The sequence below is a fragment of the Parasteatoda tepidariorum genome, chromosome 2 (genome assembly GCF_982258835.1).
Source record: "Parasteatoda tepidariorum strain Cologne lab strain chromosome 2, Ptep-v5.0, whole genome shotgun sequence".
Classification (NCBI taxonomy): Eukaryota; Metazoa; Arthropoda; class Arachnida; order Araneae; family Theridiidae; genus Parasteatoda; species Parasteatoda tepidariorum.
In genome coordinates, this window is record NC_141756.1 from 126,307,942 (window position 1) to 126,380,030 (window position 72,089).

The 72,089-nt window shown below is 27.8% G+C and overlaps 1 protein-coding gene and 3 long non-coding RNA genes across 4 annotated transcripts; 1 reads left to right on the top strand and 3 right to left on the bottom strand.

Moving 5' to 3' along the window:
- Window positions 1–3,767: 3,767 nt before the first annotated feature.
- Window positions 3,768–19,062, top strand: LOC147816183 (neurofibromin-like). The gene is made up of 6 exons (XM_087156728.1): window positions 3,768–3,833; window positions 7,231–7,400; window positions 7,780–7,858; window positions 13,406–13,525; window positions 13,602–13,693; window positions 18,465–19,062. Exons 1-5 carry the CDS (start codon window positions 3,768–3,770, stop codon window positions 13,677–13,679), a joined length of 513 nt encoding a protein of 170 aa, XP_087012854.1. The 3' UTR covers window positions 13,680–13,693; window positions 18,465–19,062.
- A 17,002-nt stretch (window positions 19,063–36,064) lies between these two features.
- On the bottom strand, window positions 36,065–37,971 carry LOC147816184 (uncharacterized). Its single transcript, XR_015431070.1, has 2 exons — window positions 37,641–37,971; window positions 36,065–36,162 (listed from the first exon to the last, which is right to left on the bottom strand). It is a non-coding gene; the product is annotated as an uncharacterized LOC147816184 (long non-coding RNA).
- Window positions 37,972–45,763: 7,792 nt separating this feature from the next.
- Window positions 45,764–60,631, bottom strand: LOC147816185 (uncharacterized). The gene is made up of 3 exons (XR_015431860.1): window positions 60,467–60,631; window positions 55,888–55,994; window positions 45,764–46,066 (listed from the first exon to the last, which is right to left on the bottom strand). It is a non-coding gene; the product is annotated as an uncharacterized LOC147816185 (long non-coding RNA).
- Window positions 60,632–64,462: 3,831 nt separating this feature from the next.
- LOC147816186 (uncharacterized) lies at window positions 64,463–70,151 on the bottom strand. The gene is made up of 3 exons (XR_015431861.1): window positions 69,826–70,151; window positions 67,242–67,429; window positions 64,463–64,584 (listed from the first exon to the last, which is right to left on the bottom strand). It is a non-coding gene; the product is annotated as an uncharacterized LOC147816186 (long non-coding RNA).
- Window positions 70,152–72,089: the final 1,938 nt, after the last annotated feature.

Sequence of the window (72,089 nt, forward strand, 5' to 3'; positions counted from 1 at the left end):
ACGTTTTCCCCCAATTATCGGTCAAAAAAGTGAACTTATTTTCAAAAACTTTCGCTAATTTAAGATCTTTAGCCTTCTTCAAAAACTGTTTATCCCCCCCCCCCAAAAAAAAAAGGTCTTCAGCACTGTAAGAAATTCATACTCTGAATTCAAATTTCAACTCTTTATGATCTTTGTCAGAAATCGTTAGCGTTTCAATACCCTTGTTCCCTCTTAAACAGTTAAGGCTATAAAATAAGAATTAGTTAACGTTAGCCATTCTAATAGCCTAACGCAAATTAGATTCAAAGCGTTTTCCCCCAATAGTCTATTAAAAATGAGAACTAATTTTCAAAAACTTTCACCAATTTAAGATCTTCAGTCTGCCTCAAAAACTGTTCCCCCCCCCCTAAAAAAACACATTTTTCTCGCTGCAGGAAATGGATACTCTGAATTAAAATTTTAACGCTTAATGATCTTTGTCAGAAATCGTTAACGTTCCAATACTCTTGATCCTTCTTAAGCAATTACGGCTAAAAAGTAAGAATTAGTTAACGTTAGCCATTCTAATAGCCTAACGCAAATTAGATTCAAAGCGTTTTCCCCCAATAGTCTATTAAAAATGAGAACTAATTTTGAAAAACTTTCGCTAATTTAAGATCTTAGACCTTCCTCAAAAACTGTCCCCCCCCCCAAAAAAAAACACATTTTTATCTCTGCAGGAAATTGATTCTCTGAATTAAAATTTTAACGCTTAATGATCTTTGTCAGAAAACGTTAGCTTTCCAATAACTTTGACCATTCATAAACAGTCACTGCAGTAAAATAAGAATTAGTTTACCATTAGTTAACGGTAGCCATACTAATAGCCAAACGCAAATTAGATTCATAGCGTTTTCCCCCAATAGTCGGCCAAAAGTGCGAACTTATTTTCCAAAACTTTCGCAAATTTAAGATATTCTGCCTTCCTCAAAAACTTTTTCGGACCCCCCCCCCAAATGTCTTTAGCACTGTAAGAAATTGATACTCTGAATTCAAATTTAAACGCTTCAAGATCTTTGTTAGAAATCGTTAGCGTTCCAATAACCTTTTACCCTCTATCCCTCTTAAACTGCTATATAATAGCTAGTTTCACATTAGTTAACGTTAGCCATTCTAATAGCCAAACGCAAATTAGATTCAAAGCTTTTTCCCCCAATAGTCTCCAAAAAGTGTGAACTTATTTTCTAAAACTTTCGCAAATTTAAGATATTCTGCCTTCCTCAAAAACTGTTTTCGACCCCCCCCCCCAAAATGTCTTTAGCGCTGTAGGAAATTGATACTCTGAATTCAAATTTTAACGCTTCAAACTCTTTGTCAAAAATCGTTAGCGTTCCATTACCCTTTATCCCTCTTGAGCAATTACGGCTATAAAATAAGAATTAGTTAACGTTAGCCATTCTAATAGCCTAACGCAAATGAAATTCAAAGCGTTTTCCCCCAATAGTCGGTTCAGGATCTTTGTCAGAAATCGTTAGCGTTCAAATATCCTATTACCCTTGATCCCTCTTAAACAGTTACAGCTATAAAATATGAATAAGTTAACGTTAGCCATTCTAATAGCCAAACGCAAATTAGAATCAAAGCGTTTTCACCAATAGTCGGTCAAAATTTCAACTTATTTTCAGAAACTTTCGCCAATTTAAGATCTTCTGCCTTCCTCAAAAACTATGTCCCCCCCCCCAAAAAAAAAACACGTTTGTAGCGCTGCAAGAAATTGATATTCTGAATTCAATTTCTAACGCTTCAAGATCTTTGTCAGAAATCATTAGCGTTCCAATAACCTTTTACCCTTGATCCCTCTTAAACTGCTATAAAATAATTAGTTTATAATTAGTTAACGTTAGCCATTCTAATAGCCTAACGCAAATGAAATTCAAAGTGTTTTCCTCCAATAGTCGGCCAAAAGTGTGAATTTATTTTCAAAAACTTCCGCCAATTTAAGATCTTAAAAACATCCTTAAAAACTGTTGCCCCCCCCCTCGCCCCCAAAAAAACACATTTTTATCGCTGCAGGAAATTGATACTCTGAATTCAAATTTTAACGCTTAAAGATCTTTGTCAGAAATCATTAGCGTTCCAATACACTTATTTCCTCTTAAACAGTTACGGCTATAAAATAAGAATTAGTTAACGTTAGCCATTCCAATAGCCAAATGCAAATGAAATTCAAAGCGTTTTCCCCCAATAGTCGGCCAAAAGTGTGAACTTATTTTCAAAAACTTTCGCAAATTTAAGATCTTCTGCCATCCTCAAAAACTGTTTTCGACCCCCCCCCCAAAAAAAAATGTCTTTTGCACTGTAAGAAATTGATACTCTGAATTCAAATTTTAACGCTTCAAGATCTTTGTTAGAAATACTTAGCGTTCCAGTAACCTTTTTCCTTTGATCCCTTTTAAACAATTATAAAATAATTACTTTACTAGTAGTTGACGTTAGCTATTCTAATAGCCTAACGCAAATTAGATTCAAAGCATTTTCCTCCATTGGTCGGCGAAAAATGTAAACTTATTTTCAAAAACTTTCGCCAATTTAAGATATTCAGTCATCCTTAAAAACTGTTACCCCCCCCCCAAAAAAAAACACATTTTTATCTCAGCAGGAAATTGATTCTCCGAATTAAAATTTTAACGCTTAATGATCTTTGTCAGAAATCGTTAGCTTTTCAATACCCTTGATCCCTCTTAAACAGTTAAGGCTGTAAGATGAGATTTTCCAATTGAAGATCTTCAGCCATCCTTAAAAACTGTTACCCCCCCCCCCCCCAAAAAAAAAACACATTTTTATGGCTGCAGGAAATTGATGCTCTGAATTCAAATTTTAACGCTTCATGATCTTTGTTGTTAGAAATTGTTAGCGTTCCAATACCCTTGATCCCTCTTAAACACTTAAGGCTATAAAATAAGAATTAGTTAACGTTAGCCATTCTAATAACCAAACGCAAATTAGATTCAAAGCTTTTTCCCCAATATTCGTATATATAGTGTAGCCCCGTAGCCAATTTCCCCTTATTCTATTACATAACCTATCTAAAAGCTGCTTTAATGCCACTCTTTTATTTTTTTTCATTCATGAAAATTCTTTATTTACTTATTTTTTGTATTTATAAAAACTCCTTATATTATTTCTGTTTAAGAACTAATTTAGTTTTCATGTATCTTGTTTCCCTAAATTATGTTGGTCCATTCCATCTCCACATTCCCATTGGTTTTAAGATATATCCTTACTTAAAGCATTTTTAAAAGAAAATATTTTTTTAAAAATAAACCCTAACTTAACTAGATTTTTTTAATGAGTTTTTTTCAAGAAGCTTCAAAAGTTTTTGAAATTGAAATGTAAAACATTTTTTATCGAAAATTAACTTAAAATTGATTTATGATCAACAAGAAATTTTCACAATAAAAACCTTAGTTAATTCAATATTTTTTTAATGTCTATTCATTGTTAGTAAGAAAAATCATGCATCAACATGAGTTTGGATCGAACATTTAACTTTTCTTAAATAAGAATTTCGATTCGTCAACGATATTTTCGTATCAAATAGAAGTTTATTTTTTGTTATTATCAGATAGATGTCTATTATTTTCTTCAATCGAAGCTGTTTTGTAATGTGCTTGAAATTTATGTGCAGTTAGAGCAACAAATAAAGCTTGGATTTAATCTTCAAGAATAATAATTAAATAAAAATGATATAGGACTTTTCATTTATCTTTAAGACAATATAATTATAATATTTAAGGAATTAAAAAATGACTTTTGTTAGTATTGTGCAACCATTTAAAGAGGCTCCCTCAGTAAAACCCATGGAGCTAGGAGTAAGTGGAGAAGACACTCCCATTGACCCACTCCTTTCAAGGGAAAGCAACCGCAAGAGTTCGTGGCCATCTTACTTGCTGCGTCGTTGTGCGCTCATACATCTTTCTATTTGTTGTTAATCCATGCTTTTTAACGGAGCTTGGAGGGCGGTTTTGAAGGGTTCTTAATTTGATTTAAAGTGTCAAGTTTAGTCTTTTAAGTTAAATAAGAGATCCATCCATCCAAGCTTTCTCCATTTTTATTTAGCCGTTAGAATTTTCGTATTTCTAACTTTCAGAAAAAACATTTCAACTTGACAGAATTTTTAAAGCAAATGGAATTCTTGGTAAAGTTTATATTAGGTCAAGTTCATTTAACAATCACTATGCACTTTTCAATGCAATTTCAAGAAGATAAAAAAGTTTATTATCTAGAAATTTAAAATTTATACTACTCTAATAGTTTTAATTCATAGGTCCATAAAGTCAGGTAACTAATTATTTTTACGAGAAGACAAGAAAAAAAAATATTAGGTAGTTATGAATGTGTTGCATCCATGGAGCTAACTCTAAGCTCAATATAGAAATAAATTGAATACCACAGTATTGAAAGATGTTTATTCTTAAAGAATGATTTCAGAAAGTGAAATACAAATTTATACAAATTTCTCTTGCTGAAAATAAATCTATATACATATGAAGATTTATACTTTGACAGTTTTATGAATACTTAAATAGGACATTTTTAATTGCATACAAAGTAAATCAATTTTAAAAATATTATGTCAAAATGTTTATTAAAAAAAGGAAAAATATGTTACAGATTAATAAAATATTATCGCAGTATTCTAGTGATTATTCAAAAAAAAAATTCTTAAACCTGAGCAAAGGCACTTTGAAAAATCTAGAAACAGATCCTTAAATATATATATATATATATTGTTTATAAATTGAATATGGCTGTTTTCAAAATTATTAAATTTGAAAGAAAAAAAAAATTAGCTTAGGGATTAGAAAATTCTATGCATTAAAAAAAACAATAATAATAATAAATATATATATATATACATTGAGAGAGAAACATGTTCAATGTTTTCAATAAAGGTATGTACATTTAATGTATACAACAAAAAGCAACTAAAAATTTCCTTAGAAGGATGCATTGAACTTTATAAATCCAGAAAAAGATTCTTAAATGTAGAGAAAAACACATTTAATGTTTTCAATGAAGGTATACAACAAAAACATTTAGAAAAAAAAATACTTTAACTTAGAGAATTTTTAAAACAAAAGTAAATCTATTTCATTTTACGATTGCTATGCATTTATCAATACAACTTAAAAAATATAATTACATTTATTAAGAAATGTAAAATTTAAACCACCCTGGGAGTTTTATAAGTTCAAACTTATTATACTAGTAAAGGTAGATTAACTTATTATGTTAAGAAAAATTAGAATTTAAAGAACAAGCTCTGAGCGGTTATGAATATGTCACATCCATGGAGCTAACTCATAGCTCAATATAGAAAATGAAATTGAATACCACAATATTGAAAGATGTTTCTTGTTAAAAAAAGAATTTCAGAAAGTGCAATACATAATATCTGTTCATTTCTCTTGCTAAAAATTAGTCTATACAAATCCATATTAATATACCTAAATAATTTATACTATGAGAATTTTATGAATACTTAAAATATGACATTTTTAATTGCTTACTAAGTAAATTAGTTTAAAAAATTTTTTGTCAAAATATTTCTTAAAAATAAATAAAAATTAGAGATTGAGAAAATATTATCACAGTATTCTAGTGACTAACTCAAAATATCTTAGCCCCAAGAGCAATAAACAATTTCTTTAAAAAGGTTTAACTTCACAAATCCTTAAATATATATATATATATTCTCTATAAATAGAAAATTGATTATTGCTAAATTTAAAATAAATCATTTTCATTCAAAAAAGAACTTTGTTTAGGGATTAGAAAACCCTACGCTTTAAAAAAAATTATTATTATTTTTTTATAGAGAAATTACATTAAATGAAGGTATAGAACAAAAACTATCAATACCTTAACATTAAGTAAAAACTAAATCACTATAAAGCTTAGAATAAATGTATATATAATCTTGGAGTACTTTATTATTATCTAATATTATATGCAATCACTTGTATATAATATTAGATTTTTAATAAATTAAAATTTTTTTTTATCTATTTCATATTTTCAATGCAATGGGATACTTTCTGGTTTTCATAACATCAGTAAAAAATATTAATTTTCAGATTTCAAGAAGTCATAATTATCTGGTAAAAGACGTAATTTCCAAGTAAAAATAATCAGACAAAGTGAGACTAGTCGAATAACGAATAAAATAAAAACGATAATGACTGTCTGAACATGCCACAATTCAAGCATAAACGAGCTACAACTGCCAATGTTTAGAAGTATGTAAGATGGCCGACGGTTAATTTCGCAGTTAACATTGCTAAATTTCGGCTTCACTAATTTCTGCTAGTGTCTCCTCCATCTACTCCTACCTCCATGGTAAAACCATCCATTCTTTATTTTGAAAAATTAAATCTTTCTCGGCAAATACAATAATTAATAACAGGCAATGTACAATTGTTTTGGTTTACAGATTTATATCCTCTTCAATTTTTTAGCAATTGACCCTACATTACAGAAATTTGTTATAGTTAAAAAAAATGGAAGACATCTCATAATTATTAAAAGTATTTAAATTGTTTAATAATAATTGTTTAAGTGTGTTAAAAAAAATTTATATGCAAATGTTTAGAAACAAAAAAAAGAAGCAAATGAAAGGAAACTTAATTTTTAAATTTAAACAAACATAGTCCCAACATGAACATTGAATAGTATCCTAGATGTCAATAGGAATACAAACATAAAAAAAGATGAAAAAATTTTAGCGAGTAAGCTTTTGCAACAATACATATACACATTTCATTGAGTTGATTTTAGGTTATAATTTTTGTTCAGCTTGACTGTGTTTGATACTCAAACCTAGTTGTTTCCACTACTGAATTTCAGTACTCAAATCTAATTTTTCATTAATCTGATACCACTGAATTTTTGGTACTCAAACCTACTCTGTTATTGGTTCTTCCAGAAAAATCGGCGTAACTAGTTTTAAAATTTATTTTATTTTGTTTGATTATTTTTTTTGTTCTGTATTGTATTTTTTCCATGAAGCATCATTATAAAAGAAATTCAAGATTTTAATTATGCCTTAGATATGTTCTCTTGTTTTTAGTACACAACTTTTGATAATTTAAAAATTCTGTGTTGAGATTTTTTTCAAAGTCTTAGGAATTAAGTATTTATTGTCGAGCATAAAATTAGTATAAAATTAATTAGGAAATATCTTATTTTATATTTTCTATATTATAGAATTATGCATTCCTTCAAATAACACTATTTTCATCAAGCAAATCACTGAAAAGCTTGCATTTAACTCTGGAATTTCTCGAAGAATGTATTCAAGGATTTAGATCTTCAACGATTGAGCTAAAACATTTGTGTTTGGAGTATATAACTGCATGTCTTCCCTATTTAACAAGGTATCTAGAAATGTTATAAAAAGTGATTATTTCTTATTTTCTACTTTTTTTATATACTTATTGTGAAATAAATGTATATTACATCCTTTCATGAAACTAAATGCTTACAAATATTTATGTATTAAAAATTCTGTTTGTTAATTGATAATTCCATTCTCTTTTGAAATTGTTAATTTTATTTTATGTAATTTAGCCTATAATTGATTTTATTTAATTTTTTATCGATTTCATTATATTTTAAATATTGATAAAAATCTTAAAATGGCATTGCAATGTAGAAGTAGAGTTAATTATTTTTTGGAATTTTATTATTTACTTCCTATGCTTAAAAATCACCAAGCTTTAATCCAGACTCACATTATGTTTTCTTATTCTTAAGATGTATCCTTGTATCCAAGCAAAGATGTGGGGGTCAAGTATCTGATCTTCTTGTTACAGTGCTTGATAGTTTCATTAAGGTAAGATACATTTAGATACTCGTTTAGTAGCATTTTTATAGTCTGGTTATTACCAATGTATGATTTGTGTTGATAAAAGTCTAAATAGTAGAATGATAAGCAGTTATAGTGTCAAGTGATTTACATTTATACTATCTTTAGAAAAGCTGTTTTTCCCCCAAAAAATTTACTTGTTTAGTGATTACTGATGCAGAATTAAATATAAATATCAGCTGCCTAAAACTAAATATATTATACTTCTTTTAAGCATTGTGATAGAAACATAATTCATAAATAGGTAAGTTTAGAATAGAGAATAAAGTAATAATCATAAAGTAATAACCCAAGTAGCACCTAATATTAGATAAAATCAGAAAATCGACAAAATCTAACGTTATCTTGCACAACTTCTAATATTAGAAAGATACAAGAGGTCGCTGTTTGCTCAGCATTATATAATATTGCATTCTATGCAAACTTATGTTATCTAGCGTTCGCCATACTATTATTTTGCATTAGTTTTGATGCTATATAATATTAGATTTCGTATTTTCTGATATTATTTTGCTTTTTATTTTTTTGGAGTTAGCAAGAGGAAGACATGGATGGTAGTAGAATAATTCGGCGATGCAATTTTACTTAATTTTCTGCATTGTTGTGAAGCAGTAAAACACAGAACAATAGATTTATGTCATTCCATGCATTATTTACTTAGCAATACAGAAATACTAAATAAAATTATATTAGCGAATTCTGCTACCTTCCATTTTTCTCCTCCTTACTCCAAAGTATATCTTATGTTCAGCTGATTTTTTTGAATATTTCAAACTTAATTAGGAAATAATATTTTATTGCAACTTTTATTGATATTTTTTTCTTTTATTCATACAATGGGTTTTCTGACAAATTTTATATCATTAATAATTTTTAAGTCTTCAATTTTAAAATGTACTCTTAATTTTTTTTTAAAAAACTGGGCTCATTTTATCAAAATCTCAATTTAATTTGTTAGTTTGTAATACATATATTTTTTAAATGTGTAACTTCAGCCATGTGTAATTTCACAATTATCATTCGTTATTTATATTCTGAAATTATGTAATAAAAACCACACTATATAATTATCAAGTTATATATTTACATTTGAACTGAATGGAAATTTAAACTTGAAATTTTTTCCCTTTATAATATTAAAATTGTTTGATTTTTAAGTGGACATTTCTTGTAATAATTGGCACAATAAAGAACAAAATTTAAAAATATTCAAATTACTTACTTCAACAAATTTACACATATTTTTTCCCCTTCTCTTTTCACTGGAATTGCTAAATGGAGAAATACTTACGCAACTTTATTCTTTTAGTATTTGAAATTTTATTTAGCAAAACACTTAAAAACAGAACTTCAAAGCAAGGTAGAAATTTTTCCAGAGAATGAAACCGGGAAAGCAACTAATAACATGAAAATTGATAAAATTTTTATAATGTTAAAATAACTTTTATGGGCACATCAGAAATTTTCATCAATTCGATAATTATTTAAAGGTGTTATGTTCAATTAAACTAACAATCTTTGCAAAAAATTTACAGAACATTTTAATTTCAAAACTGTCAGTAAATATTTTGTGTTATCTAAATTAAATTTGCACAAACACATAATTGCATACAAGAATGAGACTAAAAAATAATAATTTTTTTTACGTTATCTTTTAAAAGTTGCCTTTAGTATTAATGATAAAAATTTGACTACAATCAATTACTCTTTTGAGAAAGTTACTATAACAGAATAGATTTTTGATTAAGACAATTCCATTCTTTGTTTTTCTCTGATTATATAGTATGTGTTATGAAGAATTAGTCTTAAGAAAAAAACATATATTATGCATTTAAAAAAGTTGCTTTTGCAAAGAACCTTATATATAAAAATTTAAACAAGATTCTTCACTGATTTAAATTTTCTGTTTTTACAATAATGTAAATAAATGTTCTGCTAAATTTTAAATATTAAGCCAAATAAATTTTTACTATTATCATTATTTTACAATTACATTAATTTAAACATCGTAAAAATATATATACACTTCTTACCTCAAATTTGAACTGCAAAATTGAAGTAATAAAAACAATGCTAGTAGTATTGAACTAAAGTTGCTCATAAGTTACAGTTAATGTTCAACAATGATGTTAAAATAAAATTGCTTCTGATATCTTCAAAATTTCTTGAATTTTCATAACACTTAAACATAACTATAATAACTAGAATAAATTGCACAATGCAGTAGTTAAGAATAAAAAAATAAATAAAATAAAATCATTACACACATTTCACTACTTAATTATTTTATTTTAAAACAAAACACAATATAAATATAACTTTACTCAACTATAAAAGCAATACATTCTTAACATCATTGTTTAATATAAGCTTATCGATATTCTTTTTTTTTTAAATATAAGTTAAGAACACGTATTTATAATTAAATAAAATTATTTTTATTTCAAAAAGCAACAGTAGGACCATGAGTTATCATTTTAATTATTATTATTTTTAAATTTAAAGAAGTTTGAAAACGTTACAGTCATTTCATGCAGATTAAAGTTTTTCTTCAATTCAATTTTTTGTTTTTGTGCAACTGTACTATATTTCAGAGCAATAATAAACTGAAAATCTTTGCTTTATTGAAAGATTTTATAAAATGGTCAGCGACATTAATGCATATCACACAGGGATGCACCTTTCTTCAAACTTTCAGCTCCGGCAGATTTAAAGAGAACCTCCAGTCGTTTTGTTTTCTGTCAGGATCGAATATATGGTTCCCAGTTTTCTACCAGAATATTAATTTCCCTTTTGCATTGTACAGCACCTATCTTAAAACTGAATGGCTCCTTCTTGGTAGATAAGCTTGTTTATCCAGCAGACGAAGCTAAAATTATAAGCGAAAAAAGTTAACTTTACATTGAAAACACTAAATTTAAATCTCTACATTACTTTATAACATTAAATTAGTTAAAGTAAATTTAAAACTATTAAGCATTGAATATTTCTTTAAAACTTAAATCATTTCATTAGAAAATGTTTACAATTCAATGGGTAGATTTCCGTAACAATACCTACACCATAAACTCTCAGTATCACCGAGCAAGAATAGAATAATATTTCACTTATAACCACTTTCAAATAATAATTTTATTCTTTCTTAATTAATATTATTTTTTAAAAATAGAAGAAATTATAGTTCAAAACGCTTAGGCCCTTTTCAATTGAAGTGAATATTCAAGTATATATACAGATACAAAAATATATCAAATTCAATACTTTTTAATTTTTTTTAAAGATTAAGTGCAATGACACTTAACTATTAAAATATATTTGCACATTGTATAAGCTCATAGAGCCACTAGGAAATGTTCACATTTCTTTTAAAAACTTCTTAAATAAAAATTTAATACCTTTTAAGCACTGTTCTTCATTTAACGTAAACACACTTTGATAGACCATATTGTTGCTTATTTTTTAACTATTTGCTATCATTTATAAATTAATATAATTAATCATACATCAAAAAAAACTGTCTATATTCATGAAATGAAAATAAAGATATTTAACTCATCATTTTACAATATATTAAGCAGGAAATTCAAATAATGTAACAACAGTGTTCGACTTGTGAATAAAATTTCTTACATTCTAAAATGCAATGGTTTTAACTAAAAAGTAATTGTTTTAACATGGAAAACTTGTTTACTGAAAATTTATTTTTATCTTTATCATTGCAATGAAAAAAAATTCAAACTGCAAAACTCTTTATGACAAGGCAACAAAAAACGTTTCGAAAAGTGTTAAATAAACAATTGCTTATTTTCTTCTATTGCTTATTTTAAAATTTGATTAATATAAAAGAACATTAATGTAAAAAGATACTATGAGAATTCAAAATCATCAATTCATGGTTGAAAAAATCATATAGAAGGAGAATTCTCTAACAATTCACATATTTCAAAGTTGTAAATATGTATTAAATATAGTTCGCCCCTTCCCCCAAATATTTTGACATAGCATTCTTTAAAAGTCAGTATGCATACCCAACATTTGTCAAATATTTTTTTTCTTATAGTTTAACTAAATTTTTACAGTATTAGATTATTTCTAATAGGAATTTATTTAAAATATATAATTTAATCAAAGCTCTAAATTCTCCATAATCACCATTTTGAATCGACCATATTATTGTTTATTTTTTAATCATTTACAAATTAATATAAATAATGATGCATCAAAAACATACAGATTAGCCTATATTCAAATAAAAATCTGTCTATATTCAAATAAAAATGTTTAATTGATTGTTGTACAATATTTTAAACATGAAATTTTAATATGCTAGCGATATTGTTTGTATTAAACTTTTCTGTTTCAGTTGTATTTTAAAGGCATTTGGCATCATTTGGTTTTGAGATTCTTGCAAACAATGTATTTGATTACTTATTACTTATGTTTACAATTCTAACAATACTTGTGTTTACAATACTAAAAGTGTTAACACCAACGTAAGATGGGGCACAGCTTGCAACACGAACAAACAGTAATAAACAAATGGAAAGAGGCCAAATCAAGACTGCCAAAAAAGCGAGATATTCAAAATCTAGCAACCATGTCACCTTTTTTAATAATAAATAACAAAATAACTAAAACAAATCTTCACTCCAAACTCCCCAGAATTACATACTAACATTAATATCTTATGAAATACGGCAGATTTGAGCTCAGAAATTATCTAATTTATTTCTTTTATTGAAAACAAAATTATCCGTTTGAAAACATCGCCTATCAGAATAACGTGTAGTAAGCAGCTGCAAACTTTTTAACCGGAACTAGAGTAGGTGCCGAGCTCGAGATTGTTATTGTTTACATTCCTATTGAAAACACCATACATAAGTTAAAAATTGGCATTTTGTTTAGGTAGTATATTTACTTCAAACTTTACCTTAGTAACATTTTCAGATAGGTGTTTTACAAGTTTCTTGGATATATACTTAATATCAGCTCTGTGCAGAAAATCTTATTGCCAAAAAACCTCTTCTGAGCATTTTGAAAATGTCATTTATCATTATATTATTATTGCCTAGAGACATATCCTAGAAATTTTTCAAATAAGAGCATTCTTGAAATAAGAGATATATTAAAGGATGTTGGTTTTTATTAAGTGTGAAATTTAAATAGTTGAAAAGCATTTAAGTTAAGTGAATCAACAGAATCTTAAATATTAATTGATTTTTAAAAAAATGGCGATTCATTATTACGATTATTAACACATATTATAATTATCTGTCAATTTTAATTAATCAGTATGTAATAAATTATTTCACTTTCTCTCAATCTATTGTATTTATTGGTTATCTAGTGTGGAAGTTGCGTTAAAAATATTATATATTCATCAGGATTTAAATTGAGATAGAAGTGCCGATTTAATATTAGTTATAATCAATTTGCTGTCTATGTGAATTCAAGATTACATAATATCCATATTTTCGCGTTTGATTTTTTTTATAACCATTGCTCTTTTTGCAGAGGAGTGTTACTGGTGGTTTAGGCTCAGCACAGTCCGAAATAAGGGCCAACACTGCCCTAGCATTAGCCTCATCTAATGTTCAACTAGTTGCATTAAAAGTTATTAGCCGATTATGTAGAGTAAGTACCAGAATGATTCTTACTTTTTACTTGTGAAGAAGTATTTTTCAACTGAATCCATCAAATTTTATTTTAGGTTATTGAAAAAACGTGTACTTCCCCAACTCCTACACTAGAGCAACATTTGATGTGGGATGATCTAGCTATCTTTTAATAATTCACTTGATGGTAAGCACCTCTTAATGTAAATGTTATCTGCTGAACTTTTTTTTAAATAGAATTAGCTTGTATTTGTGTTATATGAGGAGGAAAACCTCCTAGGGTTAGCCTGATAACAAATGAATTCTAGCACATGATCCGTCTACCACTGGGGATACCTCAGCACTGTTATCAACACAATCCAAGAGCAAAACTCGTATCAAATAACCACCACTGGTATTTGAACCTGGTTCACCTCATTGGCAAGGCAAATGCACCTGCAAAGTCATGAAAAATCATGAATTTCGGTATTGGACAAAATTTGTCATGAAATGTCATGATTTTAACTATTTTTTTAAAAAAAATCATGGATTTAAAAAAAGGGAAACCTGCCCGAAGGCTCGAGAAAAAGAGAATGTATTTTAAGTGACTTAAAAATTCCTTAACTGGTATAGGACCAGAAAAATTACGACCAATTAAATTTAAAGAGGCGGAGAGTTTGAAATCTAAAGGAAAGAGATTGGTTAGTTAGCCCCCCTAAAATTAAAAGAAGAAAAAGAAAGGCGTGAATAGAGGGGTTGGCTGACTTTCCCCACAGGAAGTGCGATGACCGCAATGATCATGAGAAAGGTCAACTAGAAAGTTAGATTAAAATTGCTAAAACGAAAAAAAAGAGGAATAGCGTTTAAAGAAAAATTAAAGGCTTAAGTAAAATTAGAAATTAAATTGTCACTTTACATTAAGTGTAAATGTAACATGCACCATCGTAACTTTTTTAATTTTTGAGCAGTTGTCAAACCTTGAACTTTTCTTTTGAGATAAGGGTGGAAACCCAAGTCTATATTTAACAGAACTTGCTTAGACTCTCGCTCACTTCTGCAACCATTTTAGTAGGGCTCTGTGGATTTTTTTGTATCTTTTCAGGAGTTTTAAAATGCTCATTTTTGTGAGAAATGAGCGTGGACTACCTGACCTGGGTCGACATGACCTCAGTCCTTTCGATTGCATCCTTAAATTTATTCTAAATGCTTTGCTTTAAGCAAGAATCGTCTGCACTTATAGAAAGCGCCAATCACAGGAACAGTGAGAGAGAAATTGTTTTGCCAATTGATTAAAATTAATTATAATTTTTGGTATAAATGTATTTTGTAGCTACCCTGTAAAATGATTAAATTTCCTGCTGGAAATGTTCAAAATCTTGACGAGGACTGAAGAAAAATTAAAATTTTTTAATCAATGAATTATAGGTGACAAATTATTTGTAACAAGTCCTAATAGGGAACTGTGCTTTCTAATAAAGAGAATAAAACCATCTCGAGATTAATCACCTGTAGTATTAACACCTTGAATGCCATGCTAATTTTACATGGCTTGCTCGTCTGGCCAGAATTATTTTCTCAGTATATATTGCATTAATTTCTTCAAACCATTTTATTAGCGATAATAATACGAGAGGCATCCAGAAAGTAAGTTTCCCGATGTTTTCTCCTTTAAAGTAAACGTAATTAGCCGTGTCAATTGCGCATGCGTAATAAATCCCTGACGTATGAATCATATGCCAGCCGAAGAGGTCCCTCCTCGTTCCAGCAGCTTTGGAAGCTTTTATTTCTTCTCCTGCCACCTGCGAGGTTCGGTCAGTGATAAAGTTCTTGAATGCGCAAAGCATTGCGAAAATTGAAATTCATCGTCAGGTCTATGGGCCGAACATCTTGAGTAAGTAGATGGCGCATCACTGGTGTAAGCAGTTTTACAATGTTCGTCCACATACGGCTCGACGCACAGATGTTTTGACAGAATTTGGCTGGGAGTTGTTTGATCATCCACCCTACAGCCCTGATCTTGCTCCCAGCGATTTTCACCTTTTCGTGCACCTCAAGTAATTCCTGTCCTCCGGTAAGCGTTTTGGCCAGAACGTAGAGTTGAAGACGTCTGTCACACGCTGGTTCCATTCAATGGCGGTAGAGTTCTACGACAGAGGGATACAAAAGTTGATTCCACGATACGACAAGTGTCCCAATTGTGGTGGTGGCTATGTAGAAAAGTAGCTGAAACATAGCTGTACTTGTTGCCAATAAATATGTTCCTGAAAGTATAAGTTCTTCTTTGGAAAAAAATAGGGAAACTTACTTTCTTTATGTCCCTCGTATCAAAAAATTAAAAGTATTAAAAATTTACTCGAATTATGTGTTTCTTATAATCTTGGCTTCACCGGTGACCCCCGTGGCTCTACGAACAAACTCATGGCCGATCACCGGTGACCCCCATGGCATACAACGTGGTAAATTATTGAACGTTTTATTGAAAAGTCTTGATAAGGAATGATAACATTATCCAAATAAAATAAAAGTTTTAAATTAAATTTCAAAGTAGCAAAGTATTATATTTATTGAACTGCGGTTAAACCTTGTTCATTTTGACATAGTGCTAAAATGAGGTAAAAATAAAATAAAATTAAAAAGCCTAAAATAAATGAATTTTTTGGTCATAAATAACTAAGAATTACTAAGTCGAGTTTTCTTCGATTATAATCTTATTTTTCATTTTAAAAAAACATTAAATTAGTAAATTAGAAGCATAAATTACATAATGTTTTACTGAATCATCCCGATATTAAATCATGCGAAAACCAAATTAAATTAAATTTAAGCATGAAATAAAGTGCAAAAATTAATATAAATAGTAAAATAGGAATTGTACATTGTAGTAATGTATAAAATACTTGTATAAAGTAAAGCTTAAAATATAAGTATTGCATACTTTTTACTTCACTAAACATTTTACTCTTTAAAGTAAAAGTAGAAATTATTGAAAGAATAAAGATTAGTAAAGATTTAACATAATATAAAGTATACCGTAAAGTTAAACATAATATAAAGTATACCGTAAGTAACGCATAAAATATAAAGAAAAGTGTAAAGTATAATGAAAAGCGCGAAGCAAATAAAGGGTAAGATACCGTGAAATATATAGGAAAGTATAAACCAAAGCTTTAAATGTAAAGTAATGTAAAGCAATTTAAAATAATTTAGCCAAAATGTAAAACGCGCAAAGCAATGTAAAATAATAATGTAATAAGCAATAATAATAATAAGCAAAATAAATAATAATAGCATAATATAAAATATTGGAAGGCGTAAAATATAAACAAAATATAGTAAAAAGATTAAGTAAAGTATAAAGTATAAAAAATTTATAAAATGCAATATCATAAAGTAAAGCATCTGGTTTAAAGTAAATTTTGAAAAAGAAGCGTCATGTAAAGGAAGCGTAAAATGTGAAGTAAAACATAATGTGAAATGTAAGTTAAATCTACATTTAATCTAAATATAATCTTGTCCAGAAAAAAACGTATAAAGTAAAGAGTATAACGAATAGTAAAATATGTATAAAGTAGATAATAAAATGAAATATAATCGAATGTGAATAATAGTGTCAATTAAAGTACAAAGTAAATAAGTTAAGTAAACTAAATTAGAAAGCGTATAAAAATTAAAAGTTGAATATGAAATTAAGATTTCAAAAAAAATAATAAGTGCAAAAATACTGTCTGTGTACGCATAAGAAAAAGACTACCTAAACAAAAAAAAAAAAAAAAAAGTGTAAAATATAACGTGAAAAGTAAATCTAATGAGTAAAAGTAACGTAATGAGAAAAATGACGCTTAAAATGTATTGTAAGGAGCAGCATGAAGTTTAAGGTAAATAATAGTATACAATAACGCATTAAAAAAATAACACGTAAACGTAAGGCATGAGAAAAGGAACGCATAAAAATGTCGAAGTCATATATAAGAAGAAAAAATACACTTTGAGGTAAGGTGTAGAAGCAACATGCAAAATAAAATAAAGCTTATCAGTTAAACATGAAATTTTTATGCGTAAGGAAAAGTAACACGTTAAGAAAGGCGCCAAAATGATAACGCATAAGAAAAATAGAAGTAACGTATAAAAGAATTATGCATTAAGAAAAAGACAGAGTACAGTAAGACCCCGTTCAACGCGTAAGATACGTTCTATCAAAATGGAGCGTAATGCGAAACAGCGTTAAACGAGGCTGTCTTAACATGTAAATAATGGGGTTAGGGGAAGATGGATAGAAAATTATCTAGGTATTATGTTTTTTTAATAAAAATAAAACCAAACATTTATTTCTTACAGAAATAAAATAAATGTAAACGAATATACGTACTTATAAAAAAACAAATAAAATTCACTTCAAGGTATTATGAAAAAATATATTGAATTAAATTTGATGAATAATTAGTTAAACATAAAAAAATTGTTAGTCTTTTGAACAAGCGTATTAATGCCATATTAACAATCGCTACATTTAATCAGTCGAAAAAAAACAATAAATTACGAGTTCACATCTCTTTAAAAATAATTGTATTAGTTAAAAAGAAAACAGTTGAAACTGATGGTTTAACGGTAAAAGTTTTGCCATAATAATTTAGTCAACATTTCATATATATGTTTTATTGTTCTGATACAATTTACTAAATGGTTTTCAAATAGATCATTATTATACTATTGTTACAGGTAAAGATAAAAATGATTTTTCGAGTACACTTGATCGCAAAATTTTGACATGTTTAATGGTATAATTAAAAGTACCCTTATTCAAATACGGTAGAGGGAAAGCATTTGGCCTTTGACCTCACAGTATGGTGCTCTCGAGAGGGTATTGCTTCACTTTTCTGAATTGGTCTTTTCCTCTCTACTCTATGAATGAGAAACAAGGGTTTTTGCAAACATTATGAATTGTAAAAGCATGTTATAAAGAGAGTGTTCTTTCATTACAGGATCTTGAGAGACTTGGAAAAGTGAGTGTTAAAATCGACAAGTCGCAAAACTGTTTAGAAGATGATGGTATGTTATAATTGAACGTACGCCACTTCTGTCGTGTTCGTTACAGTCTCCAAGGTACTCTAAATATTCTCCTACATATTCAAGAATAATTTGATTTAAAATCATCTATAAACTGAAAGGATAGCCGCATGTTATGAAGTTCAACAATTCACGTCATTGGGGAGGTTTGAGTGAGAAAGTTCCGTTGAAAGAGGATTATTTTCGAAGAAGTAAACGAGAACTGTAAAGACGGCCAAGTTAACTTACTAAAATGTTTATTTATATTTTTTTATATTTCATTATACTTTATTTATACTCATATTTTATGTATACTTATAATTTTATTTATACTTATAATTTTATTTTTATTATTATTTATATATTATCTTCTGATTCTTGTGAATTTAATTAAAATGTATTGCGTGTGTGTTTTCTTTACCCCTAAAACATGAAATAAGGTATTGAAAAAAGAATATCTTTAAACTAAATTACTCTTGAAATATAATAATTTAACAGCATCTTAATTTTAATGAGGTAATAGTTAAATTGCTATTGGAGCAAAAAAAATCCCTTTTTTAACTTATTCACAATTTATGTGAGATAGAATTAAATTGGAATTCACTTTCTCATTTTGTAGCTTTATTACAAGTAATCATGCTTAGTTAGATATCAGATATTAGTAATTCTGAACATATTAGAAATTTATTAATTGCAATATAAAGAGAGACTTACTCTCTAATTTTTACATAGTTTTTCTTTTAATTATTATTTTTTTTTTTTTGAATTATTTAGGGTTGATTCTGCTCCGGAATTTTCGCTAACCGTGATCTGAAAGTTTCAAAAAATCAATGATCACAGAACTTTCCGGAAATCAAATTTTAAAAACACAGTTTATTTTATTTGTTTCTAAGGGAGAGATACTTTATAAGCTTAGATTCATGATTAATATTAATTTTTTATCAGTAAAAAATTGTAATAATCATAAACTCAAGAAAGAAAGACATATTTATAAATTTTAATTACTTCTCCCGGTCAACATAGGAATGTGAAAATATATTAAGTAAACTAAGCAATGTTGAGAAAAAGGCAAAAAACCTTTTTTCAATTTAAACTTTTTATTTATTAACACACGAAATTTTCCGGAATATTGACTTGGGCTCACAATCACCCCTGATTATTAAATGTAACCTATAAAGTTCAAAATTACTCAAGTAAAGAATGAAAAATTCACATTGGAAAAACAAAATAAAAACTCAATTGGCAATAAATTTAATAATGTTAAATTAACTTTTTTTCCCCGTTTGTAAATCAGTACGTTTAAATAATCAAATTCCACCTGAAGGAAAATTTTAAATATGTTTACTAATTTAATTTAATAGTTTACGAATAACTAAAATTTTGAAGTGAAACATTATTCCTTGCAAATGAATTAAAAGAAAAAAAGCAGGAATTTATACTCTTACTGATGTTATCACACATGTGACGTCCACATAACATGCGTTTATGTTAGTTTATATAAATATTAGCATCGATTCCTTTAATTAAAATAAATCTTTAAATAGATAATTGGTTTTGGTTCGCTAAATAAATTTTAAAAAATCATATTACTTAACCTTTCGGGATAGTATAAAAATTGCACTAGAAAAGGTCAGTTTTTAAATAAGAAAATTTAATTACTCTTTTATTTAATTTTTAGTTTAAAGTGGCTGCTAAAAATTATAAATTTACTGCTATTAGTTTTTAATTTCCCCTGAAAAATGCATAATACAGCCGATATGACCTATTTAATAACTCAACAACTAATTCGAAATACAAACTGAGACTAGGTATTCATTTTCTCTAACTATAGTAAAGTTTGAATTTAAAATAATCAATTCTTTTGTTAACAGTTTTCACCAAACTGATTTACTTGTTAAAACAGCGATTTTCATCTTTGACGTATAACAAACTCAACTAATCCAACATTATGGTAAAAGATTTTCTTTTCAACATTTTTCTGTAAGTGTGTAAAATTTCTTTTAATAGTTTCTGAGTTATGACAGAGAAAAGTGTGTTCGGTAAAAATTTTCTGAAACGACAGTAGTTTTATTTAGTATTTAATATAGAGACATAACTTATTTTGCTAATGAAACACAAACACCTTATAAACCATAGGTTTCCTTTGTCAAGATTTTTAATCAAGCATGAAGAGTCTAATTTATATCGGAAAATAATTGTCAATTTAAAATATTTTAAAAGTTTCTAATGGATAGCAAACCACTTATTTCATCAGCAAAACTTACATAATTTACTTAGTCTGAAGGTCGTAAAACTATCATTTAATCTTCAATTTTGTGTTTTAATCTTCAAGATAAAGCGGTCAAATAATCGTTTCGTATGAGACAATCTATAATTTATACAAAATAGTATGATAATATTAAAGCGGCTGTCATCTTATGACTTGACCTCTGGAATGACGGTCATAAACTCTTTAGGAATTTGACTAGCATATATTTGTTCTTATATGGGATATTTTTTGCAACATGACTAAAGGCACAGTAGAACTTAATAGTTTTATAATGTATTATAAATATTTTAGAGGAGTTGCGCTAATTAATAATTAGGAGAAGCTGATAATTTTAAATTTCTTCGAAACATATAAATCTTTGACCTTTCATTAAAAAAACGAGTGATATTGTTATAAGAAAGTTTTGGCAGAATTTCTTCAATTATATAAAAAAAAACTATTACAATTCAACTTTTATTTATAACACAACGTTAAATAATTAATGCTTACATAAATTGCGAGATTTGATATTTTAAAGAAAATATTAGTTTCACTTACCCCCTAAAAGAGACTAAAGGGCTGGAAGAGTATTTTTAGTATAGCGAATAAGTAACTCTTATTACTAAACGACCAAGAAATATGGTTATCCTGCGGTAAACTCATTTGAAGTCAAAAGTCTTGCTTCTGCGTGATTCCCTATTTTATTTTATGTCCGTTGCCTTGTAATTTTTAACACAATTCTGGAGACAAGGCAGCTCCTTTATCAAATATTTGGAGAAATGAAAGACTTAGATGAAACTTGCCCGCATTTGCGTTACATGGAGAGGAAAACCGCGCAATGTGGCACACAATATAAGAACGTCTGTATATATCTCTAAGTGTATATATATAATAGCGTTAAAATGGAGAAAGTGTTGATATATATATAAATTCCATCGCGTGATCTAGCAAGGAATGTGATTATCTGTATTTTACGGTAATTTATCTTATGCTTACATTCTCTAGTCTTAATATAATTCTAATTGGTGATGCGACCGAATAAAAAATACAAGATTCTTTCCGATAATTTCCCTTCGACTTCTTTTTTCAGGATCAAGGGGTATATATATATTTTTTTTTTCGCCAGAAAAAATCATTTGCCTAATATCGAATTTTTTTTTTTTTTGCTGAATTTACGATTTGGCGAATGCTTAAGGTAGTCCTTAATAATTATATAATGAAATAAAATAACAAATTTAATGTATGATGACTCTGAATTGGCATCATACTGTTACTGTAGAAGGCCATGTGGAAACCTTTATTTACGCCGTTTCACAAGACTAAAAACGAAGCAATCTTTTTTTTTCTTATCGTGTAGAGTTGATTTGCTTTTGAAATAATCTAGACTAATAACGATAGCAACTTTAAATTCCACAAATATCGAAATAGAAGATAGTTATTTAATGGACATTTTGGAGCGACGCTATCAAGGCAACTTTAATATTCCATGAAATGTTTTCAATTAAACACCGCCTATTTAATTAACCATTCCTTTAACATCTGACAAGTTTTTTTGAAATGAATTAAAATTTCAATAGATCTCGAAAAGGAACTATTTAGATTTCAAAACTAATTGCACACTATAAAGTTGACTTCAAAGTTTTAAGAAGAAGTAAATTCAAAATTATTTTTTTTTATTCGTTAAACACATAAATTGTGAGTTCGCGGTTAGAAAATGGAAATAAAAAACAATTATTATGAAAGTACTGCTGACCTAATATGAAAATGATGTTAAACAAACGTAGTAATGTATTATTTACGACATCTAACCAGACTTGAAAAATGTTAAAAATCTTCTTTATTGCAAGAATTTTCTTTAAACTTTTATTGTGACCTTTAAATGCGGAACAGAGCTCCATAACAACCCACTAACTGTATAAAAACATTTTAAAGTAACTCCTTCAATTATGCTAAACATCCTGATGGTCATTGTCATTATGAAGTTTTTTCTTCACTTTCCAATAGTTATATCAATTTCTCTATGGTATTTACCAATTCACTAACCAACACTTCTTAATGTTTTTCTCTGTTATTATTTGAATTAAACTTAGTAATCATTTGTAGAAAATTAATCTATTTTTGTGTAAAAAACACATTACAAAATCCTGTTTAAGAAAAAACACCACAAATACATGCATAGAAATTACGTGTATATTTACACCATTTTTTTTTTTTTTTTTTGAAATGTTCCCATTACAATTGTTTCCTTTGGTGTGGTAGTATAGTATACTATAATATAACTGACAGAGTTAGAAAATTATAGGGTAGATATTTCTATACAGTATACAAGCAACATATTCTTCGTTTTAATGCCTTTAGTAATATAAGTAAAGGAATATTGTAAATTAAAATTTAAAAAAATATTTTTACTAAATATAATTTTTAAATATTGATCTTGTGCGGGGATCGAGCCCCGGATATATTTGTCTGTAATTATTTCCTTTAAAATGGGTACTATAGCAGAGGTGGCGAACCTTTATACACCAACGTGTCATTTTCTCTAAAAAAAATTGCTTAATGAGGTCATAGACATGCCGTCAAATAATTTTGACTACGCGATTATTGAGAAAATAATAATACTAAATACTATTAACTCAAAACTCTTTATTTACATTAAAAAAATAAATTTTTAATGTCTCAGTTATACAAGTAATTTAACTTAAAGTAACATCAATGTGACTTCTGTTGTTGCAGATTAGATGACCAATAACTTAGGTTGTAAGATGCTAGTTTAAGCAGGACTGTTGATTTTTTTTGCTAGTTAATTATTGTTAGCTTGTTTTTTCCGGTTATTAATTGTTTTTTAGTATTAATTTAAAAAAAATTTTATTAATAATTGTTTATTATTTTGTTTGATTTTTGTGAATTTTAATTAAATTGTTACATATGCTTCATAGCGTAATAACAATTCATAGTGTAACAACAATTGTGATCGGTGGAGTGCTCAAAATATTGAGTCGCGTGCCATTGGTTCGCCACCCCTGTACTATAGTATGTTATAATATAGCACCTGACCGAGTTTGAAACTTGCATCTTAATATTAATGTGAGTTATGGACTTATATATATACAATATATGAGCAACAATTTCTCAATTTTAACGTTATTTTAGATATATATACGTACAGACTTACATATTGTACCACATTGTGGGCTCTCAAATTAGTTTAAAATTATTTCCTAAGGAATGGTAGTATAGTTTGCTATAATATAACACCCAACCGAGTTTGAAAGTTCTAGACTTATGTTAAAGGGAGATAGTATAATGTCATACAATATATGAGCAACAATTTTTCCATTTTGACGCACTAGGAAATATACACATACATTCTACCCCATATTCTAGATATTTAATTATTTCCTTTGGTATGTTATATTATAATTGAACACGTGAACTTGTTTGAAAATTGCAAAATAATCATAAGGGGAGAACCATTTATACATACAGTATTTAAGCAACATTGTAATTAACACACTTAGAAAAGGAAAAAATAATACTTATATAAAGATATATTTTAAAAATAATACTTTTAAGTTTACGTTTCAATTCATTAAATTACACAAATTAAATACACAAATTTTTTGTTTACGAAATAAGGTTTTTCAACATTGATCACGTCCGGGTATTGATCCCCAGACCTTCAGAACCAGCAGTTTGTGACTTGCTGCGTATGTAGCATGTTATAACGTAACACTTGAACGAGTGTAAAAGCTATGGGTTAACAGAACTTTATTAAGGGCACTAACCCTACAATAATAGAAGAAACACTTTCCGTTTTTGACATTTTTTTTTTAAATTTCTCCAGAAATTCTTAAAAGATTATTTAATAACTCTAGGAATCATGCGATTTGTTATACTTAGCAATAAGATTTAAAATTCTCAAAGGGTAGGGAGACCCTGAACCATTAAACCCTTCCTTCTCGCTCTCGTGAAAATGACGGGGTGAGATTTCGCCCGCTTTTTCTCGCTCCCGTGATATTGACGGGCTGGAGTGTTCAGTAGTAACGCGCCAATAAGAATAAAACTAATTCATTTCTTTTGCCCGGAAAACAATTTTTTTCTCATATTACACACCTGATGGTAGTACCAGGATATTTTTAAGGTAATTGTAAGTAGTTTATTTTAAACTAGTTACAGCAGTAATCAAATACGTAATACAAAAACTAATAAAATAGGCACTTTGATGTTTTCTTGAAAATTAACCGATTGTTAAGGGGTTTAAGGTTTGAAATTCCAACACATGCTATTTTAAATTTATGAACTTAGAATTACAAAAATCACTTAAAGATAAAATTTATAATGTGGCAATAAAATTTATAAAAAATCAATTTTAACTCAGTTTTAAAATTCCCTCAATATCATTAAATTTTAAACTGAAGGTTAAACTAAGGCTTTCGTATCCCTGGCATAAGAGGGAGAAATACGAAAATTATTTTGTCTTTTAGGACTGTCAAAATACTCATGGGTGAAAGAATTTCTATTAAAATCATTATGACAATTATAACAAAAATGCGATAAATAAATAAAAAAGTACGCTACATTAGAAACATGCATAAATTAAACATTCTGTTAAATTTCATGAATTTATCTATAAATCAAACCACATTTAAACTTTCCGAAAGCTTATTTCATGTACGCGTCGATAAACTACTATAAAAATATCATTATAGTAAGTTTATTTTCTCTCCTGATTTTATAATGGTAATTGTATTCTCCCTAATAACCTGTATTGTTACGTAATTTATCATCAATGGTAGATGGATCATGGGTTAGAGTCCTCTTGCCACCAGGCTAACTTTGGGAAATATACCTCTGCATGTAACGCAAATGCGGGTTCTATCAAAAAGTCCTCCATGAAACCAAATTTCTCTTGATGAAAGAGTTTCCCTGTCTTCTATATTGAGTTCTTAATTACAAGGCTACAGAGTTGAAGATTGGTAGATTCAAATTTGGGTCGGCTGCTCACCGACAGTTATAAAGTAAAACAACCAGCAATGAGCCGTGGCTACCCCAATGGGAATAGAGCGTTCGCCTTCGTCGTATTGGTAGGTTAACAAATTAAATTCTGTTATACTTTTTATTCAGTGGAAGCTCTTTTACACCCAGTTTCCAAATTTAAAAAGTTTTTGTATTTAAAAATTAGACTATTAAAGTTACTTAAAATTTGAGTCAAATTTTGTGTCTAGGTTCAATAGAACAAAATTTAAGGAATTAAATTAACTGTTCAAATGGTTCCCTTAGTTTTCTTCAGAATTTTCTAAATGCTGAGGTGGAGGGTAGAAATCTTTTTAAGACCATTATTAAATATCAATCTTAATTTTCCGATATTACAGGTAATTTATAAAATCACATTTTTGAATTATGACTGAATATTTTGTATATGGATTTTATATTTTAGTATAAAGTACTGATTTTTTAGTAACTATTGAATTGTTTTTAGAATTCAAAACATATTTTTACTTGTGCCGACAGCGTGTCTGACTGCAGAGCCATTGGCCGCGGGTTCGAATCCTGCTCAGGGCATGGATGTTTCTTTCTCTCTGTGTGTTCTATATCCTTTCCTATTTGTGTGAATGTGACCCGCCCTATGAACGGGGTTGTGTGACGTGGGCGACGCTGCAGATGCCCACTGGGTAACGTGAAGAGAGTAGCAGTTCTGTGGCCAATGGGACAAACCCCAAGTGCCCGCCATTAAAAAAAAAATATTTTTACTTGTAATTAGAGAGCTTGAAAATATATATAAGGAATACCTGTGTCCGATCTGCGTCGGTTAAAGAATTTTTCTCATTGCGTACTAGTATGTTAACAAACTAAATTCCGTTATTTTATGTTATTCATTGAAAGCTCTTTATGCACCTGGTTACCAAATTTAAAAAGTTTCTGAAATTTTAGAGCATTTTGAAAACTTAGTTAAATTTTATGAATAGGTTAAATAGAACAAAATTTACTGAATACAATCAACTATTCAAATGGTTCACTTAGTTTCTTCAGAATTCTAATTTTCCAAATGCTGAAGGGGTGGAAAAAGACCTTGTCAAAACCATTATTAAATCTTAATTTCCATTATTACACGAGCGTAATATTCTAGCTATATAAGTTCTTCATTATGCTAAGCAATGTCGACCAAGATAATTTTCTACTGACAAAAGTGTACACACCAATAATGAAGTTTTTTGAACTGTTTTATATCTTCGAAATTAAATTCGAATAAAACAACAAATGGTTTTTCATTGTGCTTAAGATTTTATAGCTTTTAAAGCTTTTGATTATTCCACAAACGCATATCCTTGTAAAACTACTAATTCCTTAATTGAAATTCTTATTTCCTTAATTAAAACTATAAAAAAAAATTGGAAAACTGTAACGGAAAATCTTATCAATTTATATGACGATCTTATGACTGAATACTCCAGGGACCAGAGCTTCAAATGACGAAAGAAATGCGGTTTTTACTTAGAAATATGTAGCGACGAAACTCTTTTAAATAATGTGAGTTTAATTCATATTGTTAGGACTTAATAAGTTTTAGCGGGTCTGAAATCGCAAGATGAAAAGACTTCATGTAGAATTTTTTTTTTTTTAGAAGTGACTGTGATTCTTTAAATGTAAGCATTGAATAAAAGATGAATGTGTGAAAGTTTCCAAATTTCTAATCAGCAATTTTTTTTATCACCTAAAATGTACCGAGTTGGTAATTAAGATCTCAACGTTCCTTTTTTGAAATGTTTAAAATGGCGATATTTTTTCTGCCGGTTTCATCTGATGCCAATTTTCATGAAAAACTTGGTTTAAGCACTCTTCATTAGGCCGGGATAGCCTGGTCGGTAGGGCAGTTGGGCCCATGTTCGTGGGTTCGAACTCCGCCGGTCCAAGACTCTCCGTGTAGTAAATGGTGACTGATTCACGTTAAATCTGCCGGATCACAAAGTCCTCCATGTTCTCATAACAAATTATACCTCTGAGGGTACAGAACTGGAGATGGATCGTTCTCTGCTTTAGGTCTAAATTACGATCTGTGGATGTATGAACGGATCCGCCCAATAAACAGGTGTGACAGAAGTCCATAGTCTTGGCCATAGATGGCGCTTCTGGAAAAAAAGAACAATCGCACCCTTCTACCTTAACAAGCATACGAGAGAGAGAGACAATTGAATGGTTCCACTTTTGTATAAACTCCTTATTGACAGGGAATTTGTAATCTAAAACATTAGGCCCATTTTTATAATAACTTTTACATTTCGGTACTGTACATGTATAAATATAATATTATTTATACAATGATATAAAGAATAGCATATCCGACGGACATACCGAAGCTGTTGTTCAATAAAAAATATTTAAAATTGTCGGTTTTAATCAGTTAAGAGCTACTATTTGTGACGTCGCTAAAAGACCTTGGAGATCTCAACGGCCTTATTTCTCGGAGGCTATGGTTCAGAGCCAGATTTCTTTTAAGGTTAAATTTTATTTTATTACCGTGGTTGAACAGCCAACCCAATTTTATGGGTTTACTGACTACTAATATTCAACTCCGCAGCCTTGTAATTTTTAGCCCAATCCAGAAGACCTGGATTGAGTATTGGGAGAAATTTGCCTTCGTGATGGACTTTTTGATGGAGCTATCCCGCATCTGCGTTACATGGAGAGGAAGACCACGAGAACCTCGCATTGATAACCTGACGGCAAAGGGACTCTAACCCATGAATCGTCTACTACTGAGAATATTTCTTGTTAGTATTGTGGTCAGTGCAAGCGGGATTCGGACCCGGTTCGCCTCATTGGAAGGCGAACGCTCTATCCCCTTAGCCATCGCGGCTCTTTAAGCTTAAATTCGTGAAATCTCCAAAACATAAACGCGTTTTTTGATAATGTAAAGTAGATGAGCCGTGGTGGCTCAGGGGATAAAGCGCCCGCCTTCTAACGAGGTGAACCTGGTTCGAATCCCAGCTGTGACAAGTCGATACAAAATCCGCACCGACTACAGTGCTGACGTAAAATGCCCTCAGTGGTAGGCGGATCATTGGCCACCTTGTTGTCAGGCTAACCGTGGTAACTTTTCTTCTCCATATTGCGCAAATGAGGGTTAGTTGCATCAAAAAATCCTCCACGAAGGTAAATTTCTCCAAATACGTGATACAGGTTTTCCCTTGGGCTCTGGATTAGAATCAAAATTACTTGTAATAGTGTGCCCTACCAGAGGATAATTATAGGCTACACAATGTTGCCCTATAGGTTACTATGTATGTATAGTTACTATGTATATATGAGTGTGCTAAATAGCGTTAAAATGAGGAAATTCGAAACCAATATTTTGTATTACAAGATGGCCCTATTTCTCCCCTTAATATTGAAATTGAACCACGTATTATATTACCGGGTACTAGTGTACCCTACATGATTTTAAAGGAGATAATTACATGCTTAATGGGGGGCCCACAATGTGGCCCTATAAGTTACTAATTTATTTTTTTTATTGTTCTTTACTGAAAATAAATCGACACGTATTTTTGCGTTTTTGTTTAAATTGCATATTTTTGACTAAACGAATTTTTTAAAATTTCGCTTTTTTGAGCGCACGACTTTGCAAGTTATTTTTTAACGTATTGTCATCCAACAACAAAAATATTTAAATACACTTTCTTGAAGTGATTTTTCTCAAATTTTAAGAAAATCAACATTAAAATATAAAATTTTTTGTTTTTGACATAAAAAAATTCATTTTTTGAAAAAAACTATTTTTTTTTTGCAATTTGGACATCTGATTTTTTTTATATTTTGACAATGTGAAGTATAATCAATAATGATAATAATTCCAAATTTTTGGAATGGTAAGACACTTTGTTCGAAAGATATAAACGAAACAGCACGCACGCCTCGCTCTAGTTTAGTAGGGTAGCGGATGAACAGTCGAGCCATATTCTAAACACGGATTTCACCTCATTTTGAGACTCTAAAGTAATGGCGATCCCGTGGGCTCGAATCACCAAACTTTCGGTTAAAAATGCTCTACAGACAAATATTCAATCAACATAATATACTTCATGTATTTTTTGACTCTAAGTTTTATTGCACTTAAGTTGAATATTACAGAGCACCCCACCTTCAGGTGACCCCCGGTAAGATTAACGTTCAAATGAATGAAAAAAAATTTTGTAGGAAGTTACGCCGTAGGATAGCCTGGTTGGTAGGGCACTGGGCCCATGTTCAAGAGGTTGTGGATTCGATCCCCGCCGGCCGAAGACTCCCTCTGTAGTAAATGGTGACTGGTGCACGTTAAATCTGTCGAGTCACAAAGTCCTCCCTGTTCACAAAACAAATCATAACTTTGGAGGTACTGATCCAAGAATTTCCTTGTCTTTAATATAATATTAGGTCGAGTTTGGAAATTATAGTTAAATATTGAAGGGAGATATGGGGCCATTTATGTGTACAGTATATGAGCAAGAATTTCTCCATTTTACTGCTATAGTATATGATTGAAAATAATAGTTTTTAAAAAAATGTTTTACTTAAGTTACAAGATTTAGAAATAAATAAAAAAAAGCACATTTATTTTTATTAAATATAATTTTTAAATATTGAACATGACCGAAGCTCGAGTCCCGAACCCTCTTGACTAGAAATACTTGTTTCCTAACACTCAACCCATAGATGCAGACGGGGAAGATGAATCAGTTCACCTGAAGGGCGTCAGGGTAAACTTGAACATTGTAGTCTTTACTCTATATTCACGCCATCTAATGATCATTTATATAACATTTTGTTCTCAAATATTTTTAAAGAATTATTGAAGAGCTTGGTTTTGAACATAACAATATAATGTAAATAATTTTTAAAAATTGAATCTTCAACGATATCATTGTTCAAAATGATATTTATTTATAAGGAACGACGGTGCGAAATAATATTTTTTTTTTATTGAACATTTCGTATTTTTACATTTTTCACAATTTCCAAATAAAATTACCAAATATCATAAAGTATTTTTCGTAAATTTTTTTTTATTTGTTTGCAAATTTCAAAGAAAATTCTTTTCGTTCAAAAATAAAAAGGTCAAAATTAAGTCAAGGCAAATCAGTTAATTCATAAATTAAGGAATACATAAAACATTTTAAAATTAAATAATCATCTATATGAAAAACAAAATGAAACAAAAAAATAAATATGTTTACAATAGTTTTAAAAAAATTTCTTTAGAGCTGACATTTTTGTAATTATACCTTATCATTTTATTTAAAAGAAATTAAAGGCTAATAAGAATACTAAGTTTTCTTGCAAGAAATTTACACAAATGGCATATTTGGAATAGCTTTACAATATAAGTTTGGATTGCTTTATTATTTCAGTTTTAATGGTACTTTTATTAAATTGTTAATTCCTTTACTCTAACAATGTATTTTTGATGTATTTTTATTAAAACTAAAGTGTATTTAAGTTTTTTTGTTTAAAAAATTAAAGAGAAAACTTTATTTTGACTTAATATCAAGAAAAATAAATTAATGCCCAATTATTATTAATCATAATTAAGTTTCTTTAAAAAGTTGTTAAAAATCGTTTCTCACAATATATCATACCTTACGATAAAAAAAAACTTATATTTATTGCCATAGAGTATTAGTGTAACTAACACAATTTCAAACTCTACACATACTATAAATAATAATAATGTATGGATACCATGACTCATTCTTAGGAAGGATAATACTTTTCCTCACATCATAAAAACTTTTCATATAATATAAATTTTCTAACCTTTTAGTCACTTGTTACATTTAAGGCCTTTTTAAGAACTTTCAGGACAAATTTTTAAGGTCATACAAATTATGCTGTACTCTCTATCTACTTGCTTAAATGACTAAACTTGATTTTGAAAAATAGCAAAAAGATGCATGGCCCTACATACAAGGTTAAAAATTAATAATATAAAATTTCTACTAAAAACTAACAAAAACTTAATAATTTTGTTAAATATCTTATGATTATTGTATACATACCTAGATTTAAAATCAGGAAGGATAATACCTTCTATACCAACCTTTTCCATAAAACTCTACTTATAAAACTCATTCAGCTAGGATATAGTATATACTCAGATTACAATTAAACCAGGCAATAGCTCTTGCTTCACTGTCCACCATTTGGCCAAGCAGTAATCCAACTAAATATTTAAACTATATTGGATCTTTGGCAATATCACTGAAACCCTAATATAGTTCACCATTTAGTTCACGTTTGGATATGTTGAAAATCTGAAAATATAGCTTAAATCTACTGGGATTTTATAAAATAATTTTCAAGCAGAAACTAAAAAATAAATAAAAGAGTGTAGTTTTAGATAAAAAAAAATATACTATGCAAAAATATAATAACATATAGGACTATAAAAAAATGGAATACTATGTGAAAATATAATAAAATGTAGGACAAAATCAATTTTAAAAAAAGTAGTAGTTTTGAAAAAAATTACTAAAAATCTTGCAATTTATTCAATCATCAAAGAATTCATTTTAAAAATAAACTATTGTAAGGATGCAAGACGATGGCAGAAAAACACCATCATAAAGAGCTCAGTATTTTCAATCATACTTTCACATCAAACATTTAACAATAAAGGGTAATAACATAACATTAACTAACATTAAAAAAAAAAAAAAGAACTTGAAAGTTTTACTCAAATGAGTGGGAAAAAGGGAACCATGATGGTTCGCAGAGCTCGTCCTGCGTCATCTCCAATTAAGTCAGAATGAAGATTATTGTTACTGTTTTTGCGGATAGAGGGGTAGCGCCATCTGGTGCTACGAATTAACTATCCGTTACACTATGAATATTGTTAAATACATACCAAAGTAAAACATCATACAGGAAAGTAATTTTCACCACATTCTAGAAATTATGGCAAACAATAATAATAACAACAATTAATAATATCAAAGTTCCAGACGCTAATAAAAGCATGCATTGAGAAAGAAAATATTATAAAATTCTTAAAAATAAATAAACAACAAAACTGTATTTAAACCTATAACTTTCCCAGCTTCAGCCTGATGCAAAATCACGTGCAACATAAAATTGATTATTATTATATTTATATATAATAAAATCTTGATGAAAAAATTTCAAACATTAATAAAAGCATGCATTGAAAAAGAAAATATTATAAAAGTAATTCTTAAAAGAAAAGAAAAAACAGTAGGTATAAATCTCTGTACAAAATTTCCAGGCTCCAGCCAGATGTAAAAATGATATGCAACATATAATTAATTATTATTATATTTATATATAATAAAATATAGATGAAAAATTTCAAACATTAATAAAAGCATGCACTGAAAAAGAAAATATTATAAAAGTAATTCTTAAAAGAAAAGAAAAAGCAGTAGGTATAAATCTCTGTTGAATTGAGGGCCTCAATTCAGAGTTTAAATCCGCTGCCGAATTCATTGTTCGTGATGTCACAAAAAGTTTAATCGGTTCAGATGTTTTGGAATCAAAGCAAATTTGGGTGCTTCAGAGAAATGAGAGTCAACTATATTCACTAAAAAATTTAAACCGATTTTGTCTTTGAATAGTTTAGAAAGTCGCTTGATTTTAATATATTGATGAAACTTAACAGTTGAAAAAGTTCGAAGTCAGATATTCCAACTAACTGTCTATTTGATCACAACACAAAATAGAGCAAAATACAACATAGCTAATTTTAAATATGGACACAGGCGAAAATATATATCAATGTGGTGATTGTAATAGTTTTACTACTAAAAGTTTTGCTGAAATATGAATGCGCTCCCTTTACTGCATTGGTTAATTTCATGATTTGCTTCAAGATATTTTATATTTATTTTTATCCTAGACAATTATCAATCATGTTGAATTTAGTATACTAATTTTGAAGCTCTAAAATATATAGAAGTTATTAAATTGTGTTAAAAATACATTGTCAGCAAAGTTATTTAATGCTCAATTAATACTTATCATATTATTCAAAATATAAAAGTAGTTATTAAAAACCTAACTTGCGCTAAAAACTAGTTAGATTTTAGAATGTAGAATAAGCAGTCGTTTTCTCCGGACTTTGTTAGAACATTAAAAGTTAGATATTTACAATTTGGTGCCCGTCTTACCTAAGTGTTTTTTTTTTCATATTCTGACAGAAAACTGGTAAATTATTTATGAGTGAGATTTTTCTAAAAATAAGAAATCAAATTATTATATGCGAATTACAAATCGAAGAAATAATAGGAGAATGTAAGAATTTATGTATAGTAAAAGATCTTAGATAAAGTGCTCAATCAAAGGGATACCTTATTGTATATGAGAACTATTTTTGCAATGAAATTAATTTGATTACCAAAAAGAAATTAAAATATTTCTATTTTTCAAATGTTCTTTTTATTTATTTTTAAATTTGAGGTAATTTTGAAAAAAAAAAATAAACAACCAAACAAGCATTATATTTTAAAGGAAAAAATCTTCTAAAACATGAACAATTGTTTTTTATTTTTTTTTTTTTTTTTAAATTCAGTAAAATGCATTCCTTAGTAAAAAAAAATTTCTGTCATTCAATACCATTTACTTAAAGAGACTAACATTTTCTAGTAACTAAATTCCCAATTTAATCATGAGTAAATTAAATGATGAAATATTATTTTTTGTATGGAGCCCTGCTATTTATTTTTGGGTAAATAAGTTTTATTATGTACAATAATGTTTTAATTCATAATTTTATTTTGATGATATATGTAAAAAAAATTTCAAGAGTAATACTATTGGGTCTTAACTTTTGAAGGATCTGGCTTTATTATGATATGTCTCAGATTTTGAAAATTATAGACAGTTAGATTAGCTAGTTTAAAATGGTAAATCTGGAGGCTCATCAAATCAATGACATAAAACTAGACATTTTTTCAAATTGCTTGTATTGATTTTTTTTTTTTAAATTTTCAAAAAAAATTTTTTTAAATAAAGAACAAATTTTATTAATTTTCTTGTTTCAATTAACTCAACAAATCATTTTAAACAATTAGTACCTATTATATACATAAATTTCTCCATTACAACATCATCTGTGAAGCAAAATGCATAAACATATAGACAAACAAATTAGGCTAATTTTTCTGGAGAATCTTATAAATATTTTAAGATTAAAAGGTAAGTCAAAAATTGCATATTTCATACATTGAACCCTCATTTCTTTTTAAAAATTGTTTCAAAGGACTATTTTATTAGGTTAAGCATAAAATATTGAATTTGAAGTTAGATAGCAATGTCAGTTGCATAAAAAAGTCAAAAAATTGTACTTTCTACACATGAAACTTTTATAAATTTTCGAATTGTTACACTATTAAATCAGACATCTTGGTTTTATTCTCATTCAATTTAGCGTATACAAAGGTAACAATACTTCACTTGCCTAGTTAGCAATGTTAGATACGTAAATGTGAACAAATAAACTGTACTTTTATTCATAAAAAACTTCTATAACATTAGTCACTCAACGATTCAAAGCAACAAAAAAAATCATAAAAATTCTAGATGGTATTTTAAGTTTATTCTCCTTTTACACCCTTATCCTTTTAGAGAAGCAACATGAAATTCATTGATATCATAATATTTTTATGTTATGAGCTAGAAATCATAATCCTTTTTATACTATGCTGCTCCACTAATGTGGAATTGAAGAGTTCAGAATTTTAATTTTCAGCTAAATAAAGGCTTAAAAATGTACAAAATTAAATGAAAATCAATCAATATTGTACAGGGTCTGTGATTTTCCTTTTTAGAAACTATTAGACAATAGCGTCACATGAAAAAATAAAATGTTAGTCAAAAGTTAGGACAAATAGACAAAAATGGTTGCCCAATTACGAGCAACTCTGAACTGAGAATTTGCCTACAGAGTAGCGGATAGAGTGGAGGTTCTGCTTAGGGTTGATCTTATTTTTCTTTCCTGTGATATAGCCATTTGTTTGACATATTTTTATTGGGTAAATAGTTCTATGAACAATTATGTCAGTTTTAAAAATATTAGCGTAAGAACAATTTACAGATACTGTCTGCCAGAAGAAAAAATATAGCATGTGATATAAAGACGCCTTTTTTTTTTCATTTTTATAATTCATTTATTTTTATTTTGGCATTTCAAAAAAATGAATTTATTTACATTTTTGAAACAAAAAATTTTAATTTCTAAAAAATATATGCAAAAGAGTTAAGTCATTTTATGCAATGTAAAGAACATACCTATTTCACAGATCAAGTCGAAACTGGTCCAAATAACTTTAACCATCTTCAGTCAAGCATAATTTATGAATACCTTTGTGAAATTTCTCAGCTCCATCAAAAGGGGACTAGAAAAAAAAATTATTAAGTGAGGAATTGAAAAACTCTTTTTCTCATAATTAAATTTCAACACGAATTAAATTGCACGAAAATTGAATAACAAGGTAAACTTTGAATGAAATATTGATAGCAAATTAAAATTTTATCTAGGAACACCCAAAAACTTAAACAATAATAAAAATAAATGGATAGGATAATTTTTAAAATTTCACTAATTGTTACTTCTTGACCACTTTGACTCTTGTTTTCTTTGAAATATCTTAAATCTTGTCAAAGGAGAATAAATGTAAACAAAAATTATATCATTAATTAAACTACACACTAATACTGAAATAAAAAAAACTAATTATTTAATTTATTACCTGTGTACAATTTTTTTAGTTCATTCTTATAGTAACTGCAAAATAGTAAAAAAAATTCCCCTTTATTAATCTTGGTTTGATAAGAAATAAAGAAATTGGGAAAATATTTTAAACTTTTTCCATAGAAATTTGCAAACAAAATTTACCTAAAATTTAAACAATAACATCATGCAACTTTAATTAAAAAAAATTATACATCAAAAAAATATTTAAATCGCTTATTATTACTTGAGCGTTCAACAAATATCCGTAAAAATAAGAAATATAATAAACATAGAATATAAAATCTAATCACATTATAGTTAATTCAATTAAATGGTAATGAGACTTTGAAATAAACAAACAGAATCTTGATAAACAAAATATATAACAAAAAATTTTATGCCACCAAAATATAAACAAATGACATAAATAAATTTTTACCAGCAACTCCCAACAGCTTTATTTTGTTCTCAATTTCTAATTTTTTGTTTTTATTTATGATCTGTACTTTACAAAACTTATTTGCATACAGTGCTAAGAATGTTAAAAAAAAATATCAAGCATGTTAACCATTCCAAGCCTCTTTCTGTTCCTTTTTAACTATCATAATTTTAAACAACAGCCAGACTTTTATAATTCCCAGATAAGTAGCTGACCTTTAAATGCTACATTTTAAGATAATTATACATTAAATCCAGAAACTTGTTAAATATTAGAACTTTATAAGCAGATCCTGCAGTAATAAATTACCAAGTGTTTTAACAAAAGAAAAACTAACACCATATAACCATTGAGAAAAGTATTAAGAATGAGTAAAATACAACAATAAGAAAAATGTTTGTAAAATAGAGTTATAATGATGGCTATAGCTTTTTAATAACTCTTAAGAAAATGTTAAATTAATCTATAGATTAAGATGAATAAACAAATGAATGTGTGCAGTGAAATAGTGAAGAAGCTTTATCTGATTATTGAGATTGTAGAAGTATATATATATATATATATATTGATACAAATAAATGAATATTCTTCATAATTCAAAGAGCATTTAAACCCTAAAATTAGAATTATTAAAAAATGGAGAAACATTAAGCTTAAAATAATGATTTAAGCAGAAAAAATGTAGAAACTTTAAAACAAACCAGTTCTAAATTTTGACAAGGAAGATGGGCTTCGACAGTTTCTAAGCGATACTTATGTGAAGCTAAGCTCCTCATTTCACCATAAGTTTTCCAATCAAGAAAGGCACGGCTGCTAAATTCTAAAATAGTTTGTAAAGGCAATGTTCAACATAAGCTGGAAAACGATACAAAAAAAAATTTATAAACATATAGAACACACTTTTATAAAAAATATATTTTATAATTAAAATTTATAAATGCATTTCTCTATTTAAGACTTAAACTAAAGCAAACAAGTTCACACATATTTGCAAATTATATACAATATTCCAGTGCTTTAATTCTAACAGTTTTTCCTTCCTAGCATAAAAAGAGGCATACAAATAACTGTAAAAACAATTGTTAGAATTATTTTTTAAAAAAACAAAACTCCTGTCATTCAATCAAAACAGGATCATTTTTAAAATTTGGTGTCACTTGAAAACTGGAAAGAGAAACAACACCTTTTCATTACATGAGAGAGTATAATTTTTATAAATATAAAAGCAAATAAACTTCTTTATTAAATAAATGTTTTTCATATTTTTTTAGCATTATTAGTTAATACATTTTTGGTTAAATACCCTAAAGATTGACATGTCTGTTGCCATAATACCTATTATTTTTGCATATTCTAGATCAGTGATTCTCAACCTTTTTTTTGTGGCGGTACACTTTTAACAATTTCGAAATTTGACGGCACGCAATGAAAAAAATTAGTTTAAAAGTTGTTTACGTACCTATAATACACTGTGTTAAATAGTTTGTGATAATAATTTTGAATGCGAAATAAAATAATACGTACTACAAAAGCATGTTTATTAAGGGATTAATTATTTCTTCCGACTAATTTTTCATTAGTTAGTAACAGTTATTTATTTTTGCTAGATTTTAATTGTTAGCTTGTTTTCTATAGTTATTAACTATTCTGTTTTTTAAATTGTTATTTTTTTGCGATTTCTTATTAATTAGTTTTTTTGCTAATTATTAATTGTTAGCTTATTTTTCTGTTAGTTATCCTTTGTTAATCTGTTTTTATAACTATTAATTGCATAGCTTACTTTAATGATAAGCTTTTATTTCTGTTTGAAAGTTAATATTTAGCTTTCTTTCCTTTGTTAATTTATAATTTAAATGGTCATTAAATTTCCTACTTTTTTCAACATTTTTCACCGCACCTTCAAAAATCAACCGAAAGAAAAAAGTTTTTCACCGGACACGCCGCAACGAATTTTTTTACAATCAACGAATTTTGGACTTGACACATGTGTATAGAATTTTAATAGTTAAATAAAAATCAATAAAAGGATATTGAACATACAAAAAAATAAAGACAATCCTAGTATATAAAATAGATTTCAATAACTTTCAAAGTAAAATTAAGTATTTTCTAATTTTAAAGTGAAGTAACTATTAAAATATAAATAAAATAATTAATATATCAAAAACCATTAAAATAAGTATGAAATTTTTTAAAAATAACACGAATCAACAATCAAAAATCCTGTTTTAGAAATAAACGATAAATCCAAACAAAATTTGTTCAAAGAAAAACCTAAGAATAATTTATTTAGATATCGCCTATCACTATATATTCATATCACTGCACGTAAAAATCCCTCAAAATCAGAGCTCTCTGTATCAGAGCAAATTAGGTTTACTAGTTAATTGTTTATTTCGGATTAATCTCCGTCACTCACACTTTCAGACTAACTTTCGGTTTTGTTTTGTCCCGGGATTTCCGCTTTTTTGAAGCCATTTATAAGTTTCGTTTTTCTCTTTTAATTGCTGACAGCTTAAACGCAGCGTTATAATTCTTCCTCTTAATGGGAGGCATTTAAAATGGATAACTTAAATAAAGTTATGTTTAAAAAAAACGAAAATAGCATAAACGAAACAAAAATATTAATAAAACAAAAACGTATCAGAATTGAAGATAAAACGCTTAAAAAAAATTCATAATAAGCTGAGGAAGATGATCAAAATCAGACAGAAATATGAGCAATGAAAAAAAAAACAATAAAAAGCGCTCTCCCAAGCATTTAAAACAAGTTTCTATTTTTAACAATTTCTCCCCCTATTTTCCCTTCTCAAATCCGGTTTCTTTTTTCAATTGACTCCGCCTAGGACGGTCTTTCTTTTATCCCTGTCTAAAATTCTCACATACATTGATCTTTTCCCTCTTCACAGATCCTCAGATAAAGTTTGAAATTCTTTTTGAACTTTCTAATTGTAAGATTATTGAAGGTCATTCCAAGCTCATCAGCATCCTTTATTCATACAACATTCACATGTTTTTAACAACCAGTTGAAGAAAAAAGGGGAGAGGAGAGGCATTCAGGACAAGTGGAAGAGACATATTTCCTGGAAACAAGGGAGCTTTTGTTTCACAGTTGATGTTATCACTGGCCCCACCTTGATTTCATCATTTATTCCTTTCTGATTTATGCTTCTCCACTCCACGCCCATTTCTTACACTCTACAGCTGTTCACATGGCAGAAGGGAAAGAGAGACTTCCTTCTCTTGTAGATAGTGGTCTCCAGGAAGTGAGTCCAAAAAAGGATTAGGGAGGGGAAAATTCCAGGTATGCTGACCATTCCTTGGAGTAACATTAAGCATGAAAAAATAAAAAGCACAGTAACAGGTGGAAAAAATGATGATGAAATTTCCAGTGTGGTTTCTAAAAAGCAAAATTTTTTGAAGGAAAAAAAAAGTAATACTATATAGGCCGCCCCGTTAGATACGCCTACCTACTAAATTTTCAAGTTTTAAATCAATAACGCCGTGGCCTATCTCCGCGAAATTACGGTATATATATATATATTATATATATATATATAATATTATATATATATATACACTTCTGTTTTATTTAAAGTTTACTTGTAATAAGAAAAAACATTGTAAATTTTATTGTATCATTTCTAATATTTGGCTGCAGATTTTCAGAATTTGGCGACACACAAAAGTGCCGCAAACAGTGGTTGAGAACCATTGTTCTAGACAAAGATATTTCATGCATAATTTTAATAATATTAAATGCAAGCAAAGTTAAATTTTTTTTAAAAAAAACTTCACCAAAAGAGTCATGTCTGTAAAAGAATAAAAATTCAGAAAACAATATTTTAATTCTTAAAAAAAAATCAGAAAACAATAAATTCTATTTAATTTAGGCTAAAAATTACTAAGCTAAATTATTCAGTTGAATAAATAAATATTTTTTACACTAATAATTATGGTAACAGACAAGGCATAGTAAAAAAAACTCTTAAAAGCTTCATCAACCAAAGAGAACATTCAAAGTAGATTATTTCCTTTTGAAAAGTCTCCATCCATAAATTCCAATTGTGTTACTTAAAAAACGTAAATAAGTGATGACAAATATGGCATGAATTTAAGGACAGCTGTACTTAGTTAAAAAAAAGTTTACAATTTTATTAGTTGATTTTTATAATCTTTATAGAATCTTTTTAGAGTATTTAACACTTAAGTACACTTTTAGAGTATTTAACACTTAAGTACACTTTTAGAGTATTTAACACTTAAGACACATGACAGAAGAGAAGCATTTTAGGGTTTATTTAAAGAACCACTATGCTTTAAGTTCCCTCAAACTTAACACTTTAAATACTATTTTTCTAAAATACTGTCAAAACTTATCAATAAATATTATTGTGAATACTACTTTTCTTCTTTATTCTTATAATTTTATATTTTTCAACTTGGAAAGTATCCTACAAATGTTAATTTAATACACAAAAATTATGTAAACTTTAAAATATTTTTCAGATGGCAAATATATCCGGAAGAAAAGAATCCGAAAAAAAGGGGGGAATTAATAATATACCAGAAAATAAAAGACATAATCTTTTCAAATGCTCACACGATTACATCTTCAAAAAAAAAAAGAGTGCTTTCCAATATTTTATCAATATAGCCAAAGCAAAATATCTCAATACAATAGTGTGAGGAGCAATTAAAAAAAATTACAAAAATTTACAACAAATAATATAGAACACATTAAGTAAAAATATAATGTAAAGACAGAAATTAAAATAAAAAAACAGAATAAAACATAAAATGAAAGCTATAAAGCGAGTAACGAATGAACTTACATAAACGGGTAATTTTTCAAGAATGATTTAAAATATTTTCGTAACAAGATTGCCAGATTACAAAATATGAAAACAGAAGTGCAAATTGAGGTAAATGCATAAATAGAGGGTTTTTGTTCTATAGTGCTTTCTTACTGCAGTACTGAAGTGCGCTTGATTTGTTTGTTACCAAGGATGGGCATGAAAATGGATGTGCGCAAGGTAATATTATACTGGATAATTTAAAGAAGTTGACAAGTTGAGAAGTTTTAGAAAATTCACTTTTATTCAGAAAAAAATAAAATAAAATAGAAAAGAGAAAGAAACATGAATTGCCTGTTTTGTAAATAATTTTAGCCATGGATTTGCCCGCAATGGATTTGCACATGGTAAAAATTATATAATTTAACAAAGAAGTTTGTTAGTAAATTTATTTACAATAATATACAATTAACTAAATGATTTTATATCGAATTTTGAAAAATTTGTCTATTTGTTTCTTGGATAAATAAACATTACTACAAATTCTTTTAATTCTATTCATTTGATTAATAATGGTATTTAAATAGATGTTTTTAGAAATATTAGAATTCCAAGTAATTAGTTTATTTATATTAAAACTAAAATAATTTCTTTTATCATATAAATCAACAAAGCAGATATTTTCTTCTTTTATAATACCCAATTCTAAAAAATTAAAATTAATATAATCCTCATGATTATGAAGCAAGATTAATTTCTCACGGTAAATATTATTTAATAAAATAGTACAATCTTGAAAATTAAGGATAATTAAATCATGAATAAATCTAAAAACAAATTTAACATTAAGAGTATAATTTTTTTCATAATAGTGCAAAAATAAGTTAGCTAAGAGAAATGGAAAATTTAATCCTAGTGGTATTCCATCAATTAGAAGAAAAAAATCTTTTCCATTGTAAAGATAATTATTAAAAAGATAAAAATAATCAAAAAACGCAACTAAGGATATTTTTAAAATGATAGTAATAATTCAAAAGGAAATCTTTTAGTTTAGAAAGGGGAATGCTATTGAAAAGATCCTGGAAATGAAAGTTGCAATAGAATTAATTTTATTCTGTTAAATAAATTCTAAAATCGTATGATTATTAGTGATAATCCAAGAAAAACCTTCTTTAATAATATTGTTAATAATTTTATTTAAGTATTTAAAGAAAATTGTGCCAGGTATAGTTAGGTAATTATGTTAGACCCACATGCGATTGTTCTAAATTTTATAGGAATTTTATGAAATTTAGGACTGATAATTAAGTAAGGAGATCGTATATTGCTAATTTTAATTTTTAACCTCTTATGTAAAGCCAAAATTTTTTGATGTCAATATTATTATTTAAATTACTAAGCTGAAAATTTTTACTATCTTTTAACTCGGTATTTTAAAGTTCAACATAGAATTTTTTACAGAAGATTACATAATTATTGTTAGCTTTGTCTATAGGGGTAATTACAAATTTTTTCGGTAGTTGCTTAATTGATTGAACAACTTTAGAAAAATTTGTTGAATTGTTATTTAAATTATCCTTATTATTGAAAACAAAGTTTTTAAAGTAATAATAAACACCCTATTTCCATTCTGTTAACAAACCTAAAGATTAAGAGAATCTATTCTTTAAACTTTAACCAAAAACTATTTAACCGTATCTTTAAACAAAAACTATTGAGATCATTAAGAAAGTATTTTGGAATTTTATTAACTGGTGTATGGTAAATGGTCTAAATTTTGTGCCTTTTATCATTAAATTCCTAAGTTCTAAATTTTCTATAATATTTAAATTACCAGTAATAATATGTTTATGATGTATATCAACAAAATTAAAATATTTCTCTTTTTCACAGTGACTTTCATAATCGAATATATTTATCTTCCCTAAATATTTGCTTATATCATTATAATTAACTATAATCTATCAAGAGATTTATTATATTTAAAGCTTTAAACTATGTTAATGGATACAAATTTTTAAAATTTTCAAAAATATTATGAAATTTGATCTTATTGAAAATAGGGCTTTGAAAGTTAAAAATGAAAAATAAATTATCTAAATTTTTCTTTTTTTAGGGGGGGGGGATTTTATTCATTTTAGCTTTTACAAGATCGAAACAAAGAATTTTGAATTAATAAAAGAAAAGCTAATAAGATATTGAAGCTTATATACATTATTACTCTTAACGGAGAAAACAAAATATTAGATTGGTTTAATATTATAATGATTATTAAAATCTTTTTCCAAATTAGAAACAAAATTTTTATTTAATTTGTCACCATTAAGAGAGTTTCTATTACTTATTGATCCCCATTTACCTCAATTTGTAAGCTTATCTTCAATACGAAAAAGTGAATAAGTTGAGGAGTTATTTAAGTTAATCTGTGTATGTTGGAAAGTATTGTTTAGCCCATACAGGAAAATTGTTTTGTATAAAAGTAAATATTAATTTTCTTTTTGTAGTCTTAAATCTAAATCTTCTACTATATCTAAAACATTAATTTTGACACTGCTAAAATTATGTTCTCTAAAATGATTCAATTCCTGGTTATTGATAATTTTATTACTGTTTATAACAGAACGGTGTTGATTAATTTGAATGTTAAGAGAGTTACTGATTTGTCCTTTCATATTTCATATTATAAAAACCATAGGTTAACATATAAATAACAGTTTTAGTTTCACAAAACGATTTGGAGCCATCGTTATTAAGAATTGTATGTTTGTGGTCAATATTAGGACAAGTTTTGCATCTTTTATCCCCATACTCTTTATAAGACGGTAAAATTTCGGGTATTGAATGTAATTCAAAAAATCTTTTGCTTCCGCTTTCATAGTAGCAGGATGTCGATCCAAAGGTCCCCTCTGAATTAGGCTCTTCGTATTGTGTACAACATGAAGAATAATTTAAATATCAAACATATTTTTCTTAAAATATTGAACATACTTTTTACCAGGCGCTAAATTGTTATAACTGTTAAAATCCATTAAAATAGGCTCATAGAGCAAAGTCCTAAGCACACGCAATGTCCCAACCACACGAAATTAGAAAAATAATTAATAAACGGAATAAGTAGGAAAACGAAAGTAAATTAATAGTAGATAATAGAAAGCATTAAAGGTGCATTAAATATGATCACTAAACCATAGCATAATAGAGAAATACAAAAAGGACAACAGCAAAAAAAACTTATTAAAAAATAAAACTTATTGTTTTACTTAATTTTCTTCATACATATACAGTGGAAAGTCGCGTATCCGAAATCGGCGGGACTTTCCGAAGTCCGTATATTTGATTTTTCTGTATAATTGACCTCCAAGGTAAACAAAGCTTAAAATGATCTGAATCTAAGAAGCAGAAAATAAATAAACATTATTTTTTGGGCAATAATGTTTTAGTATTAGAATGATATCTAATCCATCATAAACAAAATATTAGAAAAAAAATAATTATTGCTATTCTAAAAATAAATATAGAAAACGAAAAAAATTCCCAGTTATGAAAATATTAATTGCTCTCTCCACCATTTTAAACTAGAACGATTCAAGCAAGAAGGGGAAATTCTCGTCATTCAATAAGGTGGGTAGGTGGAAAAGAAAAATTCATTTCCTCCTTACTTGTCATTCAAGTTGAGGGCGGGGTAGTGACAAATTCTTATTTTCTCTCCCATCATTGGCTATCAATCAAGCATAAAGGCGTAGCATGCTAATTGGGTTCTCTTTATTTTTTCTTGTGTGTCTAAAGGGAATTCCCCCTCCACTTTAACATTCAAAAAGGTTCCAGGAAATGCCTCTTTTACTAGCCAGCTGCATAGAAAGAAGGGGGAGGGAGGGGACTCAGTTGTGCTCTTTTGAAAACAACCCCCCCCCCTTTCCTGCATTCCAGAGGAGGAGCGTCAAGGTCTTAGTAGATCTTCTGTTGATTTATGGGTTCAATGCATAGATCTCTAAAAGCTGAGAAGGGGAAAAACCTGTCAAAAGACTTCGTTTTTTTTTTTTTTTTTTTATAAGGAGAGGGGAAGATGAAGAAATGTTTGTTTATTTTTGATTGTTAAAAAGTGTCCCGGAAATCGACCCTTCCGGAAAAGGGACGTCCGGATATGGGACGTTACACTGTATATATATATATATACACACACATGCAGAGCATTAAAGAAATAACAACAAAATCTACATGCCCATATCAGGTTTGATCGTGTGTCAGTGCCATTTTAATACAGATCAACAACATCAGTAGGGAAAACAGCATGGTGCCAATATACGAAGCTGCAGTCAGAAGCATCCTTCAACCTAAAATAAAATAAACGAAATTTAGTATAAATATTTTTAATTAGCAAAAATAAGTTTTAAAAAGCTGACAAAAAATAACTTGGAAAGCATAAGCTACAAAAAATTACTTATTACTTTATAAAAGCGAGAAGAGTTTTAAAATTTATTAATTTTTGTTAATAAAACTGATGAGCGCAAGATACATGCTAGCTAAGATCTTCAATTAAGTTCTTTATAAAATCTAACAAAATCAAGAAAAAAGTAACTAATAATTTTAAATATAATTTACTCTTAAAAGATAAGATTTGCAAGTAGTTAAAAAATAAAGAGATACTTTTTCTAAATGCATAAAAAAACCTGGATATACATAGCGTAATTTTGCAGAGATACACCATGGCATTTATGATTTATAAACATCAAACTTTGGTATGCACTGCGTACCCAATGAGGCAGCCTATGCAGTATTTGTTTTTGGAAGAATAATACTTGAGCTAGAAAATTCTATTTTGTTCAATTGATTCTCCAAAATTTCATTATTATTCTTAATCTTTTTATGTTTATGCTTTGCAGCAATCTATTTTTATAATTGATGATCAATAATGATTTAAAGAATTAATGCAGGTGAAAAACAGTTTGCAAGAATGTAACAATAATGCAACATACGTTCCACCCTTCAACCAAAGAAGCCATTAATGAATTCACCTCCCTCAATCACGCCGCTAATAGTCTCTTACAAAGATCGACAGAAGTATGATCCCCTGTTCTTTTCTGCTGCAGGCGTGAAGAAAAAATTTGAAATATGCAAGTCATTCTCTAAATCGAATGAGTGAAATGGTAAAATGATCTATCTTAAAGGCCAAGTTTATCCCCACTTTCAGCTGAAGGTCAGCTTTATTATTTTTAATCTCAAAAATATACTATTTCCAAATTTAGAATAAAATGATGCAGCATGATGAGCACGTGGATAAAAGAGGAATGCGCAAACTGCTTTTTATTTTACATCTAATGTTTATTTTAAATAATTTTTATTTATTTATAACTTGGACATAATAAATTAACTACAAAAGAAATAATGCATTCACGATCATTTCATGCTTTATTTTTGAGCAATCATTTGTTTATTTTTATAACTATTTTTTAAAAAATTTTTTAAAAGTTTTCAGCTGTTTATCATTTGATAGGCTAAAATTTTAGAAATTTAAAATTAGTAAAAAGAAATAGGATGCATTAATGATTGTTTTATAGTACAATTTTGAGTCAAACAAGACTTATTTTACTTTATTCAATAATTATTTATATTTTTTGAATTATTGTAATGATTTTAGCTGGGTTTAATCATTTGATTTAATAATATTTAGGTATACAGAATATACATCATGAACCATAAAATATACAAGGGGTGAATAAATAAATAATGCATTAAATACATGTATATAAAAACATTCCAATCATGTCTAAATGAAATAAAAATTTGAAAATATTGGCCATTTCATCATCTTTAAATGAGCTTAAAATAAATGCATACAAAACAATAAGTATATTCATTTGTAGCATGATACTATGCAAATATTAATGAAATTTAAAATAAGTATTAAATAACTTATTTTACGTTACAATGTGAATTCGGATAGAAAAATATAAATAAAGATACTAACTACCTAACAAGTTTTGGCTCTATAGTTTGACAACTAAAAGTGCAATTTAAATTTGTGTTCCACATATTATTTAAAATTTTTAGGTGAGTTTAATTTCAAGTAAAATGTTAAATTTATTATTCATTTTAGTAATCAATATTTTAATAATGAGAAAAAATTATAATACGTTAACCAATGTACCTTTTATGCTAAAATTAAATTTTTGAAAGTAAAAAATATGGTATCATACAACTACATTTTTAAAAAATAAAATATAGTGGCACACTATTTTTCACTTTTAAACAAATAGCTTTTAAAAACAGACATTCTATTTTCCAAACCAAAATTTTAAAAAAAGTTAATAAATCTCTATAGAATAATAAAGATATAGAATAGAAAATTGAAAAAATATCAACTGCTATTTATTTTGTCTTAAATATAGATACATATTCTGTTTCAACTTTATTTAGAAATAATCTATTTCGTAAATTACATTGCATAGGAACAGTAATCACTAAAATAAACTTATTTTACCATGAGAATATCATTCTGAATATTAGTGATCACATTCCCATTAGCACAAAATTTTCATTTTAAAATATAAAAAGATTTCTTTTTTATTTCACATGTTTTGCCAATATAACTTTTGAATTTATAAAGTAGGAAGACAGTTAATCAATATATAACATTACTTATCAAAAGTAATGTAATTTTATTAGCCAGAAAGAGTATATATGCAATAATAAATCAAAACATACTGATGGTAATGCAACATTTGAACTATATTCAAAATACTTTTAGAGGAATGGGTGTCACAAGACATACTTTTTCTTTTTTCTTGTGTGTGTTAACATTGTGTTACATTTTTCAAAAACTATTAATTTCAGAAATGCATGCTCTTTGAAACTTTTGACCCAAATAAAAAACATTTTAATTTTAAAAAAATGCAATTTACTTGACTTGAATGACTCTTAGAGCACCAACTACTAATTTTGTGAAAGATATCAGTGTTTTAATTCAAATAATATGTTAATTAAAGTCATTTGTATATTAAAATCCAGTAACTGAAAAATGCAGTTGTTATGGAATTATTCATCATTTTATGTAATTCAAATAAAATAAAATGGATTATAACATGTTTTACTTTTGACTGAAATGTGAAATAATGCTACTATTTGCACTCCTACAGACATAAGCAACCAATCTTCGTTCTTTTGCACATTTAAACTCACACTTTATAATCAAATAAAAATAATATAAAACTTAGCAAAAGTTTTTTAATTCATTCTTATGCAAAGCTCTTAGCAATATTTTTTCATATTTCCAATGGGCATTGTAATATTTAACACTAAACAGGGCATTGTAATATTTAATACTAAATTATTTTTTAAACTTTTTGAATGAGTTTAAAACAATCAATTTCCCTAAGTTCAAAGGGGAAGAGAACTTATTAAGCAAGATGGAACTGGACATTACAAATGTTTTTTTTTATCATTATATTAAATAATTCCACTGCATAAAATGCAATCTATCATACATAGGAATAATTTTACAGGGTGACCACTCAAAATCAGATTTTAAATTTCCCTGATTTTTCCAGATAAAAATCTTAAAATTTCCAGGTTTCAGTTTCTTTATTCTAATAAAGTGTAGTCAAGAAAAGTGTCTATAAATTATAAAATATTTTATTCAAAATGTTATTTTTTTAACATATCTTGAAAAAAATAATTTATTTTGACAATTTGGCAAAATTTTTTATTTATTTTTTAATGTTTTGGTACAAAATTTTGAATCAAAAATCATGTATTGACCAACAAAAGAGTAAAATTAAATATTAGTATATAGTTAGTTCTTAAAAAATCATTTTTTTAAAATTAAAATATGTTATAAAAGGTTAAAATGAAATAGAAAAAATTAGCATTAATGCAACAATTGTAACAATTTGTCAATAAACATAGCTGTTAGTGATTGTAAAAAAAAATGATTGGTTGGTTTGCTAAGAAAAAATAATTCACAGATTTCTTTTAATGGGAATACAAAAGCTTTCAGAAAAAGAGTGCATTATAAAACCTATTATTATTATTAAATTATAACCAACTAATTTTTGGAGAATTTTATAAAGTTAAAAGTACAAAAACATTTTGTCAAAATGGAAAAAAATTACCACGAAATCATTGGAACAAACTTAAGCCATAATAAATCATTTTTAAGTAAGAGAAAAGTCAATATTTAAAAAGGTTAATTATAAAAATATTGCTAATTAGATAATTAATTTGCAGCCTATTACTGCAGCAGTATATAAAGTATGAATAAAAAAAAAGAAAGAAAGAAAATAAAATAAATAAAAAAATATTTCTAAAAAAAGAAAATTTAACACTAAATATTTATTGGATCAATTCTTTTTGAAAGCATTTTTGATCTTTTATGCTTTTTCACACAATTCAAGAAGTATATTAAAACATTAGCTACATCAGGTCTCTATAAGAGTAATTTGGGTACCTTTTATAACTGTGCCTATTAACACAAAATCCGTAGCAACTAATAATAACACCATTAAAAAATAATCACTGGCATCAATAATATTTTGTTTTATGCTCCACCCATGAAAAAGATAAGCATACTTTATTTTACGTTTTTTTTCTTCAAATTTATTATACAGGTAAGTGTTAAAATTAAGCATCTTAAATTGGACACAATTGAAACAGTCTAAATTAAAAGAAAAACACTTATACCATAATATTGGTGGTTAAAACACATTATGATTTTCGTAGTTCATTTAAACAAATTTAAGAATCCAAGTATTAAGTAAGTGAACTTGATATAGAACTTAAATAAAAGTTTGTAAAAAAAATTCTTTTTTTTTTTACGGTAAATTTAGAAAGTAGTTGTTAATTTAAATTCATACAGCATTATAAGTTGATGTAAAATTTTTTATGCTCTAAGGATAATGGAACTAGGCACTTATATTTGTTACAAAATTTTTATATTAATTATTTTAAAAAAGATTTATTACAAATTATTACCTAATAATTATTATGACTGGAAATATAATTGAAATTTGTTCATTTACAAAATTGCCAAAACAAAGTAAAAACAAATGGTTTCAGATAATTTCAAAGTATTTAGATTAAAATTAAGCATTTTTTTGATTGAAACAGTATTGTCATTAACTTTTCTCTCATCTAGTTTAAAAAGTATAAATTTTAATTACTTTGCATTTGTACTGAAAATTTTATTCAGTTTGTACTTCTATTCGAAATATTAGGGCCATGTTACCATAAATATTATTTAATTAAAGTGTATTTTATCTTGTTGAAGATACAATTTCATATTACAGAATTCACTGTAACAGATTTATCTGAAAACAAATTTTCTGTTACCAAATACACAAAGCCAAATGTTAAACAGACACAGATTTACAATTACTGATGCTTTATAAAAAATCATTATAAAAAAAAGTTATTGCAATTATAAATTTGAAATAAAATAAATAAAACTAGTATGATCACGAATGACCATCTAGCCTTGAAATGATTACATAATTTTGTTTGATTTTATGATAAAAAATATCCCTGTCAGTAAAAAAAATTACTAATTTGATTCTTTCTCTACATGCATAAGCTTCCAAAATACACTAAATTCTTTCTTATCATAAACACTTTATTTTACACATCTCTCCAACATCGTTATTTATAAATCATGAATAATTTGCAGAACTTCAAATTTAACACTAAACATACCATTACCGGTAAAATGACCATTTAAGAATTTTTGCATCGAAAATGTGCTTATCAACTTATAATTTTTTAACATTTGACTTCATGACTTTTTCTAACAATTATATACAGTTAATATTATATTTTTCTTTTGGTATTTTGTTTGTTTCGAATAATACTTGTCATATACCTGTTTCTACCACAGCCAGTCATTTGACCGGGAGAAAAATTTATAGCTTTATAAGGTTATCGGATCAGAAATTACGATGTAAAGCGCGTTCAATGTATTGCGTTCGGTGAGTTGCACATTTCTACTAAGACTGTTGCATATTAGTTCAATCAGAATAACTGTGAATTCAAATTTCAAGAAAGTGCCTAAAATTTAAGATTTTGACATTTTTGTGAAAGAAAAAGTGGCAAAAACTGTTTTCGTAAGTAGCTTATATTTTATTTTGATAGCTATATTTCATTTCTAACTAATTGTTAGTTTTTACAAAGAAAAATGTCAAAACAATCAAGACAGCACAAGTTCTTATAAGAAATAATATTAATTATAAGAATTATAATTCTTATAATTATAAGAATAATAATAAGAATTATAGAAATAATAATAATTACAAGAAATATGTCTGTGGAAAATGTACAGTGGGAAATTGCTCTAAAATCCAATAAGAATATATCTGAGATATCCAGATAAAACATACAATTCATAAATGAAAGAAGTCCCTCAGATATCTCATGGATATCTGTGATAAGTCACATGTATGTGTCAGATGTTTCTGGGATATACAACAGATGTCACAATACCCAAATATCTGTTTGATATCTAACAGTTGTAACTCCTGGATTTCAGAGGAGCATTTCATGGATATTCAGAAGATTTGGAAATATCCAGCCTTTTAGTATACATCTCAAAGATTTTTTGGGAATATTTGATGCTGCACAGGCTTATTTCTGTAATACCATAATAATTATCACCCTTACGGCAGAATTTTTTCGAGCTATCTGCGACAAAACTCTCTAGCACTAATATCTTTCTGCAAGACACTTTTAAGAATAACAAACATATATGTTTCAAATTTAAGATAACAAAATCGCTGTGCTTACAAAAAAAAAAAAAAAACTTTATATATTTTTTAAATAAAACATGCAATAATTTTTAATTTTAATATTATGGGTGATATTCTCTCATTTTGTAGGGGTGGGGTGGACACAAATTATTTCCTACTTTGCATTTTGTAAATAATCATCACAATAAAAAAATTAATAAAAAGTATGAAATCCAAAGATCAACAAAATCATGCGAATCCGGCTCCACAAATGCGTGTTTCGAATCAGGCTCCTCAAATGCTTCGTTTCAAGATTACCTTATTGTAATAAATAACAGCGCATAAAAAAATATCAGATTTCAAAAAAATGGAGAAATCAATAGCAATAACTGCAAAAAGTAGGATAGAATTATCACCTTAAAAAGTAAATACTCAAATGCACGATACGAATGTTCCGTATTGTTTCAAATATATGGGGATATTTAATATCCAAGTGAAAATCAATATCAATAACTGCTGAAAATACAATTAAAACCTTATATTGATTTACGATACTATCGGCGTAAATTGAGCATGTCAAAAATTGGTTATCCATATGCATAATTCAAATATTATGTGTAAATTTCTAAAAAGAAAATTAAATATATTTTTTTTTTACCTTTCAAAAGAAAGATCTTTTCGCAAGAACTCTAACGTGCTCAGACGGCGTGTCTCTATGATTCTGACACAGGGATTATCACTTCATGTTATTTTATACATTAATATGTGCACTCCAGCTTGTCAATTTTATTGAACTTTTCTACATGTACAGTAGGGAAGCAATTATCCGGAACGATCGGGACCATCGCTATTCCGGATAACTGATTTTTCCGGTTTTCTGAATAGCTACAAAAAGCCGTCTTTTTTTATTGTTAAACCGAACTAAAAAAAAAAACAAATTTGGAAATAATCTTAAAACGAAGTAATACACTAATGATTATTTCCAAAATGATGGCAAGATAAATTTCTTTCAAAGTAGAAAGAAAAATCCTAAAATCTTATGAGGAAAAAAAATGTTTTCTTTTGAAAATGGCGGGGAAATGTATGGAATTTCATTCCGGTTTTTTGGTTTTCTGATTTCCGTATAACGGGTTCTGTACTGTACTACATTTTGTACTTAACTTTTTCAGATATAATTTTTGATCATTTTTCCTTAATTTATAACAACCAGTGTAACTTTTTGCACTATAGTGCGATATAGAAGATCATGTAAAGAACCTACACTGATATTGAGCAAAATCTTCAGGAGCATTAATGCAATAATTATTGGCATGCTTTGTTTTTAAGTGATTGACTCAATATTTTGTTTGAGAAAGTTTGTATAAGAACTGAAATAAGAATAACAAAAAGTAAAAATTTAAAATGCTATACAAACTCAAAGGAAAAAGTATAAAGGGAGACAGTGGTAATAAACAATAGATACTTTTATCAAAATAAAACTGGACTCATTTCATCCATGTTTGACTTTTTTGATAGATCTTACTAATTATTTACATTTAAGAAAATATATGATTAGAAAAAACACAAACTGAATCTTATTCAAGTTTCATTCTTTCAAATCAATTATAGTTCTAAAATGTAACTGTTTTTACAGTTAACAGAAACTCATCTATGCATCGGAGTTATGTAATTTTTTATTTCTTGCAAAAAAAAAAAAAAAAACAATGAAGAAAACATTAATAAAGAAAAAAAATCATAATATATATTTCTTCCACATTATACAAACTTCAATACAACTATTGAAATAAACTTTGTTGGAAATACAAAAATGTACAGAAATAAAAAATTATCTAAAATTTATATTTTTATAAAAAATTACAAAAATATTTTTTAAACTTTTTACTTTTTTTGTACTAATGGTGTATCAGTTTTAATTTTCTGATTTATAAAAATATATTTTGAGCTTTAGATTGATATTATCACAATTCTTTAAGTCATTTTCATATAAGTTTGCGAAATTTCTATTTTGTTTTAATTTCATCACTTTATTAAATAGCATTTCGTATTAGCCCATTTTGAGATATTATCATAAAAGAAAAGAAAAAAAGAAAGATCAATAAAGTTTTAACTAAGAAATGTTTTATGGAGAATATAGTAAGGATAAATTAATGAATAAGATAAAAATCATAATAAGTGTAAATTATTGCTCTTATTTACACACAAACAGGAATTTTAACATGTACATTTATTCAAAGGGCTACGGTGGGCCTGGCCTACTTAGATATTTGATTGTCCATCACAGAAATATTGGACATCATCACTTTCCAAACAGAAAAAAATCTTTGTTTCATGAATTATTTTGTTTAATAGGCTGCAACTTACAGGGTATCTACTACATTTCAAATTTTCAAATTCATGACTTTCCATGACTAATTCCAAGAATATTCCATGACTTAACGAAGTTACTATTTTCTCCGACAAAAGCACTACAATAAATTTAAAAAAGCATTATAACATTAATTGAAATGATAGGTATAACGAAAATTCATACTCTGCATCTTCATATTTATTTTAAATTTAAAAAACAGAGTAAAGAAAAAGTTGAAGCAATAAAATAGCTGAAAAAAATACAAAAGCAATTTGTTTCTCCTCTTTTTTACTGCAGAAATATATTTTAAAGATGCTTTTCTTGTGTATCGGAGATTAAAGAAATACTCCTGATATTTCTGTTCTCTTCTCAGAATAAAAAAAATGGCCAATGACTGGCTTGCTTCAGCTAGAGTTTTAAAATGATAAAATAAAATAAAAATAATAACAAAAATTCTGAAATCACAGAAGTTTAAAAGATAATTCGCTCTAGAAATGATGTTTTATCTTTCATTTTTATAAAGAACACCATAATTTTTAAAGAACACAATAAAAACATTTTATATTTTAATAAAATATGACTGTGGGTGGGGATTTTGTTACAAATTCAGATATTCAGTACATCATGAAATTGTGTGTGAGTGAGGGGGTAAATTCTATTTTAAAAAGAGAGACTTTTGGGCGCCCTGAATCCATGATTTTTTTAAAATAAATAGTTAAAATCAAGACATTTCATGACAAATTTTGTTCAATACCAAGATTCAAGACTTTCCTGGTGTGCAGATACTATGAACTTAAACCTGTTTCTCTATTGATCATAAATTGAAAAAGTTTTTGAAAAAAAGCAAGATCAATTAGAAGTCAAAACTAAATGAACACCAAAGATAATTGCCTAACAGTTATTAAATATAATTAACAGTACACAACTGTAAGACCTCAAAAAAAAATTCAAAATATTTTGAGCTTTGAAACCAAATTATTTAATTTACACTCATAACTATTCTAATTTATCCAATCTGAAACAAGTGTAATTAATTCAGGGAAATTGCATACTAAAATACTACAACTAATTTATGACATAATTAAAATGAACATACTCGTTTTTTTTTACTTCCAATCTTGTCAAGAAATAACATCAGTTGAGTATATGGCCAAGACTTTATTTGTTAAGCTGTTACTGCTCGCCCCTTTTTGACTTGTTCAGCTAGATGACAAAAATTGATAAAATGAGATATCTACTTAAAGACACGAGAAAAAGAATGACATTTTGTTCACAAATATAGTTTAAAATTACTAAATTTAATTTAAAAGAAATAATTAAGAATAAATCATAGAGCAAAAAAGTTATTTTATAGATTTATTACAGGGTTGCTACTCAAATCTGGGAAGAAAAAAAAAGCTCCCTGCGTTTTCCCTGTATATATTATACACAATATACTAAGAGGAAACACACAATTACTGCGCAAATTTGTATGCTATATCAGGATAACTAATACTAGCTTTAATTGCTAGAAAAACTTAAATAAGGAACAGTTTAACATACATAAAAAAAATAAAAATACAGCAAATAAAATAGTAAAGTATAACTGAACTATATTTAAATACCCCATAAATTGCACTTAAAGAGGACAACATTTTGCAAAAAAAGAAATAAATATTCCTTGCATTTTCCCTGTTAATTTAGTTGATTTTTTAATTCCCTTTATTTTCCAGGTTTCCCCTATTCTCCCTGTGGAGTGGCGACCCTGTATTTTATTTTCATTTCCTTAATTTAATTTTAGACGTTAGATACCAACTATTTTATAAGTTTTTAAGCAAATGTCAAAAGACTATGTCAATAAAACAATGTTCAACATTCATATGTTTAGAAATGAAAATTATCACATTTTATCCATAAAACTCTTGATCACTGTAACAATCATTTGCCTCATTTCTCTTCCTAAATATAATTTCTTTATCTGGATTTTTATTCCGATGTTTTGTTGAACTATTCAGGGGTGATTGTGATCCCAACTCAAAAATCCTGAAACTTTCTTATTAAAATCATTAATGACGCATTTCAAAAAATTAATGTCTGTATAAAGTTAAATCATTTATATTTTCAAAACATTAAATTCTAAATAAATTATTTACAGCATAATTTAAATGAATAATTATAAGTTTACTTTTATCTCTAATCACATTTATTATTCTGCCAGAAAAAATATTTACAAATAAAAGACGCCAAGTATAAATTCTAGTTCTAATATTTTTTAAATAAAAGAGACAAGAATTTTTACACATGATCGGTGATTTCTAGAAGCTTCTGGACCTAGGATTTCCAGAAACTTCAGGAGTGTTGTTAGCGAAAAATCCGGTATTTTTCCGGAGCACAATCACCTCTTTAGCAGACTTAGCTGGTTTAAAACAATACCGTTTAAACCAAATGATTTAAAAGAAGAAAAAAAGAGAGAAAAAACAAAGTCAGAATATTTTTTAAAAAGAATCTTTTTAATAAATAAATTTTCCTGTATTTATATTGATTTTTTATTTGTTTAAATATTGCGAAGTGACAAGATGGTTTTCTCACCTTTTTGGAAATTTTGAGTTAAATTCTGTTATTTTAAATAAACACAAAACTGCAATTTTCAAATGTTTAGGGTTTTGAGTTTTCACAAAAATACCAATGTAAAATAAAGTATTGTAAGCAAATTTAAAATAAAAACATGAGGTTTTGAAAAAATGCTTAAAATAAATTAGACCATAACAAATTCAAAAGTAATTCTTGTTCTAACAAAAGTATAAACAAGAATAAGGTGCTTTTCTAAATTTTATTTTTTCAGTTCAATTTCATATTTGTTTTCTGCTACTTAGATAAACAAATTTGAATTGTATACAAATTTGAATTTTATGCTTACATTCATTATTTTAAAATTCATTTAAAATATTTTTTAAGTAAATGTTTCATAATTTTGCAATATGTCAATAAGAACATTGTTATATTTAAAGCTCAATTATGTTAAAATAAATGACACAAAAGTAAATAGTTCTTTGTTTTTCTAACGGTCAACAACCTAAACTCACCTTTACTATAATATGTGTGTATATATTTATGTAACACATTTATCAATTGTATTTCTTTTCATCAATCTTTTATTAAATATTTCTTAATTGAAAAAATACATTTTCTTGAACATCTCATTCTCCTTTATATTAAAATTCGTCACAACATATATACATATTCACACATTACTAAGATAACATTTAGATATAAAATACTATTTAACCTTTCGTTTAAAATAAAAAAACACCTGGTTTTTGGGTCTTTATGAGAAAAAAAAAAACTTTCTAAACCCTGTCTACCAGTCGTGAAAAATTTCAGTAACCTTTACTTCCTATTTAATGATTTTCAAGGACTTTTGAGGTAACTATTTTTTTTTTCAACAAAAGTAATGTTGAGAAATTGGAATTAGTTTTAAAAAAAAAATGGTTATTAGCAGATCCACTAAAATATTTTTATCTGAGATGGTAGACAAAACTTTAAATATTTAATTAAATAGCTTAACGAGAAAATTAGAATAATTTTCAGCATCATATTACACAGTTTTTCTAAGATGCAGGTGTTTGACCAATCTTAATCAGCCTTGATTTCTCAAACATATGTAACGATTTTCTTTAACAGCAAACTTTCTAAGTCTTAGAGACCCATAGTTCTCAAAATCTAACTGAATCTATGAATGACTATACATCTTTTGTTGTAAAGAAAAATATGAATATTTATTAATTTTAAGATTTTTATTTTATTACGTCTATCATCTTGGTTATTTATTTTTTTAAAAGAAATTTGTCGTGGCATATTTTTTAAATTATTAAGCAACAAAAAAAAATGTACATATAATGAATATTAATAAAACATATAAACCAAATTACTGTGAGCACAAGTTTATAGTTATAACAGTCGTCTTTAGATAATTTTTGTTATTGCTTAGACATGCTTTTAAGAACTGATATAGGTCAAATAAAAATTATGCAACCTGGTTGCTTCGAATCAATGTGATCAAGGAAATGTGAAATCAATGCAATTTTAAAATGCAGCATCATGGGAGAAACATGACAATGTAATATTTCAACTAAATAATATAATTAAAATGATGAAAAGAATAAAATTGATAAATGGGCTACATAATTACAAACATTTAAAATTGTAAAAGTATATTTCAGCCTTAATGGTTCTAGAACACAAAAAAAAAAAAAAAAAAAAATTACTTTTTGATCATTAGCTTTAAATGTAACAATGTTCTTATTGTTATATTTCAGCATAAACAAAAAAAAAATATTTTAAAAATATTTAAAAACAATTTCTTAAACTTTTTTTTTAAATAAAGTATAAAAATAGCAATTTTAAATATTATAATAATAAATATAAGCAGACTGCATAAATACAATACAAATTTGTTCACCTAAATAATAAAAAATAATTCTGAAGTTAAACTGTTAAAATAAAATTTAGAAAAGTAATTCATTCCTGTTTATACGTTTGACTGCAGCAAAAATGTATCTTTATCAAGTTTGTAAAAATAAAGTTTGAAAAACTTTTATTCTTTCAGTAATTACACAATTTAACTAATACAAAAAAACTAACATAACAGGGAATAACTAACAATCTATTTTATTTTAAACATTTTAAGAGTTATGATTTTATCTAAAAATTGATTGCTTTAATTTCTTTTACATAGGCTTTTGTTTTTTTGGGGAGGGACAAAATTAATTTTACATAAACAATTAAAAATTGCAGATTTATGTCTATTTCAAGTAGGTGAATTCCAATTATCAATTAAACTCAAAATTGTAACAAATGTGAGAATTTCTATTTCATTTTTCAATATTTAAACTAAAAACATTCACACAAATAGCAGAAAATTTATTTAAAAAGATGTTTATTAAAAAAAAAAAAATTATAAGAAAACCAGGCTTTATCTTTTTTAAAAAAAAAAAATTTTTTTTTTGTTTTGACCTTGTTTTAAACGGACAAACTATGATTCATGAAAGAAATTAAGGGAAATATACTAATGTACAAAACAAATTGCTATTAAACAACTGAAAACAGAATTTTATTTTTTTTTTAAATGATCTTCAACAAAATTTACTGTGGACAGGTAAATAAAATATATATGGGTAATTAAATAAAATATAAACCTAAGGGTAAAAAAAAATTTACACTCAGAGGTAGCTAAATAAGAAATAATAAATCACCAAGCGCCGAGGTCATTTAAAATAACTTAATTTTAAAGCAAACGTAGGAAGTTAAATTTACATTAAAGATGGCATTTACATAAATTAATGACATAAAAGTGAGAGCGAAAACAAAGCGACAAAGAAGAGCCGATCCACACAAATGATTATACATAGGTAGTTCTAAATTAAATTTTTTAAAATACAGAACATCTGAGTCTCAGTTGTTGTTAGTTTACGTCCCACTAGATCTGAACTATGGGCTATTAGCGACAATCTGGGAAGCATCGCAGAGGATAATTCGAAGACATGCCATCACCATTTTTCATCCTCTGGAGAGGGGATGACCTCTACTTCGGTAGCCTGATGACATGCAAAGTCAACCACTTTGCTTAAAACAGTTTAACGAGGACCGATACTGCACACTCTTGGTCCCTTTGCATGCTGATCAAAGAGGTTACTCACCCGCACACTGACCCCAGCCAGTGATGCTTGACTTCAGTGTTCTATTGGGATCTTGATGATCAGTCAGTTCACTGCGGGACTCAGAGTCTTGGTGCAAAACAATAGCTATGAAGCCCCAACGTTATCACAGCCATTAGGACGAAGTCTATTAAGACCCATTTAATCCTAAAAATAAAATATATTATTAATAAAATATATAATAAAATAAATATATGTTGTGGGAAACTATCAACAATTTGAAATTTCTAACTTTTTGGATTGATTAAATAGATTGGCATCATAAGAACTAAATACTGCAACGAACTTGATTAAAATTTATAAGGTTTATGCCAATATGGCAACAATCTTCGTAAAATGTTCTACAAATGTCACCCAAATTATATGCATGGGCCAAATTTGTCGAAATGTTAGGAATTAGCAAAATAATAATGAAAAAAAATATTTATATTTAATTCCATGTTCTAAAAAAAAATTCTAATTTTATTATTCTAAGTTGAAGGTTTCGGTAGCGAATATTATAGAAATAAATAAGTTCATCCGCGCATTGCAGGATGGCCATAGTTTGGAAAATTTTTAAAAGAGGCACCAATTACTTAATGAGGTTATTGTAAGTTTTAAAGGCTTTAATTTTAGGGATATTTCAGGAATACAATTTATCAGCTGTAACATAAATTTACAAATATTTTTGGATGACAATTGCTACCAGCTTTTAAATTTTTCTGGAAAGTGGCTACACTTGGAAGGTTTCTCCTCCCACCCCCCTTTTCCATGAGATGAAGCATTTAAAATTGAAATGTTTAAATTTAAAATTTATGTGCTTTCTGTGGACTGACAGCGAGATTTGTCTATCAGCTAAAAGAAATATCTTTTGGGCTTTGAAAATTTACTTTATTTAGGAATTTTTAGATAATTAATTTTTAGTATATTTTGTTAATTTCACAGTTTTTCTTATTATCTAATCTCAACATTTTACTCAGCATGTTAAATTTATTGACAAATATTATAGCTTTTTTTTTTTACTAAATTTTAATAAACAGTACTCCTAAATCATCATGGGGTAATAGTTTTAAAATGTTTTGGATAGTGAGGAACAGGATAGTGTGGAAAAATCATTTTACATAGCTTATATTAAAGCAATGGTAAAAGCATACTTAATATTTATAATAATTATTCTTAATGATGCTGATAAAAATTACTTTACATGATATTTACTATTTTGGACAATGTATTAGTCAACAAAAAAAGTTAAGTTCCCTTTTACACAGTCAAGTCACATTAATGTGACCACCACCTACTTTCGACGTCAAAGTGAAATAACCAATCGCAGAGTGTAGGTGGCAGCACATTACAGTGTAGTGTATATATTGGATGTCCTAGGGCATCGAAAAGCATTTCAGTCGTTGGCGCAATGCAGAAATGTAGTGATTTATCCGACGTCCAAAAGGGCATAACTATTGGCTTTCGGGCCAAGGGTGGAAGCATTTTGGAAACGACTGATTTTGTGAACTGCTCGCATACCGCCGTGGTAAAAGTATACCGTGCATGGCAAAATGGCACTATACAAAACAAGCGCCGTGGCACATGTGGTGCACCACGGGCCAAAGATGGCAGACGCGAATGAAGGCTACGGAGATGCGTTCAGACGAATAGACGTGCAACTGTTGAGCAACTGACCGTCCAGATGAACCAAGGGGCTACCAAGAGTGTATCCTCAACAACTGTTCAGCGAACGCTGCTGCGCATGGGCCTCCGCAGCAGACGCCTGGTTAATGCACCCATGCTGACTGCTGTTCATCGGTGACGAAGGCTGGAAATTGCACGCCAGTACCGCAACTGGACGTCCACAGAGTGGCAACAGGTGGCTTTTTCCGATGAATCACATTTTATGCTCCATGGGACAGATGGACGTTGGCGTATACGGCGTGAAACGTCTGAAAGCAACACCCTGCAACAATTGCCGGAAAGCTGCAGGCTGGAAGAGGGAGCGTTATGGTTTAGGGAATGTTTTCCTGGCATTCACTGGGTGCACTCATCATTGTGGAAGGCACGATGGATCAGTACAAGTACGTATCTGTCCATGCGGACCATGTCCACCACTACATGCAGATGATTTTTCCTCAGAATGATGGCATCTACCACCAGGACAATGTGAGGTGTCATACAGCTCGCAGTGCATGTGCGTGGTTCGAAGAGCACCAGGATGAATTTACCGTACTCCCCTGGCCGGCAAACTCATCGGATTTAAACCCAATCGAGAATCTGTGGGACCACCTCGATCAGGTTGTTCGTGCCATGGATCCTCAACCGCGTTATCCAGTGCAGCAGGCCACGGCACTGGAGTCGGCATGGCTCAACATCCCAGTGAACACTTTCAGAAACCTAATTGACTTTCTTCCTGCACGTCTCGTAGCGGTCCGCTCTGCCAAAGGTGGTTATTCTGGCTTTTGACAGGTGGTCACATTAATGTGACTGGACTGTGTATGTATAAGATGCATTGCAGTGTAATGATATCCATGTGTATGGTTTTAATTTTTTATGTTGATAGAAGTCAATGAAAACTGCATTTATCTAAAAACAGAGAGCTTAAAATGCAATTTTTTTAATAATATTTATTAATGCAAATAAATTCTAGAGAAGTTTCCTTATTCTATGTGTCCCGATTTCTGTTTTTTATTCTATGCAGCTGTCTCTTATCTCATAGCATGTGTACCATAACATAAATTATGCAAACATAAAGTTTTATTTTTCCCCTTCAAGTTTATCTACCATGTTAAGATCACGGTACACTAAAAGAATAGTACTCCCATTGGTCTTCTAAATTTTTATTGTTTGGTGTGACTTTAAAAACTTATAATACTATAATTTATGCCTGACTAAGTTCTACTAGATAATAGAAAAGTCTGAAGCATCTGAAACAGGCTTCCCCGACCCAGGGATGACTATTTCCTCCAATCAGATAGCTTATTATAGTCACTAACTAGGCTTGTTATAAGAGTGAGAAAAAAATAAAAAAGCTAAAATACACATATCAACTCGTGAAAAAATAATTAAAAAAAAGTAGGTAAAACTCATTTTCATAATTTACATACTTATTTAAAGTTATAATTTGTGCACATTAACAGTCTAACAAACCAAAGATTATCATGATTAAATAGGATAACATAGTAAAGTAAAACAAAATAATGCAGAAATATTAAGAAAAATAGACACTAAAGATTTTTTTTTTATTCAGGAACTTTTTTCTAAAGTTTAAAAAGTTTGAAACTTTGCCCAGGGACAAGTCAGATGAATCTCTTGCCTGGCTATAAAAGAAATCAGCTATAAAACTGAAATGTTATGAATATATTACACCAAAGACCATAATAATCTTCAATTAGTAACAATCTTTAATAATTAAGAGTTTAAAAAAAAAAGGATGGTAGATTTTGACTTGAAAATATTTCTTATTTCATGCAAATTTTGCAGTTAATACACAATAGAATTATTTACTTAATGGACAGAAAACATTGAGAAAAATATTATAAAAACTTTAAAATGGCGAGCATAAATTATTAAATTGATCATTAATTTTTGTAAAGATTTAAAAAATTTTTAGCTGAAGCAATGTAACAAAAGCAAAAGAAACATTAAATAAATTGTATGTGAAAACTAAAAACTAATCTATAAAAATAAACAGACTTTAAATAAAATACTTTCATCAACAAATAATTTGAATGAAATGCTTATTATTTTACCATACTTAGTCAAAACTACAATTTAAAAGAAAAACAAAAATTTTAAACATAGAAATGTTTAATAAATATAAATTATTATATCTTCCTTTTACAAAGTAAATATTATGTTTAAAAAAAAAGCCACAAAATATAAGTAAACAGCAAAAAAATGAGAAATAATTACACCCTGCATAAACAAATATTTTTGATGAAAAATGTAGACCTCCAACTTTTTTTTTAACACATAAAAATTTAAATAAAATAATTAAATTTCTTGTGCCTAGCTAACTGAAAAATACCTTGTTTTCGTACCCTCTTGTCCACCAATACCACAAGGATAAATAGATACAGAACCTCTGTTCATCATCCAGTGCACATTTCAAACTATTTAACTGAGAATATGCTCTGAAAGAGAATAGAAAAATGTTATAAAATTTCAGCTAAACATCCATAGAAAAGTATATAGCAATGTTTTTGAGTAAAGACATGAAAGCTTACTTCATTGAAATGAAGTAAATTTTCATGCCTGGGGAAAAAAATCAAAATTGAAGCAAAGAGGACAAGGTTATTAACAGTGGAGAAAATGCTAAAGTCAAAGTTGGCATGCATTAGACAATTGACTGTTTTATACAGATTTAAACACAGTTTTAACACTCATATCAGAAACCTAAAATTTTAGGTAAGAAAATAATTATTAGCTAATATGAATGTGAAGTAATTATAAATAAATAAACATAGAAAATAACAAGTGATCAACTATGATGTTCAATGGTTCTGACATTAATCCCCCTTTTAGTTTTGACAATCACTGTCGAAAATCGTAAGTTTTGGTGAAGAGGATGATTGATTATCAATAGTAAATATTGAATAATTATGACTAAGAATTTGCAAAATTGCAATTTATCTAATTTACTACTAGAAAAATATATAGAAATTGAAAAAAATTATGATTTTTTTTTTCAGAACAAAGTGCAGTCACTGAAATATACGAAGTATAATAAATAAAGTTATGAAATAAATAAAAAAAATAGAAGTAAATTTTGCTTCCTCTCCACAGATCTAATAAAATAAGTCAGAGTTTAACAGATGTAACAGTTGCTACAGTCAAATTTTTAATTTTCACTTCAAATCTATTGCAGTTTATTAGTAGTATATTTCATTTGAATTACCTATATGATAACTAAAATTTATTGAGAATAATCTATTTGATTAAATTTGTGTGAATACAATATTTTCATATTAAGTTATGCTGAAGCTACCAAATATTATACACTCATTTTTAAATTATTTTGCACACAAGCAATGGACAGATGTAGTTTTATCTTATGCTTAGCAAAGTGCTTCTTGTTAAAATTCTTAGTTGAACTATTACGGAATTAGTTGCAAATCACAGTTTTTCAAATTTTTACATTTTATTCAGATTTTTAAAATAGAGATATTTAAATAATTTCAAATAGAGACCTGCTTTTACAAAAAAAAAAAAGAACCCAGAAATTTAAAATTACAGGCTCCTAAAAATCTGCAGTTTCATCAAAGCTAGTGAAATCACCGGAGTATTGGGAAATTTATTTTAATAACTGTACTAAATATTGTTATCAACTTGATAAAGCACTTTAACCGATTGATTGAAAAAAATTAATCGATTTATACGAGTAAATGATATAATGATTACATAGCAAAATTATTCCGTAAAAATATATATAATTGTGCACATTACAGTATAAAATTTCTTAGATTATTATTGCTAAATCAGGGGTCTGTCTAGGTTCTTCTGAGAGGTACCTATTTTGTGAAAATTTAGACATAATTTGTGAAAAATTAAAAATTATATTTAAAAATCCAACACAAAAATATGGCAAGAATATGGATTTATCATTTCTTAAGGAATACAAAAATAAAATTTTAAGAAAAAGTATTTTGTGAAACTACCGTTTTTCCTAAAATTAAATGTGTGAAACTACGTTTTTCGTAAAGTTGAATTTGTGAAGGTACCGCTAAACGGTAGTAAATTCGGTCTGGACAGACCCCTGTAAATAAAATATGCAAGTTATTTTTTTGCATCGAATTATCGTTGGATAAACAAACTTAATAATTGTGGGCAAAATATTTTCAATTCGACTAAAAAGTTCTTCAGATATGACGAAATATTCGAAATATAAAACTTAACATCAAGGGGTACAAATTTTGGACTACTCTCCTGACCAAATTATTGGGACCTTTTCCACGATTGTGGGTCAGAAATCCTAATTATTCAGAATACGTTAATCCATCTGATTTTGTACCTTAAAATGTCATCTGCACTAATTAATTGCCATATTTGAGATCACCCTTTCAAACCATGAGGACTGAGTCAGAGAATGTGAAGATCTGATCATTAGATCAAAAATGATACTGGGTGGTCTGATTATTTTTTCAAGCTGCACACATAAGCATGAAAAACAAATAATGTGAATTACAAAAAAATACGCAGGTTAAGATTATACAATTATTAGTGACAACTTTAGTTTTAAGAAAGCTAAGAAATCTGTCTAAATTGTACCATCAATATTCAGACGAATAACAACTACCAACTCAACAATTAGAAAAATAGTAATTATCTGTAATGTAAACTTAACAGTTATAATATATCAAACATAATAACCTTAAAATATAAATAATACATTAGTCATTAAGAAAGTAAATAAATTATTTTAGATACATTTTTAATATATGATGTATAATATGAATAATAATTATATTAGTAATTAAAATGCAAATATTATGCATGATTGAAATAATTATGTAGATGGATGTTTAATAAAATATCTTTAATGACAAAAAAGAAACATGTCACTGGTTTTTATAAGTTTTTGCCACATTTCGACAAACAGTTAATTATACTTTTCGACAGGTTTTTGACATGTCGTGTTAAAACCAGCTTTTGATGCAAAAACTAAAACCCTGGATAGTAAATGAAATCTCTCCAGGAATTTTTCCATATCACAAGAACCTGTCGTGCAAATTGCAATTGCCAATGCATTTAATAGATTTTAAAATCTCAATTTAAAGAAAAAAAGATATACAAGCTTGATTGGAGGTCATGAGATATATATCCTTCAAGTTGGTCCTCGTCTGTAATGTGTCCAGTACCTTGTAAACCGCTGCCCGGAAGTTGCAAATATTTGGAGATTATTCAGCTACAGATCATGATAGGGAAATCTTCCCATTGCCCAAGAATATATGTTTTTTTTCTTCCGAGTAACACTTTTTTCTAGAGAAATATCAAAATTAAAACAACTTTTTTTAAAGCATCTTATAATTACAATCTAATTGATAATATAGATAGTAATAAAGATTTTCAAGCTATAAAAAATCTTTTTCAAATATGTGATAACTAAAATACAATAAGCAAGAAAAATAAATTTAACGGCTTAAAACAGCTGTAATCCTTTAATATTTTACATAAACAATATAAAGACTTTTTTTTAAAAAAATTATGATCTAAAGAATTATTAAAATATAATGAATTTTAATTAATACAACTAAATATAACAGGTACACAACTCCAAATCACAAATTTAATTCACAACTACTAATAGCATAGAAATTTTTATAATCATATAATGTTAAGTATGAATACTTAAACGAAATTTTAAATATAATATACTACTGATATTACACCTACATTTTAGAAAAATTTAAAAATGAAAATTATTACATTTTATATCTTTTAAGAAAATCAATATAGAAATGCATAAAATGTTTACTAGTATAATAAATGGTTAAACTGAGCTCAAGAATAATTAACCTTAAAATTAAATCATGAAATACCTATTGCATTTTAATATATTTCACAATGCAAGCTATATTAAAATTTAATTTAGGCCAAGGGTCAGCAAATTAGTAGATAGAAAGAATAAAATACAAAAGAAGTAACAAAAATTACAAATTGCAGATTTGCAATGTGAAACCAAAGCAACTAACAGAAAGCTTACTTGTTATTCAAATTAAATGGTTAATTCTATGTAGCTAAACTATAAAAAAGTATTCTTTAAATTTGAGTGTTGTAAAATTACCGGAAAATTAAAACATTTTATTATATTTGAAAATGTAAACAGTTTTAAAACTCAATTTAGACCACCGCTGATCATAGTAGTATATATAGGAAAGTAAATAAAACACAAGAAACAACAGACATTTCAAATAGTAGATTTGCAAAGTTAAGCTTATGAACTAACTTCATCCAATAACAAAAAGTCAATTTGTTACTGAAATAAAATGGTCAATACTATAATAGTTAAGCAATAAAAAGAGTGCTTTTTAATTTAAAGATTTCATGAATTGTTTCATTATGGCAGCAGTAACTGAGAAATACTAATTGTAAATACATAAAATTGTAAATAAAAACACTTTAATTAAAATAACGGATGTGATATTCTACTGTATTTACAAAAATAAAATTAATATATCTGCCTGGAAATAAAGACAGATGTACAGACAGAAGTAACGGTGGCTAGCTTAGCCTTGGAGTAGAGAGGTCCCTGGGTCAAGCCAGACCCTTAATCCTCGTTCATGATAAATAAAAGATGACATGACACAAAATTAGTTTCGCTTATTAAAGGTGCAAAGGTTAATAATAGATTACAAAAATTACAGAGTGATTTACGTTGTGTACAGACAGAACGACTATTAAGAACAAATTTAAGATTTCCAATAACAGCGCTTCGCCTAAGCCTATGTTAACCAATCAAATTCAACGATTCGCATAGAAATTTGCACCTCAGAATTTGAGAGGGAATTTAATTTTGAATAACCAGTAAAATGACGAACAGCCATGCCTAATGCAAGATGCTTCGGTGTCTGTATTCTGCCCTTTGAGGAAAGAAAAATTAAATCTTGGGCTATAGATAGCAGTTTCAATCTGATGCCTGGCTCTACATTGACGTGTCTTTCTAAGATGACATCTTCTGAAGCGCCAATACACCAAGCAAGAAAATTAAACAGTTCTGGTGAAATAATTTTCAAAGCAGCATCCTCTGTTAAATCACATGCATTAGGAGGCCAAGGACAAACATTTGAAGGCACATCATTAATAATTGTTTTTAGTGCAATGGATGAGGTATACAAGTCTCTTAGAAGTCCTCCTGAAGAGTTATTTGTGGCTCTAAATGTTTCATCAGCATCTTCACTGTCAGTGGAGCTCTGTTCGCATAAATTTATTATTGTTGGAGCTGATGTCAGGCAAACAACTAATTCACTCATATTTTTTGATTTTTGTTTGACAAAATCAAATTGAGGACACGCTTTTTCAATTTTTTTCTTTAAGGTATCATTCCTGAAAATCTTTCATTTCAATACCTTCAACTTCCTTTACAGTTCTGATAAATTTTTCTTTTTTCTTGTTCATATCATAAACTTTGTCCTTTTTAATGACTTTTTCTTCCAAAATACACTTTTTAAATACCTCAAAAGATTTTTCGTATAGTTCTGAATTTTCAGAAGAAACTTCTTTTACAGTCAGAAATTTAGTGCAATTTTTATGACAAGATCTATGGTAGCAAACTTCGATTGCCACCATATCTTTGTCACGTATTTGCATAAGCAATTTCTCATCGTTTTTAGAAATTGCAGCAGACAGCAATTTATTTTCTTTAGTTTCACACTTACTTAATGTTTCTTTTTTTCGCTTGCCAGAATGACGTTCTTTTGTGTATTTTTCTGTACGACACAAAATACATATTTCAGGCAAAACATTTGCACGTTCTCGATTAATAAATTTTTCATTGTCACTTCGAGTAATTATTTTCTTTTCCATCATTTGAAATAAAGCATAGCAGTGATAAAAATTATTAGTGATAAGAATGAAAGAACTATTTATTAAGAATTAAATAATGTTTTATTCAGAATTTAAGTTTTATTTAAGAATATATATGAGAAAATAATACGAAAGCAAAAACATTTGAACGAGCATTTAACAGTTTGTTTACAAACACAAGATCGAAGCAACAGATGTTTTTAAGAAAGAGTCGATTTGATTCGTTAGCTGTCTGAGGCATGTTTTGAAACCAGCGTTTTTATTGGTTCATTGCTAGCGAGAAGAAATAAGGCTGATAAAAAATAGTTAGTACTTTTTTAAGACCATATAAAATAATGCGCAATTATTGAACTTTAAATTTTGCGTAATAAAATATTACGAAACATATTTTTTTATTTAAATGAAAATTAAAGTTGCCCCTTTTTCATCGGAACGAACTTGAATGATAAACGCTCTTGGCCCAGGGTCTAATTGGGGAAAAGGTCGCCAGTTCAATGATTGATGATCATAGTATCTTTTTAAAAATTTTGAGTTAACGACTTTGATTTTAATCTTTTTGTTTTGAAAACCCATCCTTCAAGATATGATTATGATGTGCCGTAATAAGAGTGTTTTTTTCGTGATTTATTCTCCTTTTGAAATAAAGAGAAATACTTGGAAGAAAAAAAATTTTATGGTAGTGAGGAAAAAAAAAGTTTTTGTATGCTGGTTTTAATGAATTAAATTTCCTTTTTTACCTTATCGCATAAAAACAAATAAAAAAAACAGACTAAAATATGTTAATTTTTCGAGTTGAAAGTATTTCTTATATGATTAAAAATAACATTAAAAATTTTATTTATTAATATTCAAGGATTCTATTTTTTCATTTTTCCTTGAGTGAAATACGAAGAGGTCGAGCTAGATTTATTATTATTATTATTATTTTAAGTTTGTTATGAATTCGAAATCCGAGGATTTAAAACATCCAGAGCATGCAGTTTGTTTCGTAAAAAAGTTTTTATTATGAACTTTCAGAATATCAGAATCCTTTAAAAAAATGACCAGAAGTCTCAAATCGGTATTTCAGCGATAGAGAGAAAAAGAAATTTTTTTTTGTCAAAATCGAACCATTATAAGAATGAAGTTGGTAAAGAAAATATTAAAACCACTTTGAATACGATTTAAACTTGGTGTTTTTAATAATTGCTTTATAACTCTCCATATTTCCTCTATCAGTGAACCAAGTTTTGATGTTTTCAGACCGACCCCCTCAGGCGGCGATTGATAGCGTTTTCTTTCTTTTTTCCTCTCTATTAAATTCACAACTCCCACTACGCAGACTTTTATGACTTCTATTTTTTAAAAGGGTACTAAAAATATACATCGAGGCAGTTTTTACGTAACAACCTATATTTTGTAGCATTAAATTCTCGATTTGTTTAGGTTAATGCGATAAAATAAAAAGATATGCTCGTTTATTTTTCTATTCAGCTAATTGACTATAACAATAAGTTGAATTATTTTATTTTATTTTTATATTATAACCGTCGTTGAACAGTCCACCCAATTTTTGGGTTTACGTTTACTAATGTTCAACTACGTAGCGCTGTAATTTTGAACCCAATCCAGAAGACAAGGAAACTCATAGATCAAATATTGGGAGAAATTTGCCTTTGTGAGGACTTTTTGATGGAACCAACCCGCATTTGCGTTACATGGAGAGGAAGACACCTCCCACGGTTAGCCTGACGGCTAGGAGATCCGTCTACCACTGAGGATATCTCATATCAGCACTGTGGTCAGTGCAAGCCGGATGCGGAATTCGTATCGACCAGCCATCGCAGGGATGGAACCCCGGTTCACCTCATTGGAAGGTGAACGCTCTTACCTCTGAACCATCGCGGCTCAAGTTAAATTATTTAACAGAAATCACTACCGAAGGGCAGCCTGGTTGATAGGGCCCATGTCCAAGAGCACGCTGGTTCGAACCCAGCCGGCTAAAGACACCCCGGCACGGCCGGATTAACCTATAGGCACACTAGGCACGTGCCTAGGGCCTACGAAATTCAGGGGCCTACGAAAAACTTGGGAGAAAAAAAATTTTTGACAAAAATAATTTAGCTTTAAAAACAAC

Excerpts from the sequence above, each read along its gene's own strand:
- LOC147816183 (XM_087156728.1), top strand. The coding sequence starts at position 3,768 with ATGACTTTTGTTAGTATTGTGCAACCATTTAAAGAGGCTCCCTCAGTA. Across the intron at positions 7,401-7,779 it reads TGTCTTCCCTATTTAACAAG|ATGTATCCTTGTATCCAAGC; the intron begins GTATCTAGAAAT and ends CTTATTCTTAAG. Across the intron at positions 13,526-13,601 it reads TTATTAGCCGATTATGTAGA|GTTATTGAAAAAACGTGTAC; the intron begins GTAAGTACCAGA and ends ATTTTATTTTAG.